The 70,491-nt window shown below is 46.0% G+C and overlaps 4 protein-coding genes across 7 annotated transcripts; all 4 read right to left on the bottom strand.

Moving 5' to 3' along the window:
- Window positions 1-6,619: 6,619 nt before the first annotated feature.
- mgst1.1 (microsomal glutathione S-transferase 1.1) lies at window positions 6,620-8,443 on the bottom strand. 2 transcript variants are annotated; one of them, XM_047023137.1, is made up of 4 exons: window positions 8,308-8,443; window positions 7,659-7,809; window positions 7,449-7,543; window positions 6,620-7,190 (listed from the first exon to the last, which is right to left on the bottom strand). In XM_047023137.1, exons 2-4 carry the CDS (start codon window positions 7,782-7,784, stop codon window positions 6,944-6,946), a joined length of 468 nt encoding a protein of 155 aa, XP_046879093.1. In that variant the 5' UTR covers window positions 7,785-7,809; window positions 8,308-8,443; the 3' UTR covers window positions 6,620-6,943. The 2 variants fall into 2 exon arrangements, with proteins under 2 accessions (XP_046879093.1, XP_046879092.1); XM_047023136.1 differs by lacking the exon at window positions 8,308-8,443 and adding an exon at window positions 8,031-8,053.
- Window positions 8,444-8,551: 108 nt separating this feature from the next.
- Window positions 8,552-10,881, bottom strand: LOC124469689 (microsomal glutathione S-transferase 1-like). 2 transcript variants are annotated; one of them, XM_047023138.1, is made up of 4 exons: window positions 10,778-10,881; window positions 9,515-9,660; window positions 9,298-9,392; window positions 8,552-9,223 (listed from the first exon to the last, which is right to left on the bottom strand). In XM_047023138.1, exons 2-4 carry the CDS (start codon window positions 9,629-9,631, stop codon window positions 8,980-8,982), a joined length of 456 nt encoding a protein of 151 aa, XP_046879094.1. In that variant the 5' UTR covers window positions 9,632-9,660; window positions 10,778-10,881; the 3' UTR covers window positions 8,552-8,979. The 2 variants fall into 2 exon arrangements, with proteins under 2 accessions (XP_046879094.1, XP_046879095.1); XM_047023139.1 differs by having other exon boundaries at window positions 10,782-10,867.
- An 11,790-nt stretch (window positions 10,882-22,671) lies between these two features.
- On the bottom strand, window positions 22,672-29,558 carry dera (deoxyribose-phosphate aldolase (putative)). Its single transcript, XM_047023165.1, has 9 exons — window positions 29,406-29,558; window positions 28,668-28,765; window positions 28,399-28,546; window positions 28,047-28,142; window positions 27,438-27,572; window positions 27,062-27,190; window positions 25,026-25,138; window positions 24,432-24,581; window positions 22,672-23,968 (listed from the first exon to the last, which is right to left on the bottom strand). The coding sequence occupies exons 1-9, from the start codon at window positions 29,434-29,436 to the stop codon at window positions 23,912-23,914; spliced, it is 957 nt and encodes a 318-aa protein (XP_046879121.1). The 5' UTR covers window positions 29,437-29,558; the 3' UTR covers window positions 22,672-23,911.
- A 6,534-nt stretch (window positions 29,559-36,092) lies between these two features.
- On the bottom strand, window positions 36,093-66,878 carry hmga2 (high mobility group AT-hook 2). 2 transcript variants are annotated; one of them, XM_047022825.1, is made up of 5 exons: window positions 65,831-66,876; window positions 64,125-64,211; window positions 59,818-59,868; window positions 43,215-43,247; window positions 36,093-40,265 (listed from the first exon to the last, which is right to left on the bottom strand). In XM_047022825.1, the coding sequence occupies exons 1-5, from the start codon at window positions 65,945-65,947 to the stop codon at window positions 40,218-40,220; spliced, it is 336 nt and encodes a 111-aa protein (XP_046878781.1). In that variant the 5' UTR covers window positions 65,948-66,876; the 3' UTR covers window positions 36,093-40,217. The 2 variants fall into 2 exon arrangements, with proteins under 2 accessions (XP_046878781.1, XP_046878780.1); XM_047022824.1 differs by lacking the exons at window positions 36,093-40,265; window positions 43,215-43,247 and having other exon boundaries at window positions 59,309-59,868; window positions 65,831-66,878.
- Between the last annotated feature and the right edge of the window lie 3,613 nt (window positions 66,879-70,491).

The following is a 70,491-nucleotide window of genomic DNA, read 5'->3' as shown; positions in this document are numbered from 1 at the left end:
TCTTTTACATTCTTCAAACCTTTAAGCGAAGGAGATTGTTCTGAACTCCCCTTTGAGAGGGAGCGACAAAGTGAGGTTATGCAAGAGTCTTCGGCACCTATTATTGTGTCTGAAGTGTTCCAGTGCATCAGTTAGAGTGCTGAACATTTTTAAATGACAGGGGAACAGTGTGTCAAGCCCTTGGTGAGAACATAATACAAGCTTTTCCAACCTAAGAACCAAACTCTCACAGAAGAGAAACTTCAATGCGTCTTATCCCAGAGACCTTGCAGGTTCATCAATCAGGTCTCCCCAGGACCAACAACCAACATGCAACAACCTACAGAAACCCAAGACACGTAAACAGCTCACGCCAGCAACACACAACGCACAAATACCGCAGCCCAACACGTCAACCCAATGAACACAGCACAGCTTCCACCGGTACCCCTTCAGAATTACAAAGCCTTCCAGGCCTCAGCCCGTTGTCGGTATTGTCGGTGGTTGCCAGCCGCGTTGCTGAGGAGTTATGCCACAGTATTTCACTATCTCATTATGGGATGAGCAGCACTGTCCACAGCAACTTGGGCAGCACCTTGGGGACCTGGCCTGAGCGGGCATATTTTTTAATCTGCAGGATGAGGGATTGGGTCAAACGCTTAAGAATTACTGCGACAGGAAGTGGGCAGGGAAACAGATGCAGCATTAATGCAGCGCCCACGAGGTATGCAAAACAGCGGAGAGGAAATTGGCGACCGGGCTAATGTGTGCGCACTCAAGACCTCTGCTCTGCCCGTCCTTCAGAAAAGGAGACAGGTAAGCAACCTTTCGGAATCCGAGCAGCAATTTATTTAGCTTCCAAATGAGTTTTTCTCGCGCTCGGCCATGCTCAGAAAGTGTGCGGTGTCTGTGTAGAAGCTATTATCCTCGGTCTGTTCAATTATTGATTGGCGAGCGAGCGCCACAGGGCGAGTGTCTGAGAACACCACGTGGAGACCGAATAAATCTGTGTAGAGCTGTGCCTCCATCTTTCCCTGGCTCCTTCTGTTGGACTTTAACAGGGTAGGAAAACTGAGTTTGCCCGCCCGCCTCTCTCTCTCTCTCTCTCTCTCTCTCTCTCTCTCTCGCTCTCTCTCGCTCTCTCTCGCTCTCTCTCGCTCTCTCTCGCTCTCTCTCGCTCTCTCTCTCTCTCGCTCTCTCTCTCTCTCTCGCTCTCTCTCTCTCGCTCTCTCTCTCTCTCTCTATCTCTCTCCCTCTTTCTCTCTCTCTCTCTTTCACCTACTCTGTTGATTGGGGGTCTCTCCCCTCGAAGGAGTCCCGGTCTCTCACCAGCAGCAGATGTGACATTTTCACAATGTATGAGCAACGTTTCCCTGACAGCTTTTCTCCTCATCCCACTCCCCCATCTTATCTGTCAGTGGGCTGGCTGGCAACACAGTTCAGACACTGACATCATTTTGTACTGACTCACGGCCTACAAGTAAGAGATTTGTCAAAGCTTCTATCACCCAGACCTAGCCTAATGCTCAAATGATGACATACTGGTGGTAATTCAAGTTCATTTCGTCAATTTGTCTTGAACTGCTGCCCCAATGTCTTACTACCAGGATAACTTTCTTCCGCTAAAGCCAAGGCTCTTGTGTGTTGTATCTTTGGAACATTTCAAATTATATTTAGTATAATGTTGCTGAATTGATATCAACAGGGCTTTGTACCGTACCTCATAACTTATGTTAAAAAATCACTAATGATCTAATATAGAAATAATTGCTCAGCAGGCTGTCTTCATTCCAGCTAGGCGAACTCTGACCTGCGTGATAAGCCAGCTTTTTATTCGTTTAATAAAAGTGGGCAGATTTATCTATTATTAACTCAGCAACTCATAACAGCGACATTTATGTCTCACTGAAACAGGGGCTGAATGATTTGCAGTTAATTAGCTTGCCTCCAGGTTATTGATTTTCCCTCCAAGAGACACACTAACTCCAAACAGGGCTGCTTGAATGGCATGGGCTCAGGCCCCGGTTTCTAGTTGGTCTCCGTGCTCAAGGGGAGTCTGGCTTCGCCTGCGTTCCTGCGGCCTGGTTGTGTCGTCGACTGCAGTTGCAGCATCGCGTGTCCGTCCTGCATTGTAACGGAGCTCGTTGTGTTCCGTGCTCTGATTGGAGTCACGTTGACGTCTCGCTGAAGGTGCGCGCTGGTTCCGCTGAGAGGCCTGTTGTTTTTGTCCCTGAGAAGTGTGAGCTTTTAATTAATGCAGGTGTGAGGAAGTGAGAGTCATGGCTTATGCAGACGTACGCGCGCGCGCGCACAAATAGACGCACACATACGCCAGACACAGACACCCTGTAGTCACACGCATTAACAATAACCACTGCTCTCCAAAGACAAACACTCAAGGTAGTTGGCGCTAGCAGAAGAGTTAAATCATCTGCTTCCATATTCCCAGCAACAGCACAAGGCCCCACATTGGAGATATGCCTTACAGGTATGCCCACAGGAACTATGAAACATGTTGATGCTACAACCCTGCAAATTGGTTATTGGTTTGCTGTGCTAGTGTCACAGCAAGCTACAGACTGGTGTGAAAACATAAAAGCATGAATCAATACAATGAGGGGTTTTTCCAACCAAAGGTTGATGAATGTTGGGAAGTTGTTAAAACTCACTTCTCTACAATATTTTCAAGTTTTGCTCTCACAATAAACATAAAACTCGCGAAGAGAATCATACTCCTCAGGTTTAATAGTCTCCATTAGTAATCACGTTCAGTTTAATACAAACAGATCGTGATAGCCATTTTGACCCATACATTCTAAAACATGTTAAACAAAAGGTATATTTGCTCACAGAGCGTTTGTTCCCCCGTCTCCCTCATGGTACGTGGCCTTTATTCACAAGGAAATTATTCAAAACCAAAAGGTTAAAGAGGGTTAGTCATATTTGTCCAAAGCTAACCACTCCCATGTCCAGATATTGACTGACCAGAGGAATCCATCCTGATCTTGACCCTGTCCAGCCACAGTTTGGCAGACGTGCTGTGTAGAGGCTCTGTCCTTGGTAGCTGGGTGTGGTCTGACGGCTTTGAGCCTTTGTGTACGTGTGAACGCGAGTGTGTGTGTGTGTGTGGTCCACATCATGAGATACTCAATGGTTGATGCACCAGGTCATGGGCTACATTGCAGCTCACCTCAGAGCCCAGGGGATCAGTGATCACAGGTCTGGGGTCAGGGGTCAGAGTGAGATCCACAGGCAGAAACACAGATGAAGACATTCTTGGAGACCTGAGGTTCCTCACTCGGGTTAAAACATCGTTGTTTGGGTAAAGAGCGTGAGTCTCGGTATTGACAACAGAGACGTACAGTAAAGAATGAGCTCCTCATGACGCTCCTCTAGAGAGACTCCGAGAGAGTAAACAATGACTGTTCATATGAGCTGAGGGGTACGCTGCATGTCTACCACAGGACTCATCCCAGACCCGTCACACACTGTGCCAGCCTGAGGTCTTCTCTCTCAGGGGGATGAGGATGATGAAATATGGCACCCCCCCCCCTCTCTCCCTTCTCCCTCTCCCCAAACTCCCCCCAGCTGCCACCAAGGTGGGTTGCCTGACAAGCATAAATTATGTGAATAGAATTGAATAAAAAACACTTTATTCCAAAGGTTTCAGTACTTTGAAATGTCAAGATGATCTAGTGCGCTACCTGGAGAGAACTCCGAAGCTTAAGTTAGTGCGCTAAAATATTAAAACAAGAAATTGCGATTCCTCCAGAGGAATGGTAGGGGCTTGATGAAAAATGGAGAATGCGCGAGTGTGTCTCCCAGGTGGAGTTTGGCTCCCTTTATTAATTGATCTGAGGACCAAATCTGGTTCTCCATTATGGTTGAGTATAATGAAGAAGATATGAAAACAGATTTGGGAATGTTTTAATGAAAAATTGTCAGTGTGGTACTTTCTTTTTGACAATTTCAGGCTGTAATTTACAACCACTCAGTCCATGTTATCTAAGGGCAGTAAATTATAATTAAGTAAGAAATTAGGCTTTTTTGTTGAGAGCTAGTGAATAGTATTACCACGCTATTGAAGAGGAAAATTATCAGAAAAAGATTTTTATGAATACCAAAAAAAGAAAGCCTGGTATTTGTCACTGGAAAATGATCACAGTAGGGTCCTGGTTGTTAATTGAACAGCTCCATTGGTACTGTGGCAAAATGACTATTGATTGGCCTTCCACCACTTCCTTAGCCAACAGAGCTAACAAAAAGGCCCAAATTTGGCAAAAGAGAGCGAACTGAGAATAGAAAGGCTGGGAATGGTGAGATCTTAGAGAAGGTGAGAAATGAATCTGAATGAGAGAGAGACAGAAGGGGAAAGGGTAGAGGTAGGGGGCTTGGCATAGGTGTTCAATTACAGCGTGCAGGAGGTTAAATCAATAACATTTAAATTGCTTATGGTAATCACCTGCACTCCAATCACTGGGATCAGCATAAGCAATCTGCTGACCCCAGCCACGCTTAGCTCACAGATTGAAACATATGAAAAGGAGTCATTTAGCCACGGGGTTCAGTCTGTGTCAGAATGTTGTGTGTGTGTGTGTGTGCCTGCAGGTGTAGATTGAGCATGTGCGTGTGTGTGTGTAAAGGAAAATATGTTCTGGGCCTGTAGGGCCGTTCAGTACTGTACATTGCCAGTTTGTGTGTGACATGATGAGGACCCAAGAGGTTGAGGCGGCTACCGAAAGTTCTTTCCAGAGGTGGGAAAAGAATTCTGGAGAACCAGTGTATTGTAATCTTGCAATGACACAGCTCTGCTTTGTTATCTAGAAGGAAGAAGTAAAGAACGTGCTCTCGTGTGCTTGAGTGACATCTTAATCCAGTTTCAAGATAAAGGCAGGACAGTTTCTGTATAGAAGTCCACACATAGCCTCAACTCCCATCTGCCATCAAGACATGGCCTCAAAATGTCCACCTGGCGGTAAAAGACTGATTCATAATTCTTCGCGCCAGCCGTAAGTCGGATTTCTTCTAACCATTCATTAATTTTTCAACACCCGAGGTAGCACTGTACAGTATGATATAAATCTCTGCCTCACCTCGGCGCCGGTGTGGAGCGTGACTTTGAAGTTGTGCCTAATTAAGCCCCTGTACGGTTAACGAGCTGAACAATAAGGCACGGGGCAGATCTGAGAGATATGACAGCTAATGGAACACAGACAGAGCAGATGGGGAGAGAGAGGCTCTTCAGCTGTGGGCAGATAGGAATAGATACAGACGCTGAATGGATGGATGGAGTTGATGAGATGCATGGGTTGAACGTATGGATGAAGTGGAGGAGTCGGATGGAGAGAGTAATGATATTGTAGACACATGCAAACACCACACACACACACACACACAGAGACAGACAGACACAGACAGAGAAGAAACCAGGTGGATGCAGAATAGTCCTGCAAATTATAGCACACACACACACACAGAGAGAAGTCCATGACAGGTTAGGGCCACATCAATTGTGACAGGGGTGGGTCTAAGGTAGTTAGTAACAGGCCATATTTGGGGTGCTCCGTCAGTTCTTTCCCCTGCTGTGAAATGCCTGACTTGTCTGAGGAATGAGAGACCCTGGAGGGGCAAGGGCCCAGAACAAATGAGCTCCCATAAAACTCCTGCTTATACAGGAACGCATGCAAAGAGCCCGCCAGCAGCCAGCATAGCCTTCATGGTGAGGTCCCTCCACCACTTACGCTGCCCGCCCATGGATTGGAGTACTTTGGGGCGGAGTGAAGCTGTGTTGACGCCAGTCACCTTCATATTTGTGGCAGTGAGCATTCATCATAGCACCATCTGGCAGGTGCACGTTCGTACACTGAGAATTGTAGCCACTGTTGACTTACATGAGCGAAAAGCAAAGGAGACTGCTACGGTATATTTTGTAAGGCATTAGGAAGGATTGGTAAACATATGGTTTGTTTTGCCTGGATTCAGGTGGCATGTCTTGGTTTTTACATTAAGATTGTTTAGGAGTAAATACTTTTGACTTTCAGTGCAATGTTTTCTTCACCGGGCGTCGGTAGGAAATGAAATAAAAGCTCTATGGTGGTTGTGCTGGAGAATGTTTTAGCCAAGCTAATGAAGTTAATTGCCAGAGCTGAGGCACTTTTATGATCTGCACCTGGTACTTAAATAACAACTAATGAGCACACACCATCAGTTGACTTTTAAAATGTCTCCCTCTAGTGGGGAAAACAAATACTTCAGGGATAAAGGACAACTGAAGGTAACTTTATTAGGAGGTTCAGGGAGGACTTGGCTCCCGGTGCCCTTGACATGGATGATCACAGCTTCTGGCTGCTCTTGGAGAGAGGACAACAGCATTGGGAGAAAAGCAATACTCAAGTGTGTGTGTGTGTGTCAGTTCTCCTGCAGACATAAGGGAGCAAATAGTTTACTTTTTAGTTCACCAATAAATGAATCAATACCATTTGTAATATTAAAATCCCTCATTGTTAGGCTTGTGTATTATTAAACATACTCTAAGGTTAGATAGTGGAACCCCATGAATGCTGTTGCCAGGGGTTTTAATTTTTCATATATTTTGTTATCTTTCCGTTGGCTGAGCACACATTTGCCTCACACACTAACATTGAGAAAAGTTAACTTTATGTATCAACTTCTATTATGTTTTCATTTTGAATAAAAAAACTATATCCACAGCTGGCCAGGGGCATCTGCCTCCAAGTTCCACAAGTTTCTGTAAATGAATGTTTAAAAAAAGCAAGAGTCTAGAGAAGTACAAAACAAAGTATTTCACATGATTGAACCTAACAGGTCTGGTTTTGATGCAGGCTCTAATGCCCTCATACTTTTGAAATCATGAAAAGCATGCAACTTCTAAAAGCACATTCAGTTGGGTCACAGGAAGGAAGAGGCCATTGTAGGCCTCCATCCCATCACAGGACTGGTGTCTCTAGAGAAAGAGTGCTGTGCTGAGGACCCTGTAGGCCATAGAGAAGGTGGCAAGCATGCCCGTGACCCAGGACAGAGCTCTGCTGGGCTGGGGCAGAACCAGCACATAGGACACCGTGTGGCAGATCCTGGAGATCACGAAGACCCGGAAGTGGAGCACAGCGGTGGCCAGGTCCGGTCCAGTCAGGGCATAGAGCAGGCCAATCACGATGAAGGGAACGATGTTCTCAAGGTCATTCTGGTGGCATCTGGAGATGGGAGATAGATGAACACAAAAACATAACATTGATATGTTGACATGACATCTGCAAGTACCTAGCCACTAACTATCCTTAAGCAAGCACTCTGACTGTTGAAGAGTAAAAGACAATGAGGCATAATGCCGCTAGTTGAGTCATTTATCATCATTAAGATGGCATCGGTAATATGACTCTGCGTTGGTAGTGTACTACGGCCAGAGACGTGTTCTATTAGTCATCATTAGTAGCTTTTACTGGGTCCCATACCTCCGTACACGCTCCACATCCGGATCCACACGGATCATTTTCTTCTTGTCCTCAGTGGAGTGGGCCAAACTGGTGTCCTCCATGTTTGCAAACACCTGCAGGGAGTCGGTTTGAGACGAGGAGAGATTTTTAGCTGACACTCACGTAGACCTCAGCGTGCATGTTTCCTGTATATCCCAATCGTAGGATGAAAGCCTTCGGTAGTGGAACCTTTTTAGTCAGGCGGAAGTAGGAGGTCAAAAGAGACAGAAGCATCATCTTCAGGGTGACGATGGTGGCGTAGGTAGAGAAGGTCAAGAAGACCTCGCTGTCAATCATGTGGGTCAGCTCTGCCATCTTCTCTCTGTAATTATGCTGCAGACTAAAGAGCAGGGAGAAAAAGCAACATGCATGTGACTGAAAAAGTAGGGTGTAATCTGAACATTCCTCTTTGTGTGGTGTAGGTTATAGGCTAATACAAATTGCTATTAAGAAATTATTGGTTGTAGTGAAGATGCAGTGAAAAGCTTTATCATTACAGGACATCAATAAATCAAAAAGTGACTCCTATTGCTTCTCTTTGTAGAGTAGTTGCAGAATTACCAAGGTTTTGATAACCTGTAAGGAAACGCAACATTAACTACAACCATTGATCATTCCTATGCACGTATCAGGAAAGAAAGTAAGGGTTATTTGTTTACAAAGTTTTAATTGACGATTTAATGCCAACTGCGGAATATTATTTTAAGCAACTCCGTAAAAGAAGGAAAAGGGTATGCGGTCCGTTCACTGCATGGCCGATTGTTGTTGCCCAGAATACTGCGTAGAAAATACCTGCAAGTTACACTTGATTGCAAAAGTTGAGCAATGATAAGCTTACCTTCTCTACACGTCCTCGTAGAACAGTGAACAGTACAAAACTACCCGGAAGTGCTACTGTGAGCGATTCTGTCCAAGGTACACATAAATCTCGGATGTTCTAGGTTTTCCCACATTTTACTTACGCAGTCTGATGGTGAGACTGAAATGCTGCCAAATCCTGCCTACTTTTTAAATGTGTAGTGTAATCACACTTTAGTGCGCTGGGTCTCGATATATTGAAAAATGACTCTACACAAAAATAATATTGAACGTCTATATGTTTATTTAAAGCTGCACAAGGTAATAGTAGAACATAAATTCAGTATGAGAAATAGCGCCCCCAGTTCTTGTTTAGCATGTTCATCCAGCTAGAGTTTAACTGTCGGTGGTTTCACAAACAAAGACAAGGAAAGTCACCTTAGCCATATGCGATTGGCTGGAACAGGATTTCTGGAATGTAGCCGGCTGCTTCAAAAAAATAAAATTAAAATTTATATCGTACCTATTGTATCTTTAACTCTGCTGGAACATCACATAACTTTGCTGCTTAGTACAAAATGAAATCTTTTTTTTAATGAGAATTTGATGAATATACTTTAATTTGATGTACTGTATATGAAGCTTGTGTCTCTTAGTCATGTTAGGAAGGGTGTGTGTGCACAGGTGTCATCCCAAAGACAAAATGTGTCCTTTAAAGATGGAGGGGGCTGAGGACCTTGTAGGCCATAGAGAAAGTGGTGAGCATGCCCGTGACCCAGGACAGAGCTCTGCTGGGCTGGGGCAGAACCAGCACATAGGACACCGTGTGGCAGATCCTGGAGATCACGAAGACCCGGAAGTGGAGCACAGCGGTGGCCAGGTCCGGTCCAGTCAGGGCATAGAGCAGGCCAATCACGATGAAGGGAATGATGTTCTCCAGGTCATTCTGGTGGCATCTGGATAGACAGGCATGTTACGATGACATGAAATTCCAACTGGTCACATGGTCTGTTTTACGGTGCAGGCCTACCTCCGAACACGCTCCACCTGATCGTCGGGCCGCAACATCTTCTTCTTCTCCTCTGGATTCTTAGCCAACCAAAGGTCCTCCTGGTTTGAAAAAGCCTTTGCGGAAGATGTGAAAGAAAACAGCCCAATATGATGCCAGTTTCGTATATATATATATTAGTATAATTTGCAGTAATACTTTTAAGTAGCAACATTTTGGTTCCAAGTCCAAAGTATACCTTGTTTTTAAAACGAAAGAACCCTGTCATTGGAGCCATTAGCATCATCTTCAGGATCACTATGGTGGCGTAAGTGGAGAAGGCAAGGAAGACCTCATTGTCAATTAGATGTGCCATGACTGCTCACTCTTCTTGGTCTATTTAACCTGAAGGACAAAAATAGGGCTTATGAACGAGTTTCCCCTTGCTAGGAGTTAGCTCTTTCCCAAGCATAGGACTACAGTGAATTATTATTATTTTAATTTACTGTAACCTATGCATACTCTCATTGAACAAGTACAAGCCTAACCAAAACTTTCTTTTGACAAATTCATAGGCTAGAATGAATAGTTCATCATTTGAGAACTAATCATTTCATGCTTTCCACAATGAAAAATAAAGTCATAATTGCGTCAATACAAACACTTGTCAGGCTTTGTGTGCATGGGCTATATGTTGCTGTGTTTGCAGAACCCTAAAATCGTCTGAATTCACAGGTCAAATAATGTAGCATCTAGCTCAAACATATTTGATGTTTTTTAACTAGTTAGGATTTCCAATACATCTAAAATAATCAGTTGTGTCTGACCAAATATGTTAGAGCTGGAGTAGCTACACAATTCAGTGTCAGAGCATGACCATTGCCAAACACTAGCTCACTGCAGCTCCACTTCCATGAAATAAACGGCTGGAAACTGTTAGTTGAAAACAAATTAACAACCACATCTTAATATTGCAGAATTACAAAAGATACCCGTGTGCCTCTTCGGGGGTGCTATACGTTTAACGTTTCACTTTCTATAGAATGTGCTTTCAATTGACTGTTGGATTGTTTTACGCGTGCGATAATGGGTAGTACAGATAGCAGCTTTCAAAATAAAAACAGCAAACAAGACAATATAAACTTAAACTTAAATCGAAAAAAAACAAACAACAATAAAAAAATCCGTAGCCTATTCAACAACTGTTAACATTAAATGTTCAATGTTAACAAAACCATTCTCTAGGGCTAAAACTAACTAAATTTAGATATTTACAAATAGCCTGTGCAAACTACTATAAACGCGTGCAGTAGGCTTGGGCCAATCTAAAAACACAGTGAGACAAACATTAAATTACAAATAGCCTGTTACTGCAGTGCTGTAGAAAATAATATAAACATGTTTTGAATTGCGCGACTGCAAAGGTTTGGAGATAATGTACGTCTTGCCCCGCCCACACTTCATAGACATACTTGTTGAGAAACTAAAAGTATAATTTATATATAAAAAAAAACTATCATACCCACTGCTTGAATCCTTGATTTCAAATGTCAGCAGGAAGTCAAAGTCGCAGACTGTTCACGTTTGACACAGGAAGAAGTGTCACTGAGACACTTGGTTAAAGGCCATAATCGTATTGCGCAACTTTTGGAGACGGTGACTACACCTTTTTGAGTTGCTTCACGTGATAGCATCTTGATAGCATCTTTAAACCTAATATATATATATATATATATATATATATATATATATATATATATATATATATATATATATATAGCTTGTTTGTACAGTATTTACAACTGATCGAGTGTGTGTTTTTGCTCTATGCCCCAGAAAAACTATTGAAGGTAAACATTTTTCCTAGTTTGATGTCACTGTGACTCAGATTGATTCCAAAGAGCATTCAATTTCAGCCAATGCTGAGTCACCATGACAAACAGTCAATACAGGTGGCATGATCCTTAGTGTTTGCCTTGCCACCTGCTCTAGCTTCACAAATCTCAATTAATACTGCATTGGCACGATACACGAGATTACTGCCTTGACACAACAATCGTACAATGCAGAAAATGACAAGCATTTAAGGTACTTTTTACATTGTATGTATAAATACTTGAGGTGAATGCAAGTCAAGAAACAGGAGGGGCCTTATAAAACAACAAAACAGTTGAAGCCAAGACTAGATTCATACCAAAACCAATATAAGTATACAAATATAACATTGCCTAAGAGCTATCATTTAGAGAATCTCTCATTTCCTTTACATCCACGCCAATTGTACAGTCTGTTTGTCTAGTTTTTCTAGACTCCTGCTGGGCAAAGTGAAAACCATTCTCTTCTGAAAAAGACCTGTGACAGTGCTCTAATCAACCGCGTGGCACGTCTCTGCTCTTTTGCAATGCCTACTAGGTGCAGACAACACCTTATTCTCTGCTTGAGTGAAGAGTGACATCTTGCCAGTCTGCTGTGCTTTGATATACTGAGGTAGGTGGGAAAACTGATTTTAAAGAGCCCAATCTCGTTATTTCTACACTTCAACCCAGCCCTCTCCCCAGGAAATCGCAAATAAACCTGGCAGATAGGTGGGAATGTATTTACGGTTCTGGGAGTGTAGAATATGTCTTGTTAAGGTGAGGAGTGAGAGGTGCCTGCCTGCCTGTGAGAAGTAGGAATGTTGGGAATGTCTCTGTTTTGCCTCAGGGTTTGTTCTCCAGATGACATGCTGATACATCTCCAACCACGACGATAACGACAGTCGACAAGCTTAGAAGAGACAGACTTCTTTTCTTTTTTTTTTCAATCCAACTAAATCTATTTGCAGTCTGGTGACATCTAGTTGTCTTTGCTTCACTATTATTCCCTCTGTGTCAATAAGGGGAGTTTGGTCGTCTAGGGACTGGGCTGTACTGACCCTTAGGACTGACCTTCAGGTCGGTCAAGGTTTCTTAGATAATGATCTAGAAACAGTGTTGGCTGTTGAAGAAATATGCTAAAAGGAAGTTTCACTGTTGGCTCAAGAGAAATGTAATGACGCCTTGTGATCTCTGTGTAAAGATAGACCCATATCACACATTTGATAAAGCATCACAGTGTATGTTTACTGTGATGTACTGTCACATTAACTCACCCACTAAGCCGTCTTACCATATTCATCCTTCATTATCAGACTCTGTAGTTCAAGCCATAGCCAACTACCTACATTTACATCCAAACCTCCCAGAAGTTTCTTTCTTAAATAAAAAAAACACCTGAATACCACAGGTGGCTGTATAACATTTCTGAATCACAATGATCGTGCTTTTTTCACGTGAGTCTGGATAAGCCCTAGAAAAAAACATGTAGTGTGATTTCCCACAAGGACCTGTAATGGCAAACACTTGCATTGATCCCCCCACCAGTATCCTCACCAGTAATTGGGATGCTGGCTGCGACACCGAGCCATCGATTTCTTATGGTAGCCAGCTTACACTGGGTTGTAGGACAACAATGACTAAATAACAGGCCGACCAATGATCTTAATGCCAAAAGCCAAGCACGGGTATTGATTTCATTACGGAATGCCTCCTAGGTTTCAGGCACATACATTTTTTTATCGATCAGCCACGGTGTCTGCATTAGTTTCAGTGCTGTCACATGCTCGGCGGCTGGCCAATCAATGCTGCTGAAACGCTGAGTGTACGGGATGGCGTAGGTACAGTGGGGCGCAGTAAATTTGGCGCAGTGCAATCAGGGTCTGGAAGGTGACCCTGATTGGCAGAATTGGATGTGTCCATGCAAACCTGGTGGGAATAGAGCCTAGATATGGAGTGATTAACTTGTCGTATAGGGTTAGGGTTTGATCAGGAGCCCACAGAGGTGTAGGTGTGAGATAGACACCAGTCTCATGCTGGTTGGACAGAAAACACCTTCCAGTGTCTTATGTCTTTGTCAAACGTACCCCAAGGCAGTTTGAAGGCAGTTTGAGGGCTGTGGAGTTGGTGCCCAATCTTAAACCAGTTCTCTGCATTTCAATAGCAAAAAAAAGGGTTAGGGTTGGGCTAACCCTAAAAGTCCTGCCTTGGAAAACTGGTTCCAGAGTGACACCAAGTAGAGTAGACCAACTCTTCTCTCAACCATTCTACCATTCTACCATTCTATTTATGTCAGGGGCTATGGTCTGGATAATCATGACCAACCAAGACCTGAATTTGTGGCCACAATCTTTCACAGACATCGTCACAGCATCAGTGAAAAACTTCCTTTGATTATGCTTCTGCTTTGGCTTGGCAACAACATGGACGTAAAAATCTAAACAGTGATTCGTGGAGAACCTTTTTGGCTTGTATTAGGGGTGTGGGAAGTCTAGTATCTGTCTACCAACGGATCCAGTGCACGTTCTTTCTTTAGCAACTGTGTGTACCTCATCTTATCCGTGCACTCGACTGCTGCAGTACCCTCCTCTGATTGGGTCACTCCCACATAAGCTTGTGGTGAAGAGTCACATGTGCATATGCTGGCACACAGGCATTCAAACACACACACACACACCATCTCATTAATGAGGAGTCTCACTCTACCCCTCCCTTTCTCGCTCTGTCTCTCTCTCTCTCTCTTGCTCTCTTACACCGTAGTCTACCCCCCCCCCCCCTCCACCTTCCCTCGCTGTCTCCCACACATACGTACATGCTAACTATGTGCATAATGGCCATCCCTTAATGGAGGTGGCGGGCCCCTGTGCGTGTGCAGGGCAAGCCTTGGGATCCTGAGACACGCTACCCGTGGACCTTTCCCTTCCAAATGGCTCCTAATGAAGAAGCTCATTAAGGATCAGCGGTTGCTCTGCTCTCTTAATGAGGGCCACACAGCTGCTCATTAGGCGAGCCGCTTAAGGCTTTGTCTCATCTCCCAACTACCAATACACCAATACATCACCCGACCTCTGAAAGCCCTGTAGTTACTCGACCTAGCCTGGACCGGCCTCCGAGGGTTCGACCACAGAGGCTAAACAGAAAGACAGGTTATGGCACCACGGTGTGTCTGGGTTTGTAGGAGGCAAGGGATTGCGAGCTGACATGAAGGAGATGCTCCTTGTTGGAACGGGCTGGATATTCTCCTTGAAGTCCTTCACATCTGACAGCATTTAAAAGCAATGTCATCCTCTGTTTGAAGGTCAGAGGCCTTTTGAAAGGGGAATTCTCTGAAGGACCAGGGGGTCCACATTTTGGTTTGTGGTCCTCAGAGCAACACACATACACATATACATTATGTAGTCAATTGAAACCGAGTGGGAATTGATTCAAAGTATGGGTGGACTTTCCAACCTCTGATTCCGGTGTCAGAGGATGCAGTTGATAACCCATTCACGGTAAAGGTGAGCCGTTGTCTACGCATTTGCGGTATGGGATCGGTGAGTGGCGGACACGGCTAGTGAGTTAACCGCAAAGACATACACTGAGCCTCGCAAAGACGTGAACATGATGAAGATATAATGACTCAATCATCGCAGCCAAACGCCTCCGCTCGCCGCCAATGCTCCCCCCGTCGCCCCCGTTATGAAACACCGCCATAATTGAAACGCTCCACGCGTGTAATAGATAGCGAGGGATGCGCATTGATAAGCCTGAACGTCCCTCGTTCGCCGGGGCAGCCTTTTGAGAAAGGAAAAAAGGGGTTGATGGCGGACGTGAATAGGAAAGCTAAATCGCTCACGTAGGCTCTAAGTGATCAGGGATGTGTCATCATCCTTTCCGTCTCTGCCTTTTACTTCCTCCCTTCATCTGGCCAGCCGGCGGAGTTTAGAGAATAATAAGGAGGCCTCACATAGCATTAGAGGCTGTTCGTCACATGGCGAGAGCCGAGCCTGCTTTAGAAGGGACCAGAAGGACATCCTTATGGATGATCTCTCCCCAGCGATCTGGCGGCCCGAGCGCTCATTAGCCGAGGAGTCTGTCCACACTGTAACGAGCGCACGAAATGTCGTACGCAGCATCATGACTGCTACTGTGCTTTTTTTTTGGGGGGGGGGTGCCGTTCTGAAATAGGTTGTTGACAACACCGTTTTGCCGAGTGCAGTACATGGCAGGGTTCTTTTAGTCCTCTATCAGATCCGTGATGAGGATAGATAGGTTGAATGGGATTAGGACATTTCCCCATGTGGCCTTTCTTCTTTGGTTGGAGGCAGGGTGAATGGTGAAAGAGCCTGGAGTAGAGGCTGTGGCTCCCTGGGTGCTGTGTGAAGGCGACTTCAAACAGCAGATCCATATTGTCTTGTGCTCTCTCTCTCTCATGTCTCGATCAACAAACTGGATGATACCATTCCGTTCCACCATACCTACCCCCGCAACAGCATCATCCGGAAACAAGACCATCGAACGTTCCACCGCCTCTCCAGCACATACACACACGTGTATCGCCACCTCGTCATATCAAACTATTTCGGCGTTGTCGGAGGTAGGGAGTGAGCGTGTGCGGAAACCAAGGCGGTAATCTCGAGGAGCTGGGTCGACGCCAGCGAGGCTCCCTGTGCAAATTGAGATAATTGCGGACGGCGGGCCCCGGTATGTGGCCAAGGTGTATACAGCGGCGGCGGCGGCAGCCTCGGCAACACTCCCCCATCGCCGGCGCTTGGGAGAACAAAAGCGTGCACTCTGGGTGCTCAGGCCGTCGAGGGCCCCACGCAGCAGGGAGGCGGAGCCTCATTAGGGCGCTATTTTAACAAAGCTCTTCCCTCCTTCCTCTGAAACGTACCCACGGCCCCAAGAACCCTACCTCTCTTTCTCTATCTCATTCTCTCTCTCTCCTTCTCTCTTTCTCTCTCTCCCTCCCCTCTTTCACTTTCCACACTCACAAAGGGATATCAATCTCCTTTGGGCAGGATAATTACGGAGATAATTTTATCCGTAATGATGCTTGTCAGTCAGGAGTGCTGATAAAATTAAATAAGTTCTTCTCTGAGAATTTTCCTCCCCAGATTTATGTCAGGGAGAAGAAGAAAAGGAGAAGACGAAACAGTCTAAAGAAAAACGTTTTCCCCCTGGTTCGTGCGTGACCTCATAAATGATATGCAAGGCCATGATATGGAATGCAACACCGTGATGTATATTCCTCCACTGGCCTCCAGCCCCAGTCAAGCACACATCAATTTACAGAAATGTTACAGGCGGACAAATGACCATTGTTGACACAGTATTTTCATTATTCATGGTGATAAAAGTGCTGGGCGGTGTGACACAACATAATGTGAGGCATTGTGTGGCGGTCGCCATCCAAGTACATCATTCAACTTGACAATTAATTTGCTGTTCACACATGCACCTGGCAGTAAATATGCAGACATGTTCCGTGTTGTGGGCAAATCACTGAGAACCAGGACAGGTCTTTTAACAAAACAGCCTACTTGATCATGGAGTAGAAAGCTGGAGAAAGTCAGTCCTCGCCCCAGTGGCGGTGAAGCGACACTCTTTGATCTTGAATCTGAATTCTCTTGACTTGTCTTAGGTTTTCAAAAAGGGCTACTTAAATTATTTCCGAGATGCCGTTACATGGTGCAGTGGCAAAGGTAAAGCCCTCCTGTGGATAAGGAAAGATAAAAGCCAAAAACAAAAGACATCACGGCAGGAATGTTATAATATTTAGCATAAGCAGTACCAAACATCCCTTTAAGGAATAGATGTCTTGAGTTTTCCTTAAAAAAAATAACGTGGAGGAATTGGGACCCCGTTACGCAGTGTATCACTCAACAAAGGCGACTGAACAATCGCTTATGTCAAACTTTGACAATGACAGAATTAGAGCAGGATTTCTCCGGCTCCCTGTTCCCCACTGGGAACTCGACACACACACAACTCGGAAAGAAAGTTTACTTTCGTTTGTCATTTGAAATTATGCTCATTTGCATTTGCCAAGAGAACGAGGCCACATGAAAAGCAATGATGCCACCGAGAGGGGCGAGAAGAGACACTACGACTCTTTGAAATGGAACCATGGAGCACTTCAATGGGATGTGTGCCATTGTTTGGTAATCATCACCCCCACTATGTTCTGAGGAGTCACTCAAAGTACTGTAAGGGACGTGGTAGAGAGTGATAAAGACGTATCCAGAGATTTGAGTTTTTTCCTGAGCTGAATGTGATTTGCAATATTTGGATTGGGAAGTTGTAGGGGGGGGGGGTCTGCATAGGCCAGCCGTGTTTATTGTCTCCTTTCCAATTAAGAGGACCAACATTACTCATCTATTGAAATGTATCTGATGTTTGGGCTTTCAATCATCTGGGCCCATTGTTCAGTCATCAAAGCACCACACCAGTGGGTGAACTACAGAATGAGTCAACTCCCTCTCTCTAAATGAATAACCTTTGAACGGAAGAGCATTTTAAAGAGGAGGAAAGAAAGAAATGAGAGAGAAATCGATGCGGGCGGATTTGAGTCGGAGGCGGCGCAGTGTGAAGAATACAGGAGAACATTTCACATGCTGAGGAGAACCACTCGAGCACTGACCTCTATGCAGCACTCTGCCAGCGAGATCAATTGACAGGACGAGGGCCACTGGGGCATTGATTGATTAATCAAAGCTAATGTTCTTTTGATCAGCGGGGCTGCCCTATTAACTGGCACAGGCAAAGTAAAGCGCCATGTTTTATTTACTCGATCGAGGTCCCTGGCTGCTTCCCTCCGCCGACATCAAAGCGTCTGTGACAATTCTGTCATCGCCTTGATTGATAAAAAAAGTTTTCTTTATATTCCCCAAAGATGCACACACTGGATTGGATTATTTTAATTGTTACCAGTTTGTTATTTCCTAATATATCTCTGGAAAAAAGAGTCTCAAATGTTTTATTCAAGTTTTTTGTATATATTTTTTTGTTATTATTTTTTACTGTCTCAGTCTCTTTTCACTGTGTGCCATTTTGTGCTCATGTGACAGTCATTGCCCCAAAAAACCTTGAGGTTGTTTAACAGGGTTAGAATATGTTTTCACACAGCATATACTTGGATTACTTTAAAGAGGGAGTGTGAGATTGGCTTGTCATTGCATCAAGACTTGTATTGAACCCTAGACCAGCTACACAATGGAACCCTGGCTACACAATGGAACCAATTTAGAAGAGGAGAAACCAAGGGAAGGCGAGATAGGGCTAACTGGAGCTTAAGGGCAATCCAACCCTAATCAGCCTCCCCTACCGTTTTACCCAGCATGCACTGAGAGTCAGCGCTGGATCCAGACCACAACAAGGCAATCAGCATCACACATAATGTGTTATATGCTATTGGGGGGAGACTGCAGGCATCAAAGCGCCTGACAACGAATGCACCATAGATAATGTGCTGCAGTGTGCCTAGTGAGTTGTTTTTTGTTTCCTTCTCAAGGTCTGTATTGGGGGGGAACCAACTCTCGTAAACCATCTCCTGTGATGGTCCTGTTTTCAAGGAAACGACAAGGTCTAGTGCTGGATCCTTGTAGTTTAAACCCCTTCAGTGTCCCAGTTTGCTAGAAGAAGAAGTTGTTTTATGTTTAATGATCTCCTAAGTTCTTAGAAAGTCAGGTATTCCCATTCTAAAAGAATGCCCTGCGCCCTCTTCCCTTCACCATCCGTTTATTCTCTGGAAACTTTGGAGGTTTGAAACCTCTACTTATGATTTCTAAAGAGAACGAAGCATCTATCCTTCTTCACTGGCCCTCCATTCCCTCCCTGCCCTTGAGTTTTTCCAATGTCAGCCTTCACTTCAAAAGCTCCCGATTGAGCTCTGATGACTCCATTGAGATTTCCGATTGCGAACAATTATTCTGTTCATGTTCCTTTAGATTTGTATAAAGGCCATGAAACAAATGTACCTTCTTTGTCTCTGTGGCACATCCTTCAAAGTAGTTATCCTATTGACCTATTACTGGGCAGTGAATATATATTACTCCCTAAAAAGTGTATTTTCAATTTCTTTTTTTTGCTCTTTTTTGGGGCTAGTGTTGGTGGGCTAGTCCTAGAGCAAAGAATGTATTATTTCACTCTTGCAAACAGATTTGTTTGGCTCTTTCAGTGAAAAGAAGTGTGTGTGTGTGTGTGTATGTGTTGACTCTCCCAGTGAGGCATGGTATACCTAAAGGCAGATGGTCAGAACAGTTCAAACTATGCAACTTGCAACTCTCTCTCTCTTCATCCTTTCCTCGCTCCCTCTCTTTCCCTGATTCCCTATCTGGCCTGTGTACAGTACCTCAATCATTCACTGGGGCCAGAGGGTATTTCATAAGGTTGGGTCTGTATCATCCAAAATAGATAAGGAATGGTCTCTCCTGTGCAGCAAGAACATAGTGCTGGGTTGAAGTCTGTCCCTACAGTGGTCCCAGCAAAGACCCCACTACCTGCCAGTGGGGAGAATGGAATGTGGATGAGGTTGAAAGCAGTCGGTCTGAAACACAGTCTTCGTCCCCTCAGGTTGCTTCCCACACAGAGAACATTGCTACGGTGTGTCCAGGAGGAAATGCAGGACTACTGTGTTTGCACACACGGATGGATAAATAAATAACTGAATATACCTTCTTTCTTCGAAAACTTCATATAATTTTCTTCCTGGTGCAGTTTGGATGCAGAGCAGGTTTTACGCAGGTTTTTTTGAAGTGGGGAATCAGATCTTGATCGTCCCATGGCTCCGAGCATTAGTTTCACACGAGTGAAAGAATAAACATCTAACTACAGTTCATTAAATTAAAAATGACTTGGCTGTATCTTGCTCTCAGCTGAAACCTATGGATTTTTTGGAACGTAGAAATACAGGAACATGTTTGCTCTGAATTATAGCAATGTAGAAGTTCTTGAACTGCCAGTCCTTAAAATTATTTGTTGGTATATTGATAATAAATCATCTGCTATTACATTTGATTTCAAATGAAATTAACATTCTGTGGCTTTGGATCAGCAGTAATCAACATGTACAGGTATAATGAGTTAGAGAGTTCTAGAACTCTCTGCAGTCCCACGTCTATGGAGACAGGTGATCCCTGGTCCGTTTTGATCTCTCAAACATGTATTCCATCTCTTCTTTGCCACGAGGGAGCCCTGCGCCAAGGTCAGCACTCAAAGAGAAGGTGCACCATGGGAAATGAGTCTATGCTCACCTCGATCTTCTATGGGGATCAGTCCGGCATCAGAAGGATTGGACTGACACTAGTGAAGTCCCCGGGTATCACCTATCACAACCTGTTTCTGCCACAGAAGACACCAAAAGCCTGCTCTAATTGTGTCATTAATATCATTGTCGTCTGAGGGCCAATTATTCTCTCTCTGCATCACCTGTCCTAACCTTGAATTAGGGTGGGCTTGGATCTCTGAGCAGTCCCACTTGATGACAGTGGTTGATTTCTCTAGCTGCCTGTGATAAAACTTGTATGATTCCCATAGTTGGTGTACAGACTTGCATGGTCGGGTGGAAACACTTCCAGAGGACATGTATTTTGGCCCACTCAAGATAAATGTTGATTATCCTGACCCCTTTGTAGAGGAGGTAATCTTCTCCCTATAATGTCACCTGAATATGGAATCAGCCAGTCAGGCGCATTGATATTACCCCCGATTTCTCCCCAAGTCCAGATCTGGTGGTGTTTGATTATTTTGCCCTTTATCGGCCCCTTCAGTCCAGGCCAAATGGCTTTTAAGCACGCTTTGTCAAATCAGTGCATGAGGCCAGCGTCTCCCTCCCCTGAACAATTTTCGAGACAAATCAATGTGTTCAACGCTGATAAGACACCCCTAATCAATAACGGCCTGCAGCGTTCCATCACAGATGACCGGCGTGGACATATTCGGTGGTCATCAATCTCACACATTAACATTTCCTTTTATTTCCCCGTATTTTCTCATTAGGCTTTTGCCATCGCTCCATTGGAGGAGGGGAGACAAGGAGGTGGCTGAGGAATGGATGTGCCCAAATGAGAGGTTCATCAAAAGTATCGTCAAAGCTTTTATACTTGAATTACTGATTACACTTATTCACGTGGGTGACGTGAGCCCGTTGCATTCAAGCATGCAATGGGCTGAAAAGACACATTTCTCATATGCACCGGGAATTTGGCAATAGGAATAATTTTCATTGTGAGAGAAAATGAAAAATTGTTACAATTTCTCACTTTGCTTGTGATCCCTCTCGTTACATTTCAAACACCCACCTTTTAACTTCACATATAGTATTCTGTCTCTTAAATCAATAATTTCCTGGCATCATTTTTTTCTCCACTCATTTGAACAACTTTGAAATGATACCCCACAAACAGTACGAGGATCAATCACAAAGTGATATATTTCCTCAGCCAAGCCTCGTGAGCCAGAACACACACCAGCTCGCTGCTTGGTCATTTATAAAATCACATACAATGTGTTGCTTTTGAGACAAGTTATGGACCCACAAATGGCATGACAAATTTGAATCCCGTCTGATAATGGATCGTCGAGGCATTACTGACACCACCCATGCCCGTTCATTTCTCCCTCATCATAAACTCCGTTGCTGGCCCACATGCCCGGCAGTGTGTCGTTTTTCACATCGGCTCCAGGCAACAACAACCAAAAAAAAGGGTAAGGGGGGAAAAAAAAACATTGATGAATAAAACAACAGAAAACCAATCAATCTGAGCGAGCCGATTTGTCAGTTGTGAGCGACTGGCGTTCCGGCCTTTTGACAAATTCGGCCCTCGCTTGGGTGTGTTGGTGTAGCCCTACCTTCCAGCCGCTCATTGTGCACTGCTCAGCAGCATGAGCAGACTAGCCAATTCACTTCAACTCAGCTCACCTTACTAACCAGTGAGTCTCCTCTGAAGCATAGTTTGCTGTTCCTCACATACCATATGGCTTTTGGCTTTTAACTTCCTGTCACCCCTGATGTTCGTCGATCAGGTGCAGTTCCTTAACCAAATGTTATGCAACTCGTTAGCATGACCCTGAAATCTGACTGAACCTTGCCCATAGGTGATCACTTGAGTTAGAGGGATTATCTCTGCATCTCCTTCTCTTCCTGTGTATTTCCCTCCCTCACACACACACACACCCCCTTCTCCTTCGCTCTCTGGGAGGACCGACGGGTGAATCAATCTGGGTTCGGCCTCCATTCCTCCACCGTCTTATCAGGAAGAGCGGATGCCTCCCGATGGTCTAGATTTGAGATGATCTACATGCCTTTATGTAAGTGGAGCTAATCCATCACAGCCTAGCAAGGTGAGGAGCAGTCAAGAGTCCTGGCTCCTCATCACTCTAACTCCCACCTCTCCTTCGCTCTATGCCTGACACTAAAAGGAGAAAGCACTCTTTCTCCACCATAGTGGCTCCAACCTGTAACTAATGTCTGGCCACTTCATCAAATCCACTTAAGCTATGGCTCCTGCCAGGGAATCAGTTAGAGGAAATCTTGCTTGTCATCGAACCACCATAACCAGCATAGATAATGGACATGTGCTCTTGACACAAAAGCTTTTATTCGATTATTTAGAACAGGTCATTCATTCAGTCAAGTTGCAGAGAATCCATGTACAAAGGGATTACTCTTCTGCGGTGGGGGAAAAAGAATCCTAACTAGCATAAATTCACCCAGCACTGATTCTTATTCCCAGCCCATCTATCCTGACTCTACCTCTCACCCCCTCTCACCCCCTCCTAAGTTTTCCACTCAACCTGCTCAGTCCCTCCAACGCCTCGTATCCCATTCCACAATTAATTCACTTGCTCCATCCTCTGTTCCAGTCAAGGTCAGGGCCTGTGATATCTTAATTAAAGAAGAAAAGAAAAGGAGAAGAAAGTTTTCCATCTTCAAATGAAGCCTCGAATTTGGGAGCTGTTCAATCACATCATTTAAACTCACTTAACCCCTAATTAATCCCCGACACCGCTCTGTTCGCGAGGCCTCTCGCTAATGAAATTAGACCAAAGGAAGCCCAGTAACATATTCCACTGCTGTCCCGGGAACAGGTGGGAGCACTGAAAATCATTCACACCATGAATATTCAGTCAGAACACAGCAGATCTGGTTCACGATAAGGGGTACATAAGCCTTGGGGGATGTTAGCTGAAATATATGAGCAGGGTAAAGTGGAGCGCATAAAGTGGGATGCATGCACCATAACAAAAGTCATTATTTCCATTAAATAAGTCCCTAAATACAACGCATTCAGATTAACCATCACTGATTTGGCTCTTGTTTTTTTATTATCAGCCTTTAGCAAGATCTGTATCTTTCCAAACGCATTTTTGTACATATATTACTGAAATCAAACAAAACTGAATTGGGTATCATTGAATACTGTTCTATTTTGATAATATATTATTCTTTAAACAACCCTACATCCGTATCTCTCTCTAGTCATTCGCTTTTTTATTAGTCATCAAGGACTTACTCATTCACATTTGATTGTATGACAACTGACATACTGAAGCTACACTGGTTCACGTGTAGCATGCCAAGGCACAGAACATTAAGTGAAATATTACAATAAAACGACATGTAGGCATGTATTCAACCCACTGTCCTTCCTTCACGTAATTTGGTCACATTCCTATAAAACAAGATCATATTCTTTCACAAATCCTGCAGTAGCAATTCTGAAGCCTCAGTTTCGGTGTGTGTGTAACATTGTCATCTGAACAGTGAGAGCTGGGTTGAGGAGTTGGAGGTTGATGTTGTCATGTTGTCCGAGACGGGTTCAAGCCATGGGCAGCTCATGGTAGGCTGCATAACGTCCAGTCACGTAGTGGTACACCTGACGGAGGAGAGAGAGAGACCAGACGGCAAATAAGGGATGATAATTATGTATTTATCGACATCTTACCAAAGGCACAACTAATGCTAATGCTAAGGAAATCAAAAGTCAAGGAAAGTGCGGTGCTAAACTTTAACAACCGTAACTGACGTTCACCTCAAACAACCACTTCCTTCCATGCCTTCCACTTTTCCCTCCATCTACCCATCCGCGCCTGTGCTTTTAGTCATCATTGGCTACATTATGAGGCTCGTGCTAAAAGGTCCTCCATGTGTTCTCTCCGCTAAAGGGTTTATGTTCGTAAATGCGTGCCTAAAAAAGAAAAGAAAAAGAGCGAGCGTGCGATGTGAACCGGCGTCTGCGTCCCTGTGTATATGTGCGCCGGCACCTCTCAGCTTGTAGCTCCGTGCGTGCGTGTCCGTGTGTTTGTGTCTACGTGCATGCAGTCGTGAGCAGTCCCCACCTGCCTCTCGATGTCGGCCAGCAGGCTGCTGGCCCCCAGGCGGAAGAGGTGCGGTCTGAGCCACTCGTCCCCCAGCTCCTCCTTCATCAGGGTGAGCCACACCAGGGACTCCTGCGCCGTGCGGATCCCCCCCGCTGGCTTGAAGCCCACCTAAGGACGTCAGGATGGACATTTCTGTATGTTTGTTTGTTTTTTTACAAATAATGTCTTAGAAAATAATATTCCCTTTAATGTCATTAATATATATATATATATATATGTAATTATTTCATTTCACTGCTACAAAATAAATATGCTGACAAATGCATCGCCTTGATAGTCACGACATTTGAGTTTTACTCAGGGTAAAACTCCATATGAGGGCTCTTGAGAACTTATTTAAAGACCAGGCTCTGTCTAAGTCTTCTAGCTGCGCTGTCCTTTTCAGAGGAAATTGCAGGGATATGTTCCCTCCCATTCCCAGCTGACCTCTGAGGGGGAATGTAATTCTTTAAACAGCTCTTCACATATAGCTGCTCTTCTCTCCACTGAGTGGTGTCAACCCAAGGCCAGATGCACAGTATGAATCAGACCATCGTTTTCCCTCGACTTTACCTTATGGCCTGTGCGCAGGAAGTAGTCACGGATGGCCCTAACCATCACTATGGCAACGGGGTACGTAGCATTGACGGACTCCTTCCCAGTGGAAGTCTTGATGAAGTCTGATCCTGTCGGTTGGAAAGAAACATGGGGTCTGTTTTGTTACTTTCAATAACATGGGGGTTTTACTGCCTTTATTAAGGCACCGTGAGAGTTGTGCTCTCTCATACCACACTCTAAGGCCAGAAGGCCTATCAACCCCTCAGGAGGAATTCTAGGCAACGCAAGACAGCAGATATTGGGAGAAGGCTCAATTTCAGATTGGCGAACATTTGGATGACAGGTAAAAAGGCTGTACAGTGAAGAACAGTAGAGATACAGTAGATAACAGTAGAGATACAGTAGAGTGTGTTTTAGGGTGTTGAGGACGAGCCCCTCCAGGAGAGACAGAACTACGGTGGCCTGGAGTGCCCAGACGAGGGCATATGCTGCACGTGGCAGCTCACAGAGGGTGTGTGCCCGTTCATCAATAAAAAGCTTCATTTTTCCCTTTCCCCTCCCTTCAGAAGCAATTATGTTTTATCAGCTTTCTTGATAAAAATAGAAGACGGAATGACGCTTTTAATAGATGAACCACAAATTGTGGCCTGGTAAAAAATCGCCCCCTTCTGCCTCCCTGGTGCATAATGACTGTTCATTACCGATGAGAACAAGATGAACATTTTCCAGTTCATTAAAGACATGTTCTATGTATTTTTCCAGTCAGTTTTTTGCTCTCTCTCTCTCTCTACTTTCTCTTTCCCACTCTCCCTCAAACTGGCATAATCCTTAAGATTCGTTATGGGGAGTGTTAATTACTAGATAATGGATAACGGTTATTAAACGCGGGTGGCGGTAATGAAGCTCTATTCATTTGCGCGGGCAGGGGGATACTGCAGGAGGGAGAGCGGAGTAAAATAGCCGGCATCGGAGATTAATAGGTGAAATTATCATTCAATTTCAGGAATCTCATACGCAATTCATAGGAACAAGGGGAGATTAAGGAGCCAGTGTGGCGACAAAAGCAATGCATTTTAATAATGATCTCTATCGGGACCGCTGACAATTTGGAAGCGTAATCGGCTTATTCTGTGATGGCTAGTTAAGCGTACAGTGTGTGCGCGTCTGTGTGTGCTGTGTGTGTGTGTGCGTGAGAGAGAAAGAGGAGAGAGTTGAATCAGGCTACATTACCAAAAGGAAAGAGGAAAAAACATAAGCAACAGCCCCACCCTCTGGACATCACCACACACTGCACACTGGACATCACCACACACTGCACTCTGGACATCACCACACACTGCACTCTGGACATCACCACACACTGCACTCTGGACATCACCACACTCTGCACTCTGGACATCACCACACTGCACTCTGGACATCACTACACACTGCACATCACCACACACTGCACTCTGGACATCACCACACACTGCACATCACCACACACTGCACTCTGCACATCACCACACACTGCACATCACCACACACTGCACTCTGGACATCACCACACACTGCACTCTGGACATCACCACACACTGCACTCTGGACATCACCACACACTGCACATCACCACACACTGCACTCTGGACATCACCACACACTGCACATCACCACACACTGCACTCTGGACATCACCACACACTGCACATCACCACACACTGCACTCTGGACATCACCACACACTGCACATCACCACACACTGCACTCTGGACATCACCACACACTGCACTCTGGACATCACCACACACTGCACTCTGGATATCATCACACACTGCACTCTGGACATCACCACACACTGCACATCACCACACACTGCACTCTGCACATCACCACACACTACATGTATTCTTTGGAAAAACGTGTTGATTGCTAGTCATCCACATACAGGTACAGTTTGCTAAGATCTAAAAACTGAAACATGTTAAAATATATATATATCATAATAGTAAACAAATATGGTTGCACACAGTGGAAAAACCTCCATCAGACTCCAACAGTGTCCGACTCACCAGCCATCATGGCCACCAGGCTGGCTTTGTAGACGTTGGTGTAGGTGCCCAGCTCTCCGATAGCCAGGATGCTCTTCATGTGAGCTTCCCCACAGGCTGCCCTGAACTGACGAATCTCATCGTACATAGCTGAGCAGAGGGGAAACACAGACACACACACACATACAAACGTGCGTCTCGCAAACAAAGAAGGCCATCGACGTGGTATGCCATCAATGTTGTTCCTGTTTCCCCAGAGCTACATACAAAATGTCACCCTTGGATAAAAGATGAAAGCAAACACGGAGGTGTTTCCCGGGGAGTATTCACTTGTCAAAGCTCCTGTATCTAAAGACACGCCCCCTATCTGTTTCCCTGACAGCTGAAGATGACATACCTTGCCACTGTCCTGTGAGAGCCAGGGTCCTGTTGATCACAATGTCAATCTCCATGGCGCCATCCTCCACCGCCATGCGCACCTCCTCCAGACGGGTCTTTAGAGGCGTTTGGCCGGCAGGGAAACCAGTAGCAACTTGGAGAAAAGGATAGTAGGTAGAGGAAGGTTAGAGTAGATTAGTATGTCTTTTGTTGACTAAGAAATTTGATTCAAAAACCGGGGTAGCTTAATAAGGATACATATGGACAGATCTGCTGAGACACTCCTTTGAATCTGCACTAGGCACATTTATAAAATACAATTCAAAAATTTGAAACAGCTTTCCCTGTTCTTGTCTGAACTTCCATGCTTTCCTCCAGTTCGAGTTTGATTGACAGTTGTTTTACAAAATAAGCTAAGCAGGAAGACCCGCCTCCTGGAGGGCGACGGGCTGTAATGGGAGTTGCACCTACCTGTCTGTGTTGCTAAACAGCCCTCACAACAAGTTTATATCTGGAAAAACCTCCATCATTTTAACTGAAAATATTGTACCTTTGAGGTTTCATGATGTAACATTTTCAAACGGAGTTAACTCTGGTTTCTAACAACATTCTTGTACCAGTCCTGTACCTGAGGCAACAGGTAGGCTTGAATTGGCAGCTTTCAGTGATTTGACAGCGTCTGCCACGCGGGATGGGTATACACACACTGCAGCAGTTGTCACACCTGTAGTTGAAACCGGAATTACATTTCCATTTCAGTTACAGTAGAACAGTTCCAAGTGTCAGAGGAGTATAGCTCGTAAAGCTAAATAAAAGGCAATACCACCCTCTAGTGGTTAAATAGGGTTTTAAAATTCAACAAATGGGGACAACACTGCTGTGTGTCAGGCCAAAGTGTGTGACAGTTACTTTATTCCAACAGAGGATCGTGAATGGCCACACAAATTGTTAACCCGGTCTCCACCGAGAAGAGGACGGACCTTTGTCGTGCATGTCCATGCTCCTTAGCAGGTCCTGACGGACAGGCTGAGTTGCTTTCAAGCACAGTCGGTGGACGTTGGACGGCGTGTCATCGCCGGCGAGGGTCGTTAGATCGATGCACGTCACTGCCCTTAACAACCACGCAGCCTAAGGTAGACACAGGGTGATGTTTCACAACCAATTACAGTGGAAGTATTCTGTATTTCTTCCCGAATCTTGTTTACTTATTTACTGACAGACTTGGGGGGGGGGGACTGTTTGCCAGTACCTGCCATTGTTTTTTGGACAGCTTATGTCCTTGGATCTGCTGGGCTCTCTTCAGAACAGCCTGGGTATTCACACGCACCTTGGAGACCCACTCATGGTCTTCCAGGAAAAGAGAGGGATAGAAATAGGTTAGAGTGACAGCACTTCCTTAGGGCCACTTCCTGGGGAATGTGCTTCTACTGTCGGTTCAGCTTGTGACGTGTTTCTCACTACTGAGCCTACTGCAGTAACTGTCAGTAGGATTCCTGTAGTTGTCACATGACACTGTTAGGGCAGTCATGTGCATCAAATTAACCAGAAGGGTGCAAGAAGGTTGGTTAGGGTCCTTTATCTATTAAGTGTTTCGACTGTACGTACATCTAAGACTTAAGATATGGCCCAGTGTGGCATGTAAGCTCAGCAAGTTATTTGGCTAAACATTAACAAGGTGTCAGACGACAGACACAGTATCCAAAGTGACACTGTTTACTTCGATTGCACAAGTGAATGTGGTATGGTATATTCACCTCCATGCATTCTTGTTACAAAAAAACATGCTACAAAATAATATTCATAGCTGTTATACCAATAAAAACTATAAAGGGGAATAACTTAACATCGATTAGGCTACATAGCAAGTTACATTCGCTACTGACTCTTCACAACTAGCTTGCTAGCAACCTTTCTAGATATCCACGTGCTAATTAGGTAATATGGTCTACATTATCCTGGTCTAGGGGGACGAACAAGCCTATCTTACCGAGGTCCATTCCCGGATTTCTTGCGGACATAGTGGACAATGTTACTTGTAAATGTAGACGAAATTTATGTGCCAAGCTGGTGTCCTGGTACTGGCTTGCTTTGCTAAGGGTTAGGGACCTCTTCCCGACTGTACTGTCACTTCCGCTCCACTGTCACCGCCCCTCTCGAGTGACCAATCACAAGTAAGCTCTGAGAGGGGCGTCATCAAGCTATGATTTAGGTTTGAAATGTAAATGTAAAAAAAGAAATGTAAAATATATGTTTTATGTACCCTATGCATATGTACATTTATGAACCACCAGTTATATTTTGAAAAGTATAGCATAAACCACATTTATTCCAAAAGGATTATTCTTTTTAAAGAGCCTCCAACATAACTTGTGTACCCCTGCCCAAATAACAGACTAAACAAGTTTGGACACATTGTATCTTTCAAGCACTTTGTGCCAGACCACCCAGAAGCAGTTCTGGTCAAATAAACTTTGGATAAAAGGATTGACCTGAAGATGTATTAAAGGATGAATGCTTTTTTTTGCCACAACAGAAATGTATTTTGTATCACAATGCCAACCCAGTTCTGGAATAAGCAGTATCTTAGTGAACAGGGTCTACAAAGCAGGAACCCGAAGACAAGAAATATCCGTTTTTATTTATCATGTTATTTCTTTTAATGTACATTGCACTATACCTAGTTTGGTAGCATTTAATCCCTTTAAATCCATTGGTCAAGTCGGATTTCCTTCTTACTATTAAGGTTGTGTGGGGTTGGATGAGCTGTCTCTCTGCTGTCGAGCATGTGAGATTTGACCCCTGGGAAGTTTTACGTGCTTTAGTAATTGTTGCATTCCAGAGCTATGCAGGGGCACATGCGAACTGTGGCTTGTGAACTGGCTTCTCTGCCAAAACCATTCCACCACCATCTCTGTTTCCATGGAGCTCCTTCACAATATTATGCAGACGTTTGGGAGGCCTTGTATTGTTTTATAGTCTATGTGAAAGTCTATATAAAACAAGGGTTGCTGAACGTCGCTCTACCTTTACAGTACTTTTCCCTTCACTGTTGAGGGTTCTGTGGTGTAAAAGGAAAGCAGGAGGGTGTGTGGTCTCCAACGTTAATAGGCTTTATATTTGAACATGTCTGAGACTATTGTTTGAAACACATCATATATAGCTGCAGGCACCAATGGTGGATTCCTCCTCAAATTGCAAAATATTGTAAAATTCACATGCTAGAGGGTTAGACTTAACTGCTTGCAAAGGAATCGTAATAGCACATTTCAAACTGCAAACATTTTACTCTCTGCATAAACCAGGATTTGAACCACAAGCACCTGGTTTACAAATGCTACATTCTAACAAACTGAGCCACAGGCAATGTCATGTTTAGATAGACTGTTTGCGTGAGTGTATTGAATGATCAATGTGAATGGGATGTTATACAGTGTCCAATGTAGTCCCACAATTTGATTAAAATTCAACTTTTACACACAAAGTGCATGATATGTTCAGTGTTCACTATATAAAAAATAAGCAGTTTCTTCTATGGCAAGTGTTGTCAGATTTGGCCCAAGTTCAAACAACTGTAATTCAGTCATCTTTTGGGGTATCAAGGTGCATCGTCTCTTAATTTCTTCTAGAGCTGTAATTTCAAATAAATTGGCCAGTGTCCAGAAGGCTGACATTTTGTCCGGATATAATGTAAATGAATGTCAACTGTAAAGACAAACTGTCTGTACTAACTGTAACAGACATTTCTTGTTCAGGTATGATATCAAATGAATGTCAACTTGTAATACGCAGTACTTTAACAATCCACTAGATGCCAGTACAATAGCGAGTTTAACATTCATTGAGGAATGAGCACTTTTCTAGACTAGGTTTTCCCCCCCAAATTATCAATTTACTGTGCATATTTTGAATTTAGAACAAAGAACGCTACGTGTAGAGTATATATCAAGTATCTGTTGCTTTAGCCTGTTTTGCAAAGAATCAGAAAAAAGTTATTGGTAGATAATTTGCCGTCAACTGGTAGGCTAGTCGTAAAAAATTGGGAAATTGCTCATTAAACGGCAAGCTGACCTTTTATTATTATTATTTATATCGGCACAGGTTAATCCATCGGTTTAAGATTTACATTGAGTACTTCATTAAGATACCCTGATTCGACATTCGACAAGCCCGACTACCGAAATGGCGCCCGCCATACTGAACTCCAATTGTTTAAAGGCCGTGTCGCCTAATAATTTGATGAAGCGAAATCAAAATGCCTCCTTACAATTTCTCAACTCGAATGACATAGCCTACTGCAAATTACACGTGTGGCTTCTCAAGTATAATACCCATCCCTCATAAAATGTGGTGTACATGTAGGCTACACGTATGACTGTTCGAAATTCTGTATAATCTTGCATTGAAGTATTTTGTTGTCTACAAAATCTCTGCATTTGTCTTGCTTCATTGTTCATGTTCTGTCATGGGATACCTTTGATAAGATAGCAGCATCCTGCATTAGGTTTCACTCTCATTTGATGCAGTGGGCCTCCTCACAAAAATTTCACAATCCTTTTCAGATCTGTTGCCTACATGAAAATTGAAGCCTCAAAATTGGACATTCTCAGTGTTGTAGGCTACTCTTCTCACAAACTAAAAGTGAATATTTTTATATAATTTATATACAGTACGAGTCAAAAGTTTGGACACATTTTCCCATGTGGCCTACACACTTTTGACCGGTGCTGCATAATAAAGATTAATATGAAAAAAATGCATGGGACTCATCTCAATGTGAGACAAGTTACAGAGGCATCTGTAAATAGCCAACAAGCCTGTCTATGATTCCAAAAGAAATGTGAATGGTGTGCAAGTTACTCCACTTAAAGGTGGTTTTATGCACCAACTGGAGAGGGTGGTTCCTGCCTATGTGGTTCCGTCTACCCACTAAGTCTGTACTTCATTAAAATGAGGTCATTTACAAAGCCAAGAAGGAGGGGGGAGGGGAGGGCACAGGAGAAGGGAAGGAAGCAAACTGAAACCAAAATGAGTCACAGAGCCGGAGACGAGCGAGGGGGAAATCTTTCCTCGATGACTGTGTTCCCCTGGCCTGGATCTTGCCGCAGCACGCGGAGCTTAGCCTGGTGACAGCACTTTGAGTCACATAGCAACCATCCGGCCCAACCCTTGGAAGGGACAGCCAGCCAGCCAGCCGGCCAGCGCTCTGTGCATGACTCAGTGCCCCACTGTTACAATATAAACACTCAAAAGAGATACAAAGCTAACCATGTGTTACGCGCACCCGCCCTCTGTACACTTGCACATATGCGTGCAGTGTATGCACCCACACTCGTACACATTCTCTTCTGTTTTGTTGGGGGGGGGGGGGGTTCATTCACTTTTTCAGTCTCACAACATGTCGTCTACAGACAGACACTCTGTCATTATGGGCTAACGCACATACAAACACACCTCCCTCCCACATACTCCCACACCTCCCTGCCCACACTCACCCAGTCCAGGCTTATGCGGTGGGGTTTGAGTCAGAGTAGGAACTGGAGATGCTGCCATCCGCCCACTCTCTGGTACGTAGGAGGAGGATAGCTGGCTGGAAAGAGTCTCTCATGTCACCTGACTCATACTTGTAAACTGGTCATTTAGTTTGCCGGGGGATCAAGTTATTGGAAATGGGGTGGAGTTGAGACAGAGAGACACCTTATTTACCTGGAGGTCTTCTGCAGGACTGTGTGTGCCATTGTTGTTTATTTGATATTTTTTAAGAAATATTTATATATATTTTTTATAAGAAATATTGCTCTGATATACCTCATTGTACTACCTTGAAATATATTCATATGACTTTAGGTGTTGCACATAACACGTGAAGATTTCTGTTGTTTCTCAACAGAACAGCACAGTGTTTTGAAAATGGTAGAGCTATCTAGTTCATTCCACTTCCACTATGCGTCTGCATTGGAATGGGTATGATTCCACTCATTGTCAAACTCCAATCTGTGTCAGGTGACTTGTCAGACTTCCCTTACCACCATAAAGGAAGGATGCAGGCTGGGGGGTGGAGATGTGGAAGTGAAGCAGAGCGACTGATGAGAGGAAGTTGAAAGGGAAGCAGTGAAATATTCTCTTTACATCAGGATAGATCTGATCATGATCCATCTTTTAAATTCATGGACATTGAACCATGCGTGTGAACGTGCGTCTGCATGCTCCTATAACGCGTGTGCGAGTGTGTGTGTGTGCGTTGCTAGTGTGTTTCCACGGCTGTGTGATTGTGATAAGCGTGATAAGCCAGTCAGAAGACAGACGGGTAACCTTAACCTCATCCTGACAGAGTGTGGGGGGGGGGGGGGAGACGACGACAATGCGGATGAGCTCTGGGCTTCCTCCAGGCCAGACACCCAGACGTCCCAATCCAAACACATGTCTACAGGAAGTGAACAGCCCCAGTGTGGACCAAGACACAGCACTCATCGTCTGCAGCCTGGCATTTCTTAGACACTTAGGAGAGCAGACCACTCAGAGATCACTGACCCAGCATGGAAGGACAACAAAGGGCCTTAAAAAAAAAAATCCGAAATAGATATGGGAAATGCAATTTCACACTTGTCAAGGGGCCCCTTATCATCTTAGCAGACTAGATGTTTCTAAAAACCTCAAAGTAGATCTGTCTGCGGAATGTGATGAAGTGTTCATAAAACATATTGAGGAATTTCTGAAGTGGTCTCTTGTCATATAACTTCCTCACTTAGGATGCTATATGACTGTCCCTCCGTCACCCTTACACTTGTGGTCCGCATTGGAATAATGGACGATGTTCTGACTCAAGCGTTGTTTAACTTTCTCTTGAAAAAAAAGAAAAAAAAAGCTTATGTTTTTTGTTCTGTTGCAGGGACCCTAAAGTATCTGGACAGTTGATGAGGTAGGTTTTGTAGAGTGAGAGCCAGTAAACGAGATTAGTTATTTTGCTAATAAATCACGTGAGGTCACCCGCAACACCTCCAGGTCTGCAGCTCAAGCCTGGGATGGGCTGGGAAGTCAAGCAGAGGCCAGGGGAGTGATTGTCCCGTTCCGTCTTCTCTGAGGATATCCGGAAGTTGGACTTCCTGACACAAAAAGTGGGATATTTAGGTTAAATATTTACTCAAGAGTTTGGGGAAGTGGCTGGAAGGGATAGCGTATTTTTACAGCAGGGGCATTGTACAGCTTTGGTTTATCACGCAGTGCCTGTCGCAGATCCTGCTTATTGTTACTGTCAATATTTCTGCTGCGTGTGAGAACCTGTGAGTGTCTGTGCAATGGTCCTCATGGTCTGGACAGCCTCTGGCCTATCATGGAAGCTCTCTATTTGTTTAATGTACCAAAACAGAAGACATCCTCTAATAATAGAACAAATTGTACTGGTTAGGTGAGCCTAACTTGGTTGGAGTCGTTTTAGCGTGTTTCTTTGGTCCAACTTGTTGGTTGTCATCAGGTGCCTATTCCTTTGCAACCGGTCATTAGAAGTCCCACTCACTGCAATGTGCCAGTATATTTTTTAACTAGCTAGCCCCTCCCTCCAATGCAAACCTTTCTCAGATTCTGTAAGATGGGAGAGGGGGTGGGCGATTAGGCCATGCCAACGATATACATAAGTCAAAGGGGAGCTGAAGAAGACCCTTTCTTAAGGCTGGGTGGACTCCCCTCTCCCCACTCCGAATGGGAGGCCCCACTCTCCTCCCTCCCCGCCTCCCCCCTCCTCTTCAGGGTCAATCGGGAGGAATTAGTGCAAGGCTTTATGATGTGTGCTGGCACTAACAACAGAGCATGAGAGGGGGGCTGTCTGATGAGTGACGGGCCTTGTCAGAGAACAGGCCGCGGGACGCCTTTGATGTGGGACCGGGCCGCGATTCGCAGACCCCCGTCGGGGTCAAAGGGCAGGGGCTCTGAGGTGGCCACGTCTCCCAAACCAGTTCCCCCCAAGAAAAGAAGTAAGGGGCAGGAGGGAGAGAGAGATGTTACAGAGGGGAGGAGTGCTCTTGAAAATATAGAGGGTGGGGATGGGTGGGGGCAAGGAAGGAGGAGGGGGGGGGGTTACAATAGGAAGAAACAATACAATGGTTATAAATGCTTAATCCCATCAAAAACTGTACCCTGAGCCTCTGTGAAGGGAATTGAAATAGACAGAAAGGCCTGCTTCGTCACTCATGCCCTGGGATGACCCTTTAGAACAGCAGACTCTGAGTGACGCACGCTCACCCCCCTGTAACCTTCAGTTCCTCAAACACACTGATTGTAGTCAGTGTGTGTGTGTGTTTTCACTAACATGAAACATCCGTCTTTTTCCAGGTCTTGCCACTACAAGATTCAACAGGCCTCGAAATAATAAATGTCAAGGGAAAGTTTCCCTGCCTGTGATGGTGTTTTGTCTTAGAAAATGCCAAGTGATAGCCGTGTACAGTAATCCATGTTGAGTAATGTTCTCGCAAAGTAAATAAAGATTGTGTACACAACTTATGTATGACTCTCTGGTATTTTCCATACATTTCTGTCAACACAAAAAGAACTGGATGGATCTGTAACTGATGTGAAATCCATACATTATATTTATAATCTGTAGATTATATATATGATGAAAAAGATGGTTATGAAAAGAACTTTAGAAACTCAACACAGTAGAGAGTTCACAGATGACATTTTTATTGTGCTGATTAAGGCTGTGAATATCTATAAAGAAATATTTTTTTTTGCTTTATCAAGCGAGCAATCTGAAGTGTAGTCAAAGACAGCAATACTAGGTGGGTAGAGAAAGCAATAAAAGTTAGATACTGTAGAGGGTATTTGAAATTATACAGAGGGAGGAGTTCAATTGAGAAAACGATTATATTTTCTCTCCAGACCTCTACCCCACGGCTAACATAACTACGCAACATTGCATAATGTAAGAAAATATATTTTTTAAAGTTAAATGTCCAGTCTTACCTAATGACGGTGGAGAGGCAGAGAAGAACAGTCTCATAAAATTCATCCCCCACAAAAATAAACTATATATATAAAAATGTATAGATGTTCTCCCTGTTCTCTAGGCCACCTGGATTTGAAGCAGATATTAAGTTTGAGAATGAGGTAACAGGAGGCTCTTTTGGAGGTAGTAATGTGTATTCGATTGTACTAGAACATGTTATCATGAAGATACAAGATGAACTTCATTAAGACTCCCAGAGCTAAAAGCACAACAACAGTGGCTTCCACACACATTCATATCAACATTGAGGTCAAATATGCAAATATCGGCTGGTGTTTATCCTTTGAACTCAAGTACACGGTTATGAAATACAATTCAAAGTTCATAAAGATCCCAAAATGCAAGATGACTATTACCTCAGTGATAAGTGTCAGCTATGTGCGCCACAACATTTTGCCCTTTTTTATGTTCTTTACTTAAATGCTGTGGCTATGTTGGTCTCAGCCATGAAAGCCATCTGTTTTAAAGCCATGCTTTCAAAGCTACATCATGCCTTTGCCAGCTAACACAGGTATGCAGTTATTTCCACCAGTGTAGTTAATTTATTTTTTATAGTTGGATATTGGGGTGGAAAGTGATGTGACTTTGTCAGTTATCAACAGCTTTACTGCTCTGAGGAAAGCACCAAATATAGAGTGAATGTTATGTTGTTATATTGTTTTAGCTCGTTAACACAGACCTAGGACAGAGTAAACATTCAGTTTATTTTCTGGTGTCCTCATTCTTTGTGTATTTAAGTGATGTAGCCATTGAATCTGGGTAAATAACTTGATTATGGCCCTCCCAACTGATAGGTATTCACTCGGAAAACATGCAAAACTTTCCAAACCATGTGGTAGACACAAACCTTATTTTGGCAATTTGTCAAATTTCCCATGAGAAGAAAATGATGTCATGTTATGGGTGGATCCAGGAAAAGAGAAGATACCTGTGACAGTTTCAGTACATGAAAATGACGTAGCACTCTGGCTCCATAGTAGCAAATACAGTGAGATGTTTAAAGTAAAATGATGCAAACCTTGGTATGGTAAATACATTGAAGTGAAAATAGCTCATCATACTAGTGTGAATGGCGAGGGCATGATGTTCACAGTTTAGACCTAGCTCCCTCTGAGGTGCTGACTAAGGCCCAGTTGAGGATACCATGTTAAGTTTGCCATGGAGAGAAGCGGAAAATGGTGTATTCCATCACTACGTAAGAAGTTTTTCTCATACATCTGGTTTTAACCATTCAACAAGAAAAGAAAATCACATTTGTGTAAAGTACACAAAATAGCTAATCAAGTATATCAATATCTACTAATTTTTCAAAAAAAACAAACCCATGAATACGATATACAAAACTCAAACATACATGTATCTATTTCAAAACCTGAAAGTCTTCAAGATTTTTTCAAGACTATTTCTTCCCCAGGGTGAAATCTAAATGTTCTTAGTTCAGAAGTGAAAACTGTTACAAAAATACTTTTGAGTATGGATCTTTTGCAGTCCTAATAAAGATTTCATTTCATCATACATTATCATCAAAAATCATAATGAAAGTAACCCGGCAAAATAATTCCTTTTCAAGACTGGAGGTAGGTATTTGTCAATTGATTATTAGTCCATTTTCATCAGTCTGTTTGAGGTACATATATAGTTAGTACATAGTTCAGGAAAAAAAACTAATCTACAATTCAGAGCAAAAACAAAACAAACAAAAAAACATTCGTAATAATATCATGTCGTGTCATACAAGCACTTGATCCTTAATAAACCATTGAGTAAATCAGTACAAAATATATATTCAAGTTAACCGTTTTTTGTTTTAACAAGAGTCCCAGTTGTACAGATTGAAAGTGTTCTGTTACAATTGTTAGATACACTCTAATGTTAATGTGAAGAAGACAAAACAGTACTTATTCCCTTAGCTGCGTTTGAGTATTACATAGGAAAAACTAAACAGACTACTGATTTCAGGAAATTGCCTGCCCAATTCACACAAAACATTTGCAGAAAATAGCTGTTTCACCTTGACAAGAATATTGTTATGACTCATAAGATATGGTATTGACATTTTACTCATCAGTACACACTGCTATCCCCATGCATTGTCTTGTGTGCAGCAGCGTGAATTTCATGAGCTGGTTAGCTGGTTGCAGAAATCAGAGGTAGTTTGAAATGGTGAGGAGATATTGCATGAGTGACTGAAAAAGTGCCTGCATGTCATCATGATTCTTAGAATCCCTTAAACGAGGATCCCTGGGGTTCCAGTGCGAGGCAAGTCTTCCTATCTCACACTGCCGTACAGGTATCAAGTGTATTCTGAGGTAAAGTGTGGTTTGTTCTTGTGGTTTTGTTCTTGAGGTTTGTTTTGTAAGACATACCAAGGTGACATACAGTATTTCCTTTGTAATAGGGTCAATGACGGGATTCATGATTTAAAGCTATGTTTTAAAAGAAAAAGAAGAAAAAAAAGACACAAAATGACAGAATTATGTACAAACAAATGAGTCGGCTAGTCCGATGCCATCCATACGAATGTGGAATACAGTAGTTTGCTGCAGTGTGACAGTATTGGTTGTATAATATATAAGGATATAAAATATGTTGTGATTATCTCTACATCCACAATGGTTGGTTTGTTTGTTCACCAAAGACAGGGAGGAGAAGCCAGCAGTCATGCTATCCAACTGTTATATAAAATACAGTTATTACATCACTCGAAACCTACCACAACTCAGGCAATTTGGCTTTAAGCACATTAGGGTTAAAGCTGTCCTTGAAATGCTTCCTTAAGGCATCAACTGGACATTCAAGTTGATCAATGGGTGTTTTTTACCCCTGTTATCTATCATTCACCTAATTGAAAAAAAAACAGAACATTAGGTACAACATTTGTAAGAGAATTGTAAAACCAATCTTATATTACCTCTGATAAGATTCTTATATCATATGAGGTGAACAATAGCAAACATTAAAGCTTAGTTGTCATATGCATGGTGATTCATACCGGTGATTCAACACCATAAAAGTCTTGCTAATGTCAAAAGCAATGCTTACATTTGATAATGGTTATCTACAAATGGTTGTCTGTGAAACTCATATCATAGCAAATCTAAACTAGGGAAATTATATCATAGCAAAGCCCACGAATCTCAACTGAATTGAATTGAAATCTGGACTTTAGCAATGCCAAAAGCCAATTCTCGACAAGACCTGATGGATAAAACAATGACCTGAGGCGAGAGCTTTCTGTTTCCCTGTCTTTGGTGGTCTTATATGGGACTTGTGGGGTAGTGAATGGATGTGCGTGGACAGGTAGGGGGTGTGTGGGTGACTGTATCTGTTTTGGATCCTATGCCCGATACATAGAAGCTGCAGCCCTTCGTAGTGAATCTTAGAACAATAAAACCAGACTGTTTAAGTTGCTTTTTTCGCCGTCGATGCCTGGAGAATCAGTCGACTCAGGCAATCATGAGGGTTAGGTTGGGAGGGATCAACCGCAGTTGTACTATCTGGGTGTTAAACCACTGCACCTCTGTGCTTACAGCGGTGTGAAAAAACGTGTTGTCGCAACAACGGTGCTGTGTCATAGCTTTCCTTTTTTCTTTTTGGGGGCTCACGCCCATGTGGAATACGGGTGGTTCCCGGTATCGAAACGGCGAAAACATCGTGTACAAGGATGAAATGATCGTAAATGAAACCCAATGAAATATATGTGGAAAGGCCATAAAAGTCCAAAAATAAGTGGTCAAGGCAGTCTTTTCCCTTGGAAAGACCTGACAGGTGAATGAGGTAGAGGTTCTATGCTGCGGTCGGTTAGTCATCCTCTTCCGACTCCTCCACCTCCTCCTCTTCTTCTTCTTCCTGCAAGACAGACGTTGGCAGTGTCATTCCGCGTCTTCAACAGAGCAGTTATTCTCAAATCTCACCCATGTCTTATGGATCCCCGGAGCAGCTTTTCACATCCAGAGCTTCGGTGCTATATAAGAGCATTAAGTTGTCAACTGCTGGATCGACTTACTGAATACCATTCGGGTAACAACATCACAAGATTAGCAAATGGGGGCGATGTTTTTTTGTGATACACTGGATGGCGACAAGCTAAATGTACTGTAGTCCATGGATGGAGTGACATTGGGGGGGGGGGGCCTAACAGATTCCCGGTCTTCCTATCATGCATACTTGTGTGCTGTGATGACTTACTGTAGCTTCCCTAATCCCATTCCAGAGGATGCCTCTACAAACAACAGGCTTTTCCCGACTCCACCGGGATGACCACCGTGGAAAACAGGGGAGGGGGGGGAAACACACCCCTACTCGCTTTTCAGAATGAAATGGATTTCATTTTCCACATGGCTTCATTTTATTCAGGGAGGCTAACTGACACAATTTATAACCCTCTTCCTTTCCCAGGCCGTGGCGGTGCACCCATTCAGACGAGGTCCGCGCCGAAAGCTTGTCTGCATTATACGACCCAACCTCCATTCATTAGTGCAGCAGACACTTCAGCTGTGAAGGACCAGCTAAACGCTACCATGTGTGACATGGGCGAATGAGAGCGGCGAGGGAGAGAGAGGGGGGGGGGGCTAGACAAAAAAAGGCTTTAATCATAATGGACCATTCCCACCCCCCCCCCCCCCCCCGATTAAAAAAGGCTCCACGTTATTCCAAAAGAAATTGAAATACTTTCAACCATTACATCGGGGTGGGACTATGTGGTTGTCTCTCGAAAGCGAATATTGCAAGTTATCAAGAGTGAGAAAATATCTTCAGGATCCATCTCTATATAATGTTTTCATAACTGCGGCTTGGTTTCATAACTGTGCTTCTGAGCCGACACCGGTCTGCTCCTTCTGACTACCTTATGGCACTGGGAGATGCAGGTCTGAGATCTACACTTCAGATTTCCTAGTAATAAAACCAACGATCACTACTGCCTCCTTCAGGTTCCAACACGAGGGTGGAATTCAGGGGTTGTAAAAAAAAAAAACACGCCAAAAAAAACTGAGCTTGGGGAATTTGTAAAAGAAAAACGTTTCTGCCATCATTATGTTCATTAAGCGCAGCTTGCCTGAGCCTCCGAAGTGGAGAGACGGGCAGATTGTTAAACAACAATAGTAATTTAAAGAGGCTGCCGCAGGTTCATTGTGCATGGCTGTGTGCATGCCTCCCCCTGCCCCTTTGAAGTAAATAAGAAGGAGGCTGGGAAAACTGGTAACTAGCAGTAGCACAAACCTCATTAGGGTCCTGGGCTCTGTAGAGAGGTCAGCTTGTAGCTTCCGGGTCCCACATGCCCCCCACCCCCCCCTTCCTCAAACCCGGACCCTTCGCCATGAAAGAGGGTTCCATTTTATTTTGTACAGGGAGGGTGATGATGGTGGTGGTGGAACTTGTCTGGGGGGGAGTCGAAGGGGGGGAGGGGTTGTGGGCTGAGTTAAAACAGCCTATCAAAGTGGGAGCTCTCAGTGACATTTTTATGGGTTGCAGCTCCCAGGGCCTCCGAGCCCCTCAGCGGCTCAAAGCCACCTCAGCCCTGTTCCCACATAGCAACAAATCAGAGCCCAGTTATGCATTCACACCGAAAAGTGGTCCGCACCAGCGAACAGAGGGAGGTGTGTGGATTTCTGGAGTGTGAGGGGAAAGAGGGGGGGGGGGGGGGGGGGGGAGCCTCTGTACCGCCATGTCTTTTCGCTCACTCATTACCTACTTGGCTTTGTCCACCCATTGATCTAAGTGCTCTCGCATGCTATTCACAACAATACTTAATTATCTGTAAGAAGTTAACAGTTTGTAATGGCGCTAGTCAAACATGGCGGGGGGAAATTTGAATGGTAGTGCGAGGGGAACCGAAAAGCACACAAGCTACCTTTTGGAATTTCCCCCTTAAGGGCCTGAGAAATCATTCATGTTTTTTGCAATGCAAATGCAAAGAAAACCCGTTTTTATGAAATACTGTCAGAATCCAAGAGCTGTTCACATGTTGTGTTTACTGTTGCCATCTGGCTTGATGCTTTCTTTGAGGAATAAACAGCTTCACTGTGAGCTTGTGATACCGAGGGATACCATAGATGTTTACAGGCACAGGAAAAGCACAACAGGTGCGTTAACTTCTACCTTTTTGTCAAATGTGACAATGGAGTCTCTTAAAATGCTCACTGTTCTCACCAACGCAATGTAAACACTGCCAATTCAATCTTACAATCTTGAAGAAATAAAAATAATAATTAGAACCTATTCGGTTCGACCAAATTGCAAATCCACCTGTGAAGGCGTTTGTGGAAAAATGGGGAAGCCAGGGATTCCTCACATAACAGAGTAAGATTTACATCATCAGTGATGACTGCCCATGCATGGATGGATGGATGGATGGATGGATGGATGGATTTTCCATGCAGGTCTTCAGTCAGTGATGAATCCCTCTCCTCATTCACCCAGGGTCTTAGGAACCTTGAAACACTGCCCTACCCACCCCTGGTGCTGCTGTGCCCCACACACACCCTGAGCCTCTTCACTTCCCCTGAGTGACCCCTCTCTCGCAAGTCAACAGCTGAATAGGTTTGATCTGTTATTGTAAAGAATCCATAATTGGGCTTTGCTCGTTAAAGTACCACACGTACAAACATGGACAATCCTACTGGCCCAGTGTGAAGCTTGTTTTTGGTCAATATTCTTTTGCAACATTTTACAGTTTAAGATCAGTAGCTACATGTGTTGATTGCAGAACGAACAAGTGAGTTATGGACTGGCTTGTCAAATGAAGGCTGTATTGTACATGATGTGAAGGGGGTTAGATGCAATCATTGGAACACGTACCTGAGCAGGCTTTTTCTGGACCACTTGCTGTGGCTGTAAGAAAAGAGAGAAGTCAGGTTACAACTCGGTTTATCATATACATATCCTATACAAAACATGTTTCCCCCCAGTTTTTTTCGAAATAATTACCGTGTGAACAAATGTACCTATTTGAATGGGGCTCTACTGCGATCATGTTTGCCTCGTCCAGTCTAGTCTGGCCATACACATATCTGTCTAGTCTTTTATAGGGCTAAAGACACAATCCTCTTGATCAGTAACCAAAACCTCCCTGGAACCTGTCCACAACATAATAATGCCAACTTGGCAATCTTCTCTGTCACAAAAACGACCTGACAGCAGTTACACGGAGGACAGTGTAACAACAAGCGAGTGTGACACAGTTGTGTGTTTTCGAGTGAGGAAGCAGGCACTTATACAAAGCTCGGATTGTGCCTTCACATGACATCACAACCACCCAGGCCTTCCGTCACCCAGGAAGTTGCTCTAAGGCCGGCCCTTGACAGCTGAGGACGCCGAATCGAGGAAAGAAAGAAAAAAAAGAGAGAAAAGAAAGAAGTTAAGAGTCCCTTGTGTTTGGAACCACAGCCAGCCACTGTGCCTATCCCTCCTCCCTCCCTCCCCCCACCCCGCCCCACTACCGCCACCACCGTCACTCCTTCGTAGGATTGTTCTGAACAGCTGCTGCTCTCTGTGCCAGCTCCTGCCGGAATGGCAGCAGGCTGTAACACAGTAACAGAGTCAGTGTCAACACCGGATGAGTCTCGGGCAAGGAATGTCAGCGGCGATAAAGGAACATTGGGAAGATGATGCACACATTCCAAATGGACTGGAACAACCAAAAAATATACTCTGGGAACCATAAAAAAGAAACACAAGATGCTTTCAAAATCAGATAAAAACACCTATCTTGTTAGTTACTTATCACGTTGGTCTGCAAGGCCACATAATATCTAGCACCTGGATCCTGTTGCCTCTTTTACATCAGAAGCTAAAAATATCAGCCAGAATGCAATTACCTTTGAGACTATTTGGCAGCAGTCGTTCATGGTTGCCTTCAATAGGCCTTTATTGATTGGGTAAACAAGGCTTTTGTGAAACAGACTATACCTACAGTAAATCCATCTTCAGTGTCAAACAGCTCAGTTGTTAACACTAAGACGCATTGCATTCGTCTGTTCTTTTCAATCTTCCAGAAAGCGAGGCGTCATGAGATGCGTGCCACCGCTCGATCAATCGACGTCATAAGACACCCACTCACTGAGACGCACAATGCATGACCTTTAATGTAGCCCGAGCTGTTCAGAAACTATTCAGACCTCATCACTCTTTTCGTCAAACCGTCTCACATCCTCCGTCATCTACCAAAGGATATCCGCTCTGCTGAATTAGACAATACAGAGGATTACATGCAGATGTTAACGAATCAAAACGTCCTTTCAGAGATTCTGCTGTATTTCATAAAGTATATCAATCATTAAATGCACATTAGCTTAAGTATATCAATAATTAAAAGCTTCCATATCCTGGCAAAGGAAGAGATGATGCGTCGTTTAACCTCTAAGTCAGTGCATCCGACTTCATAAACAAGTCCTGATTTGTCATTGCGCTCTCAAAATGTGGCGCAACATGAACTTTGACTATCACGCTAAGAATACTCTTCCTCGAGACGTCAAAGAAACAAACTCATTTCCCTTCCGCCGTACATGTGAGATGAACCCTTCCAAAATAGCTGGCGTTGAAACCCTACCCCCTTAAGTACAGAAGCCCCTCTCACTGCCGAGCCCCCTCTCTCCCCTGTGCCCAAATCCGAACCCCTCTCCCTTTAACACAAAAGGGAAATCACCGCATTGTCTTTCACAAGGCAGCACCCACTCTTTGATGTAGTCTCGGCCTGACACTATGAATCACTTTTAGGTCCGGCAGCTGCTGGGACCTACGACAGGGGGGAAAGGCCTGCCCTGCCTGCAGGCTGAGCCAGACAGATGCAGGGCTGGCGGTGGTGCAACCCCAACGAAGGTGCGACGGCCCCAGTTCTGGCTCACCTCGCCCCCCCCCCCCCCCCCCCGCCCCCCCCCTCCCCTCTCCCCGTCTCACAGAATTAGAAGCCCCGGGAGCCCCCCCCTCTCCCAACGACAGGCCCCTCCCATCACCTCCGTAACACAAAACCGCCACGCCGAGAAAACGCCGGCGCTCTCGCCTCAGCTCCACAAGCACCCGCCCCCCCCTCCCCATCTACAAGTCATCCCCTGATCCAATCAGAGATGACTCCTCACTTTCAACCCGCCTCGTCCAAACCCATATTGACCTCTGCCTTCTGGTCTGCTAACCAGCACAGTAGCTGTCCTCATGCTCATTCTCATCCACTGGGCCTGGGACACCCTGGACTGGATTCCTTTTACCATGTATTTTTGTCCAACTTGAGTACGGCCCCTGCAATGTGATCATTGGCAATGTTATGACATGTAGCCCGGGAAAGATAGTAGCCGGATGCACACTCCACTACCGCACACTCCACTACCGCACGATCAACAGTGAATTATAAATATTCTATCTTCTGCTTGCTGTTTTCATTGCCTAGACAGTGCTGGTTTCGGTTATCATGTGCCCTGGGAGTGGAACCCCTTTATTCAACTTCAGCTTACAGTGGACCTGTCTCAAGCAGACATGCATTAACTTTAGTAACCCTAACCCTGTCTCAAGCAGACATGCATTAACTTTAGCCTGCGTGGACATGTGTCCCCCATCACTTCTACTTATGACCAGTTGTCAGTGTCACCTTCAGGGTGAAAATAAGGACCCACAATTCAATTTTCATTGCTTGTTACCGTTAATGGGGTAGTGTGCTCTGTCTGGTAAGATGGCGGTGGTCATGCACATTAGATCAAAGTGTCTTTAATGGGCAGGGGATAAGTGCAAATTATCATGTGAGAAACGTGCTCCTGATGTTTGCCCAGAGTTAACCGTTACTGCAGCCTGTGGCCTTTGGACCCCCTTTTGAAGGGAGCCGGTGTCATTTTGCCAAGCCAGTTCAACCATTCACAAACACCGAGCGTATAGGTGGATGTGTCGGCCATTCTTGGATGGAATGTGGGACGAGAACTTGGTCGACTGTAACGCCTCAACGTTTTTCAGCAGTTCTGTGCGCTGTGCGAACAGCGCAGTACGGAGAACAACACAGCCGTTAAAAATCCATATGTTCAGTTCTTGACCAGGCCCAAGGATTAAGACCGCTTGGAATGTTCAGATTTGTCATTTCTAGTCATGATGGCTGAGCAAAACCTCCATGGACATATGAATAAGACAGCAGGAAAGAAAACAACTTTTGAAGGAACTATGACATACTGTAGCATGTCTGGCTCAGCATGCTGTTTATGCTTACAGTATCTTATACTTTTTGGGGGGGGTATTTAGGCAATAACAAATCCCTTAATAATAATATGTTGAAAGAAAAAAACAATCATTCCAAACTCAACAAATATTCATAAAATACATTTTCAATTCCTCACTCCTGCAAATGTTACCTTTTCAAATGAGCACGTGAGTTTACAGGTACAGTGCCCACCAAATATTTCATTAGAATATGTTTTCGATTAAATCCTGTGTAAAATATGGGGCCTGTTAAAAACCCGGAATGCCTACCATTTACACCGTAAAATTTTAACAACTTTGCCTAATAGAGCACTTTCAGTAGGTGAATATTTCACTTGTCTGAGGTCCAGGCCTCAAGTAGTTTGGAAACGCATTCAGTTTAGGTCTGTCAATTTGGGCACGGAGATCATTTCATTGTCTGCTCAGGCGTGGACCCCTGAGAAGCACATTCGTAGTTCTGGATTTGGCTTTTTATGTCTATGAACTCATCCTGCGGGCAAAGACAAAGAAAGAGAAAAACGCGAGGAGAGAGACGATGTGTGGGTCCTCGTTCGCCTTCTGAACACGCCCGGCCGGCCCCTGCACCCCGACAATATGCTTGTTAGTGGTCGTCCAGCCATCGCCTGGGCACAAGTGGGGGGAATGATGGAAGATTTATGGGAGCAAAGCAGGAAGTGGCAGATCAGGGTTGAGGAATGAGGCATCGCGTCGTTGGAGACCCCCATCAACTAATCCGCCCTGGGCCCTGTGTGCATTTATACAGGCCTTTGTAGTTTAGACATGCATTCCAAAATGGGCCTTTAAGGTGGAAGATACACATAGAAATCCATACAACCTCCATGGTCAAATGAAAGGCTGATTCCCTAGGGGAACTGGTGGAGGGGGGGGGGGGGGGGGTAAGGGAGGTCTTACAACCATAGAGATGTTTTTTTCAGATACTTTCAGAATTTACAACTGACATGGACTTTCAGAGAGAGAGAGATAAGACATGGTCAATTTGCCACTTTGCTCTCAAGAGAAGTGTGGATCCCGGTTGCTTGCCTCAGAGGGAATACTACCGCTACGGTTTGGGATTTGCACAGTGGTATTTTCTCCCGAGGCAAAAGAAAGAGAGACCAACTCCTTTCGGAATGATAAGGCGTCACAATTGGAAATGACAGAGAGATATCTAAATCAAAGCATCTCGACAACGGCCTTCCCATCTGAACGAACTACGGTCCGCGCCTACTAGAACACTGAACTGAGGAGAAGGTGCCACAGTTCTGCGCATCCAACTTCCTTGTACAGTACCTCCCTGCGCTTTATCAAACATTTCAGACAGGGGGAGAGGCAGACAGATAAGCGGCCGCTCTCCCTCCCCTCCCCCTCTGACAGGCAGTTAAATCTTGTTCCGCCATCGGACCCTTTCAAGTTTTCCTAACCCTAACAGCTTCCAAGTAATCGCTGAGTCCACCCCCACGCAAGCTTTAGAACCCATTCCAAGTGTGTTGCAGTGTGGGTGTTAGCATCTCTCTCCAGACGGGCGGGGGGGGGGGGGGGGGGGGGGGGGAGGGGAGGGGGGGGATGAACGCAGAACGTCTCACTGGACATCTCTCATCCCTCCTGGCCAGGATGCTGAGAGGAGGGAGCCCAGGAGGGAGAGGTCTGCCCCCCCCCCCTCCACGTCCTTCGTTTGCAGAGCAACAACCCGGCACAAGAAAAACCCAACATCCATCATTTTTTGTACACAGCCTGTCTCCCGCCCTCGGCCACCCTGTTTCCACGTACCGTTCGAAACCCTTGCGAACCCACACATATCTGGATTTGCAGTGTGAAGACAGCTTCCATAAAAAAGAAAATCGTTTTTTTACTACCCTGTGATCAATCTGGAGATACATCTCCTGCTGTAACCCTCCAAAGGGGAGTTCTCATCATTGACACATTGCATTGTTTCAACGTGCGTGCGTGTTGTGTGTGTGCAGCAGCAGACGATGCCAAGCGGATGATGTAAGGCTCCGTCAACTCCTGGCACAGGTAGTCTGGGCAGAGAGCTCCCAGAGAGCAGCTGCAAGTCAAGGCAGTGGTAGACCGAGGAGCGTGCTGGGGCAGCGTGAAGCCAAGATACATACTGTACGTGCTAAATAATCACACTTGCTATTTGGCACGCCTCGCTAACTCCCCACCATGTGTCAGGAGTGTTTATGGTCATGAAGTTCCACCTGGGCCCACCTAGTCATCTTTTGCGTCCCCCATTGTTGTTTTGAAGGCCGGCGACTCTGAGGCCTGTCTGCCTGTTGTCCTCTGTCACTGAGCCAGCCTCCATGAGGGGGTCCCTCCTGGGGTGGGGTGGGGAGTCAGGAACACCAGACTGTCAGAACACGGACACCCTCTCACACAACTGGAACTGCCCTCTTTTTTTTCCTCCATGTTTTTTTTTTGCTTTGTTTTTTTGATAACGACAGTTGGAGAGAGAGCCAGGAAAGAAGGGAGGGCAAGAGCGGAAGACGTGCAGGAAACGGCACGAGGCCCAATGGAACCCAGGCCCCTGCGTGATGTAGCGGAACGCGTTCTACCCCGTGAGCCGCTGGGGTGACCCCCCCCCTGGAACCACCCTTGCCCTTCCTTAGGGGAGCAGAGGGGACCTTTTTCCTATTTTCAACCACTAGCTTTTTTTTTTGGGGGGGGGGGGCTGTTACTTTTACAGCTCTTCGGGGACCCAATTCTGTGGAAGTAACAAGAAAATCAATCTGCGGGAGGGTCTGGGGCTGCTTTTGACGGGGTGTGACCTTGTTCCTGACCCCAGAAGGATTCTGCACTTGTGTGCCGCCCGGAGTCGGACAAGCTTTGCCTCCTCTCTGTCATTAAACTTGACCCCATGGGCTGCTTCCCTATGTGAGCAGGCTGCTGGGTTCACAGCCCAGGGCCTGGACTGAAAAGGAGGGATTATTAAACATGATCTGGAATCAGGCAACACCTCAGGAGTCAATGTCACTCACATTGCCTTCTGTGTGAGAGTCTTATTACAGGTTCTCTATGCATGGGGCCTGGTATTCTCTGGGTGTCTCCAAATTAGACAGTCTCCCATGTAGGAACATGCCTTTCTCAACTGTTCTGCTGACAATGGCTCATCATAAGACGATGGATACAGGGTTTTTTTTTTTCTCGGCAGGGCTTGGAGTTAATGGGATCTTTGCTTTAACATGCATCAAAGTGATTGACTGGGCAAGCTAACAGAGATATTAAAATATGGAGCACTTTGAGCCCCTGTTAAAAACTATTTTAATCATTTGGTCATCAATAACTTAGTCAGCACTCACCAAAATCAAGACAAGAAACAGGGGAAGACAAACATCAACAAAAACGCAGAAAAGAGCAAATTTGCAGAGGCAAACATAACCAAGAACTCTCTCCCTCCGTCTTTCCCTCTCTCTCTCTGTCTCTCTCTCCCTCTCCCTCTCCCCTCTCCCTCTCCCTCTCCCTCTCCCTCTCCCTCTCCCTCTCCCTCCCTCCCTCCCTCCCTCCCCTCTCTCTCTCTCTCTCTCTCTCCCTCTCTCTCTCTCTCTCTCTCTCTCTCTCTGTGAGCAGACCCCACAGCGGAGCCACCCAGTAACTTCCCCTCCCCCACCTCCCATCATTCCCCCAGAATAAAGGCCACATGTTCTGTTCAACTGGAGGTGGAAGTGGGGGGGAGGGAAACAAGCCTGGATTCTCTCGGGTGCTGGGTACAGCGCTGGCTTTGTGATCTGCCCGGAATGCATCCACTAATAGTTGATCATGAAAAGATTCCTCGTCAAAGTCCCAACCAACCCCCCCCCCCCCACCCTCTTTCCCTGTCCCCCCCACCACCACCACCACCAATCTCACCACCAGAAGTCTCCCTCCCCTACCAAACAGAGCTATGAACGGCACCTATCAGGGTCCAGCTAAACCCTGCGATTAGGGGGAATTTGCCGAAGGGCCCTTTGTAGAGGAGAAAAATGTCCACCGCAGCGAGGAATGTGGAAAATTCCTGGCAGGACAAGCAGCCTTTTGTTAGGAGGGTTTTGGGGGGTGTTCTGGAAGGAAAGAAAGGCACAGACAAATTGGATCTGCTCCGTTTAGGAGCCTCTGCTGTTTGAAGTGAAATCAGTTCCCAGAGTTTCTCAAAGGAGAAAGGGAGCAATGTGAAGGGGGGCGGGGGGGGGGGGGGAAGTGGGGGTGGGGGGGGGGAGTGGGGGGACGCAATAATTCAGGTTTTACTTTTCCTCCATGCACGTTTCCAGGTTTTTCGTTTTCCTAGTGTTAAAAGTGTTGTTTTTTCTCTCACAGTGAGCTGCGTCCAGAACTGAACCGTCGCTCTGTTGAGATCAGTTGGACGCTCTACATTTATAGTTCCAATTCTCTGCGCCAAAAGTCTGTTTTCTGTTACCTGAACCAAATGTTACATGTAACTGATGAAAGCAGACAAACTTTATTGCCTCTGTGTTTTTTTGGGCTTCTCTGATCTCAATCCCCAAGTGGGAGTTCCAGACTGGTGCTGGGATGCATAATACATGGGAAAGTTGCGTAAAGCATGTTGTGTGTCTTGGAGCCATTTGATGCAAATGTGTATCCGTGGTCCTTTTCCAAAGCTGCAGAGTTCAGTGAGAGAGAAGCCATGCGTGGCAGTCAGTTCTCTCTTGCATTACAGCCGGAGAGAGCGATGCACATGTTATGGATTAACCTGTCTTGCTTCAAACAGCTTACTTCCCGTCTCCTAATGGGAGCAGCAGAAATACACTGAAATGACACGAATGTTGGGGTCTATTTTAGGAATCCCACCCAAAAAGCGCCGTTGATGAGGAGAATATTTCCGGAGATCCGATGCACGCAACTACCAACAGGCCACCACATTGAAGACAACAACATGAGCTGGTTCTCTATGATTAAGCTGCCTTCTCATCCGGCATGCTCAGGTTTTTTACACCTGAGGGTGTTTGCATAGCATTAAGGCACTTTGTTGATATTTAATGATTTAATAATGTTCTTGATAGGTACAAGCTCCTTCTGTTGGTGTTCCTGTCTATTTGTAGAGACCCCTGCTTTGTTTGCATGATTACTGTCTGGGCTTCAGAAATGTAATGAATGTGAACTTGATCTTTCCACACATTAATCACGGCAGTTAACTGTGGCAAATCAAGCACCCTCATGTGAGGGCATCTGTGTATCCATTCGCAACTGGGGAGGGAAAGGAAAAAAAATCCCCATTTAATGTCTTCCGTAAGAGAGTGTGAAATCGAGCACAAACTTCCAGTGTGTTCCGACAGATCGGCGATGGCCTCCTATCCCACTGAAGGAATTCCCCTGAGATTTGCTCGGAAGCAAATCAAAACAATTAGGATGTTTTTCGATGGATCGAGAACTTTATTGCGGTTAGGGTGAAGCAGCCCCCCCCCCCCCGCGCCCTTGAAACCACTCGCAAGCACTGTTACCCAGATGCCATGCATGAAATGAGTCTAGACCATTTGAGGGGGGAAATCGTCTGGGAGTTGCACGCATGTTTCAGTTGAAACCCCCTGAAAGGGATCCTTCCTGTCAGTGTGTGAGTTCACATGGAGTCCCAGGCTCTTCTGTGGCCGCCTTGTCTCACCTTAAACAGGAAATGGGAATGGGGCATGTGGTGCCAGAGCAGGATGAAGGCTCTGGGACGTGGGGCGGGCGAACCATCAATAACACATGTCACATACCTTTCCGCGCTCGCGGAAAACACTCCCGAACTCTAGGGCACTCTCACCAACAGCAGTTGGGTGTACTATTATTTACCCATACAGGCAATTTGAAGATGATTAAAGGAACTCGATTCAATATTAGCCAGTGTCACTGAATCCGTCATACAGTATATTTCTGGTTTATCAGTTAACAGTGTGCATAGGAGCCTTCTTCATATCACGTTGCTCTATCCCCCTAACATATCCGTCAGTGAGCAGTGAGAGAGCAGTAAATGCAAGTATGGACTCTTCTGCACCCTTTCCCCCCTTATCCTTCCTTTTCTCATGGCCCCTCTATCTGTCCTCTCTCTCTCTCTCTCTCTCTCTCTCTCTCTTGCTCTCTCTCTCTCTCTCTCCCTCTCCCTCTCCCTCTCTCTCTCTCTCCCTCTCTCTCTCTCTCTCTCTCTCTCTCTCTCACTCTGTCTCTCTCTCTCTCTCCCTCTCTCACCCGAACGGCTCTGAACTTCATTGCCTTTTACATTCTCATCTCCGGAGCACCTACCAGGTCTGCTGTTTTAGCCACTGGCTCAGAGCGAAATGATTAAAGCGCTTCCAGAGGCTGCAGCAGGAAAGGGAGGAGGGTGGAGGCGGGGGTGGAGGGGTTGTAGTGGGAGGACTGGGGGGCAAGTGGGGAGAGGGGAGGGGGGCCACAGAGGTCACCAGTGGAAATCCGTTGAGGAGGTCCCAGCAAACTCCCTGTGTGTGTGTGTGTGTGTGTGTGTGTTTGTGTGTGTGTGTGGATTCCCTGCTCGGACACACGCCCCTGTTGGCAGGAATTCAGCCTCTCAGGCCAGAGCCAGGGTAGAGAGGGAGAGAGGAGAGGAGAGGAGAGGGGGAAGGGTTGAGAATGTAGGGAATGAGGCAGAGCTGTCCAGCTTCTCTTTCTTTCTCCCTCTCCCTCTCTCGCTCCCTCCCTCTCTCTCGCTCCATCTCTCTCTCTCTCTCGCTCTCTCTCTCTCACCTCTCTCCCTCTCCTTCACAGCCAGCCCTGTCATAGCCACAAAATAAACCTCAGTCTACAAGCAGTGCATAGTTGCAGGTCTGAGAAAAAAAAAGTCCTTTACTTCACCCAAGTATGTTCCTGTATTTCATTCTGCAACTGCTGTTTCTCATTAGAAAACCCAGTTTTAGGCTGGCTAATGAGGAAAGTCTTTCCACAAGGATTGACTTGCTTTTTATTGTGTACCATGCATACAAATACACGTTCCATGTAGATGTAGCCTTATATCTGATATCACTGCCTATTAATCACAACGCGAGGGAACGACCCTGTCCTCAAAGGGCTTTGTTACACACACCGTTTGGATTTGTTTATGTTTGTAAATGAGGCTTGAACCGTCATCTAATTGCAGAGGTGGCAGTTACCGCATGCTGAGGGCTAAGAGCTTGGTGCTTCCACATACACACACACACACACACACATTACTGCACAGTTTCATCTTTTGACTTGTTCTCTGTCTCACACACACACACACACACACACACAAACACACACAGGCCCAGAGAGGAACTCCTGTCGACTGTAAAGGATCTCTCACCCAGAAAGCCTAAGAGGCCAAGTTCAATATTTTCTCTGTGAGGCATGCTGAGGCTATAAAAAGGTTTTTAATGTTTGACAGTGAATTCCCAGCACAGTCACCCTGTCCCCCCGTCCGGACATATGCACACATTCAACAAAAAAACAAAAAAATCACACATTGGCAGCAACTGAGGGATTTCCAGGCTCCCTCCCTCCCTCCTCTTCGAGACTGTTGGACGACTCCCAATTGTGCTGCTCATCCCTTCTGCCAGACCCCCCACCCCCCCCTCACACCCGCCCCCTCTCCTCCCCCCAAACCCCCTTTCCCCGTTTCCCTGCTCTCTGATTCCCTCTCCTTGGCACCTGCCTGCAGGGTCTGTCCCAAAGCCAAATGCAGAAAAGCCTTGTGTGAGATGGGAGTACTTCCTCTCCCCTCCACGCTCCCCCCCCCCTCCCTCCCCAAACCAAACACACACACACAAAACCGCAGGGCGCTTGTGCATCATCGCCCGTTCACGCCCTCGTTTCCGCCAGTATGTCACCGCGCCGGGCAGGGTCACAGTGGTGAGGGCTCAGTAGCCAGCATTTAGCCCGGTTAGCGGATGGCATGTCTTCTACTTTTTTATTTTTGCGTGGGTGTCAAAAAAAGGGGGAGATGGGAATGAGCGTGCTCTGGGCGCGAGTGGATCTCAGATGTGGCCCGGGGAGAGACGGGGACAAAGGGGCAGCTGTGTGGAGAGAAGCTGGACAGCTCAAGGGCAGCTGAGCTGGTCTCCTTCCAAAACGCCAGGAGCCGGACGGCTTCTGGAAGGAGAGAGGGGAACCACCGAGGAAGGAAAAAGGACATCCCGCTCTGAAGCCTTTCCTCTCTTCTCCCTCGCCTGGCCCGAATCAATGAAACGCCAAATGGCCTCGCCTGGAAATGACTTCAACAATCTCCGGCTCGATCCTTTGGGACCTCTGAATCGTCTTTGTCCGCCGCGATCTCTCTGCGACGTTCCTCGCCGGCGAAATCAATGGGACACCCCTACGGTCAATAAATCCTTTGTCCTTCCTGGTGTCGCCAACGAGTTAGGCCGGCTTGTCTCATAAGGTGCCAAGTGGGCGAGGAACAGGACGCCAACTCACGATTGTTACAGAAGGACGCACAAGGAAAAAAAGGGGCCTTTGCTCTCTTCACTGTGGTCCTGTCTGCTTGTCGAAGGACCAAACACATAAAATCCTGTGGAGAGCGGCCAGTTGGCAGCATATAAGTGGACCTGCTCCCCTGATTAATGCGAGCTGGACGCAGGGCCAGAGACCCCCCCCCCCCCCCCCCCCCCCCCCCCCCGTTCAGACAGCCGGGGAAGCTCTTCCGCTCGGCACGGTCCGACCGGCACCTGCGCTGCTGTGGCGTGGGGCAGGGCGGGGGGAGGGGAGCAGGGCGGAGGGAGGGAGGGGAGCAGGGCGGAGGGAGGGAGGGGAGCAGGGCGGAGGGAGGGAGGGAGGGGAGCAGGGCGGAGGAAGGGAGGGGAGCAGGGCGAAGAGGGGGAGGGAGGGCGGGCAGGGGGGGGGCAGGGCAGGGTGTAGGGAGGGCGTGGAGACAGAAGGCTGGGCGAGGACGCGGTCAAGCAGCGTGGTTCAAGAGGCAGGATGAGGGAATGAGCGCAGGGGGAGAGGGGGGGGGGGGGTCAGCGCTGGTCAGCCTGACCTTGGCAGTTCCTGCCAGCTGTATGGCCAGACGAGAGGGGGGGGGGGGGGAGCATGGGACAGGGGATGCGGATGTGCCGCTGTTAAACCAGAATGTAAACAGAACCAAAGCGCTTCACCTGAAGCACAGCTTGCACAGCTTGCACATAAATACACAAACAATTGAAATGCCATCGCCCCTCAATAGGGAAAAAACCCTGTATCACTTTCCCATATTTCTCACTACCTAGCAGCCAATACACACTTCTACAATTTGGAACCACACTCTCATAATGAATTTGAAATTGGCGTCAAAAGAATGTGCTTGTCCTGTTCTTCCTGCCCTCATATTGGCTCAGTGTGATAAGAGACAAGCCCAGCCGTCCACACCCCTACTATGCACAATACTGTGTTTCTCCTGAGGAATATCTGAAACAGACGCAGACTTTCACAGACTTTTCCCTGCGTCTACGCACGATGCAGGCACATACTGTGTGTACGTGTGAGCGTGGTTGTGTATCCGTGTGTGTGTGTGTGTGTGTGTGTGTGTGTGTGTAAACACAGCCCACGAACCGACACTTGCCAGTGTACAGCATGCTCGGGACAGAAGGTAAGGGAGTTGCAGGGAGAGCTGTTTGGGGAGGGCAAATCTCCCCCTGTGTTATGTCAACATTCCGCGCCCTCTCAACTTCCCAAGGCCTAACAGAGAGGGAGCAAAAAAGCTTCAGCTTGTTCTTATCAGACCAAAAGGAGGACAATGAAACCCTGGGCACCAGGAGGTGGAGGTACCAGTGGTGCCAAGTTGGTAGGGTGTCACAACGGCTTTCTAACTGGCCCAGCTTGATTTCCCCCTTGCCAGGTGAGGAAGTCTTGCCGTTGACCTCCTTTCTGTCTCTCTCACTCTCTGTCTCTCTCTGTCTGTCTGTCTCTCTCTCGGTCCTCCTCTCAGCGTAGAACAAAGCAAGGACCTAGGGTGTCTGCAACGAAAAAAGCCACGTAAACTGACAATATTGCCAGTTCACCAGTTCAAGTCCTGAAGCGCTCACCTGAACCGCCATGTTATGAGTGTTGTTAAGAAACAGCTCCACACATCTGTCCCTGAGGCCTGCCAATCATAAGAAGCTGTTTTGGTTTCATGTTGCGCTGGAATGCACCTGCATTGCTTTATCAAGCTGATACAGACAGGAAAACAATTGACCCAACCTGGCAACCAAACCTTCCAAAAACATCACCGGCTTCAGTTTCAAATGGACTCGTCTGTGTAAAGCGAAGCGGCCAAGACGCCATTGTCAAGAAACTCGGTCTCCTCCACAACGCGGACGGGACACATGCCATTCCCAGAGAGAATTTCCCAGTTGTTTAGCAAACACCAAACGAAAATGTCCAGAGGGTGGCATTTTATCTGGACTTTCTGTCCAGTTGTGTCTCTCTCTCTCTCTATGTCTCTCTCTCTCCTTCTCTCTCTCTGTCTCTCTCTCTCTCTCTGGTCTCTCTCTCTCTCTGTCTCTCTCTCTCTCCTTCTCTCTCTCTCTCTCTCTCTCTCTCTCTCCGTCTCTCTCTCTCTGCTGCTACTGCCAATACTTCGTAGGGCAGCGCTTTCTCCAGTTCCCTGCAGGGTCAGATATGGTTAAACACTTCTTTCTTTCCCTCCTGGTGGCCATGGCCACCTTCTTCTATTAACCATTTAGGGGGAGGGTGGGGTGGAGGGTGGGGGGGGGGGGGGTTGAGGCTAAGAAAAACATTCCATCAGCCCCTTGTAGCCAAAAAGGATATGCTATAATTAGTTGCAGGAGGGCGAGCGGTAGCTGAAGGAAGAAAGCGGACTTGTTTGTTCTGGAGAGAGCCAGCGAGGCCCATGACAAGTCCGCCCTGTACGTGGAGAGAGGGCCATGTGGCTGGGAGGACCTCTGGGAGCCTTGGACATTTCATCTGTGACACACCAGCGCTACCAAACAGATCATAACCCGCGCCTTTCACAAAGCCACACAAAGTCTCCCATACATGAGGGGGGAGCCCTGGAAAGACACGGACTCCAAGTCCCATTCATAAAAAGAAAAAAACACACAGCGGACCTCACTCCTGCTGACCGCAGGTCCGTGAGTTAATGAGCCCTTCTTAGTGTGTGTCATGTCCTCTGGGTAGCTGGCACACGCTTGCACAAGCAGGCTCCTTTTAGGATGACTTACCATGCCCCCTCATCTCTCTCTCTCACACGCTCTCTCTGTCTCTCTCTGTGTCTCTCTCTCTCACGCTCTCTCTGTCTCTCTGTGTCTCTCTCTCTCTGTCTCTCTCTCTCTCTCTAAGGTACTGTGTGGGAGTTCATCATCACATAGTTACTTTCCTGAACGCTTCCTTGACACGCTAAGCAATTTACTCAATAAAGCTGTCTGACTCACTAGGCACTGGTTTGTTTTGACGTGCAGGCGTCTAATGGCTCTCTGAACACATTCAAATATTGACTACCGCTGAGCTGGGCGTGCACGCATTCGCTTCCGCCCTCCCTTCAAAATGTGGCGAGAGTTCCATCGGGGATCTGTCCCGTGCTGGCGAGGGAATCGTCCAATAAGATCCCGCGCCGGCGACGGAACAACTCTGCCCCGCCACACGCGTGGCTGCTCGCGTGCGTTCGACACAACGAGAAAAAGGTCACCTGAGCACGTCACCGTCCGTCTGAGTGCGCAAGCCACCCGCGGTGCTGCCCGTCGCCCCGCGAGGGCCCCTGTGTGGGTGGATGTGTGTCCACGTGGGCGGTAGGCGCGTGGACCTGGGGGCCGTCCAGACGCCGAGGGCATGGCCACTCTGCTGCGCCGGCATCGCTACAAAGGAGATATGGCAGTCCATTTGAATCCGCTTTTATCAGTTCAGTCCAAGGGTTCAGAGACTGTCCCGGAGCAGAGTTGAGAAAAGGGGATTTTAGCCCGGCGGCTGTTGCTTTGACAGTGCGCCTATCAAGCCAGATGCCAATCGCTGTTATGCAGTGTGGAGGAATGCTTCCCCTTCCTCTCTCTCTCTCTCTCTCTCTCTCTCTCTCTCTCTCTCTCTCTCTCTCTCTCTCTCTCTCTCTCTCTCTCTCTCCCTCTCCCTCTCTCTCTCTCTCTCTCTCTCTCTTTCCCTCGCTCGCCCCTCTTCTGCTCACGTCCCTCGCGGTGTACATGGCTGGAATTCACGTTGCCGGATTCCAAGTCAAAGTTCCAAACATGCCCATTGCATGCCGGTAGCTCGGAAATATGCGCCTCACTTAATGGAGCTGATACTTCAGACAATGCTTGCAGTGTTGTCCTGTGTATGGTAGCTGGGGCATGTGTGTTCAGAGGCCATGAAGGCACGGTACTTCAAGAGAAACTCGAGGCGGAGTCGGAAGTTGTTCATTGCCCATACCTCTACGACGACATACCAGTACCGCCTTTCGGCCTGCTTCACATTCTCTTCAAACAAAGCTACAGCTCCCAGTTTACTCCCATACACAGCAATGGCAAATAAGGATACTGGCACTATAGAAATAAATGGAAAATACTGTGGATGTACATTTGCTTTTTCTTTGTTTTACGTAATAATTGTTTGTTTTTTTACTGCAACCCTCGGTCCAATATATGCCTTCTTTCTCCTCAGCTTCTAACTGCTTCAAACGGAGAAACACACACTCCACACTCCACGTCTAGTCTATACAAGCGGGCCAGTAGCTATTTGACACACGCAAATGTACACTTGACGTGTATGGAGAAGAGAGTTCACATTTCCCGGTCTCTCTCCAGTATTCCCGGTGACACTTTCAACTGCCTGTGGCTAGCCCCCCACCCCCCTACCCCCCCACCCCCACGCCACGCCAACGATCAACCAGACATGTGGCCTCTGCACTGATAAAGACTGAGGGCTTCAAGCTGTCTGAGGAATTATTTAAGTATTCCTGTGGTTAGTGTGAAGCATAAACATTTTCTTTGACTGATAACGCACATTTTGAGCTATCAACCCCAAACTCTCTCACACACAAACACACAAATCGACAAGCAAGCAACAAGCAAACACCATATACTGGTGTTGGTTTTATGTATTCAACCCACATCATTAAAGCAACCAGCAAAACACAACACCACAACATTCAAAACAGGATTGTTTGTTTTGTGTTTTGGCCGTGAACTGACCAAAGTGAGTTAGCTAAAAACAAAACTTCAAGAGTCGAGGCTGTTCTTGGATGGATAAAACCGTTCTTTCGAAAATCCCTTAAATGCGGATGAGGTTATATTGCAGAATAGTTTGTTGAGTGGCTGGATGTGCGTGTGAACCTTCGGTTCTCTGTAGCGGGAAGCCATGTGAAAGGAGGTGGAGGTAAAGAGGACTTTACCCATTTCCTAGGTCGCCCTCGAGGTCTCTTCTCCCCAGTAGCCTCAGCCGTCTGGAAAGCAAACAGCCACAGACGAAGATTAAGAACAGTCTCCACTATTTACAATGTCAACAGAAAAGAATCATTATGCACTTGAGTTCATCTCCATGCAGATGGAGATAATGATCAAAGATCATTATAGTCAATCTCCTCCCCGAGCCATTTTTTGCTGTGTGGCATTTCACCTGCAGTTTAGGACTGTAATCTGTGTGTGCGTGTGTGCGTGTGTGCGTGTGTGCGTGTGTGCATGTGCGTGTGTGTGTGTGTGTGTGGAGAGACTCGCTGTTTTGGGCTTCTCTTTTCTCTCTCATACATTACACCTCCACCCCCTCCTCTTCCCCCCCAGCCCCCCATCCTAAAACAAATCTCCATTTCAACACAACAAAAGTTTCCCCAGACAGCGCAGAGTAATATTTCACCGGGTAGAATTTTATGCCATTCAAGTGGAAATGAGCAGGCCGCTATCGACGGAGTCCCCTCACAGATAAGACCCTTGATGGACAGTTATGGTCCGAGCCGCATTGAACTCACCCTCGCTACGTTTACTGGTCAGCCGCAAGCCTCAACAAATGCCCTTTGATTTAAAAGGCCGTGTGTGAGGACTGAGGAGAATTCCCCACGTTCTGCGAGGCATCGTTTTTAATTGCGTCGGCCGTTCATCAATGCCTAGGCGATGATCGCCAAATATCTTTCCACCCAGTCATAGCCCCAGACCGACTGACTCGGTGATCGTTTCAAAGCCAAAGTGTATTTACTGAGCATTCCTTTATTGTTGTGAAATGGATACCTGCTTTGGAATGCCCCTGGCTCTTGGCTTTCAGGGAAGGTACTGCCACTCTTATCTGATTCCAAGACAACAAAATCATTTGACGTTTGTGGGAAGCGGGAGAGCTTTGGCCCGGCAGGCTGACTCATATACCCACGAGAAAAAGCCCTTCTCCACCATCAGAAGATCATTAACAAGACAAGACTCGTTTTAATAATTCATCGGATATTAAGTAGTATCCAGACCCAAGGGCTTTGTCACTCAAGGGCCCTAATGAAACCTAACCCTGAATCGCAAGGCCACGATGAATTTTGCAGATGACCTGCAAATAGCAGGTATCACAGGTCCAGTTGCGGTCAGTGTGCTTCTCTGCCGGTTCTCAGGTTGGGTAAAGGACACCACCTCTCTTAACCCCAACCCTGAACATCTGACCGTCTCAGATCACCGGCGCTACAGGTCAGCTATCCCCTACAGGTGGTGTGTGTCGCGGCCCGCTCTCCTCCGAATCCCAGAGCTGCCAAACATCCACACCGCGAGTCTCTGGCCTTTTTTTTAGGAGAGACAATCAAGCGGAGGCTTCCTTTACCAACCCCCTCTGAGCGCAGACGAGGCTAGCGACTATCAGTCGACAAACCCTGCTCAAACCGAGACCGATTCGCCTCGAAAGCCCATTTGCGTGGCCCTTCCTGCACCCCCCCCCCCCCCCCCCCCCCCGTCGGCCGCTTCTTTCGGCGGCACGTTTGAAGAGGTGCGCACATTTCGTACATTCCACCCTTATTCCCGTGGCGTGAACGCCGAGAGACGAGTGAGAAACCCCTCGGTCGGTGTTTTGTTTGCTCTCTTTCTTCCAGAACAATGTGGGACGATGACGGGGGATCGGCTCAGCCCTGTTCTCCCTCATGCTCTCTGTGTGCGCACACGGCTCACGTTACACCTCTCTCCCCGCACAGAGCCCATCCCGGACGCCCTCAGGACGGAGCAGTAGACATCATCACGCTGCATGACAGACAGAGTGTGTGTGCGGCTGTGTTTGTACGTGTGCGTGTGGCTGTGTTTGTACGTGTGTGTGGCCGTGTTTGCATGTGTCTGTGAGTGCCCTGTGCGTTTGCGTTTGTGCTCGCGGCAACAGCAACAGTGGAAGTGAAAGCCGCCTCTCACCAAAGCAACCATCATTCACCACAGACACAGAAGACGGATAAGACATCCCAATCGCAGGGCCTCATCCCTGCCCAGCCTTCCAGACCCGTACACTCATCCCTGCCCCATCTCTCTCTCAGGATCTCTTACCATGGCTCATGTGTTTGTCATGTCATTCCTCAGTTTAGCCCGCCACGGTGACCTCTCACCCATACCAGAGCTATGACTCATAGCATGTTTAGAGTGCAGAGGCCAGAGGGCATTTAACATGTATTGTGACGCTAGGATTTAAAAATAGCTCACAAGTTGACAGTTGGTGGAATGGAACACGCCAAACATGGAACAACATCTTCCTTTTTAAGTGTGCTTGTTTTACCTTACTCAAGCATGATTGTTTTGACGTTTCTAGAACACCCAGAATGATTTGCTTTCATGTGTAAAAAGGTGTGGCAGTAAGGGGCCAATGATCAACCCTCAACCTCAAGCCAATCTGTGTACTTTAATCCCAGTTCTCTGTTTGGGAAACTGCATTTTTAATCAGGGGATTTAATGGTCTGTAAGACAACACCCTGTTCAATTAATCATCAGTGTGTTTGCCTGTCTCGACTGGGCCTCGGGTGGAAGAGATTCATGTGTGCAGCAGCAAGACACATGCCTCCAGGCTTGGACAGGCCTGTGAGGTCACTCACACACTAGCAACACGGGAACACCTCGGTGTGTGTGTGTGTCTCTCACTATCTGTGTGTCCGCTTATGCGTGTATGGCCGTCTGTGCGAGCGCGTGTGTTTGTGTGCGTGTGTGTGTGTGTGAGTGAGCAGGCAAGGCGATGATCAAGGCCAGTGCTTATTAGCCAGGTCCGGCCTCATCATACCAAACGGGGCTGGTGGAAGGAGCATTTCAAATGAGCAGAGTGGACCATTGTATCAGGTTCCAACAATGACTGCTCCATGGAAACTATGTGTGTGGATCCCCAAGAGGGGGATATTAAAGGGCATGATGGGACCGGTCTAGAGGCTTGGGTTTTTGATCATGGTAGCCCTAAAGAGATGGGTGGATTGTATAACCAGACTCTGTGTTTCACTCAACTGACAACAAGTTTTCCATTGACATTTTTCAAAGTATTTACAGTGAATCTCATCAACGCCTCTAAAATGATTGATCACAGCGAGAGACACATATGAATTCCCTGCCTCATTGAGCTCAGCCCGGCCTCCATTCGTCACACGTAAGTTAATAGCTTGTTTATAACTCGACTCTGAGCCACAACCTAATCTGATCGTGACAATGATTGATTTCAGAACAACCATAGAAGCATCGCCACGGTGCCTGAACACCTACGCCTCCTTTTATCTTGGAAGACGGATCTCTCTTCTGTTTATCATAGCGGTGCCATATGTGACGGGTCCGGATTATCGGGCGAGCGTAGCGGTGGTTCCGTTTTTTCAGAGAAATCCACTTTGTTTACAATGTTGGGTTCCTGGTGGCGAAGGAGTGTCGACGGCGCTGTCACCGAGTCTTTCACACATTTTAATCCGCTGAAATAAATGAAGACGTCAGGATCTGTCCTGGCGACCCAATGTCGTCTACCACGCCGTACTGTAGATACTGTAAACACAGTGTCATTCTGAATGAGCGAGGGCACTGGAGTAAATGCTGTTCCCGGAGGACCACGTTCTGCGTGTCTGTCTCCCGTTCGCGCGGCACACGATCCCACGAGTGCTTTGGCTTTGACCTCGATAGTGAGCGTGGGTACGTGAGAATCTGCCGAGGTGAGAGTCATAAAAGTGAGAAGCAAAGAGATATACGCTTCCCCGTTTTGGACGAGAGCTGTTTATTGTGGTGCTGAAACGTGCCTGCTCGGGCTTCAGCCCACTGCGGTTTGGCTTCTCCCTCCGTCTGACCGTTCAGAAGCACAACACGGGCCGCTCGCAATAAAGACATCAGGAAGCCAGTCCCACACGCAACACTCCCTGCAACTGTCAACATTTCACAGACGCTTCCCGCCTACAAAAAAATGGAAGTCAGTAATGCTTTGGTCATAGCCCGGAAAGAAAGTATATCGGAGTTTTGTCGAAAACGAGGCTGAGATTAGAAGCCCCCCCCCTCACACCCACACCTTGAATACTGTCTAATGCCTTAAATCAATGGGGAAGACTTTGTGTGTGGATATATAAACGTATACACTGTGTATTATTATGTCTTAAAAATGACCAAACGTGTGATATTGCATAAGTGCGTGTGTGTGTGGCTCTGTGCGCGCCTGTGTGTCGTGCGAGTGTTCCACTGGTGATGAATGGCAGGGTGTTGAGGTGATGCTGAGGTGTCAGAGTGCTGTTGGGCCACACGGCAGCGGTCTGGTTCTCACCTTCTGCACCGCCTTGGAAGGACCCTTGTTCTTGCTTCCTTTCGGGCGCCCCCTCGGTCGTTTGGGGACAGGCTCTCCGGTGGGCTCCTGGGGAAGGAGGGAGGTGAACATGAACATGGGCGTCAAAGACAGGAAACAAAGCTGTGCCCCACTGCCCCCCCCCTCCATACCCCCACCCAAGCCCTCAACCCCACCCCACCGAGCCCCCACAGCCTCCCACCCCCTCCCTGCTTGGGGGGGGGGGGGGGGACAGGGTCCCTTTCAACAATGCGCTCATTTACTGGTGGTCTCCCATTTGGTTGGTGCTTTATGAGTCAAGACGAAAAGAGGGACAAAGGTTGTGTGTGTGTGTCTGTGTGTGTGTGTGTGTCTGTGTGTGTGTGTGGGGGCGTGCGTGTGTGTCTGTGTGTATGCTTATGTGTGTCTTTTGGAGTGAGCAAGCAACTGAGAGAAAGAGAGGGAGGGTTTTCTGAAGCAGTATGTGTTATTGGGAATATTCAAGATACCTTGATGACTCAGTGGCCTGATCTTAATTTCCATTTAATCAAGAAATCAAGAAATCAAGAAATACAGACTGTCAACAGGTTTAAGCACTTGACATTTTCTTATTCAAAGTTACTGATATATTATTTGTATGAAACTCAGGAACCAGTATAATCTGATGACTCGTATAATTGTACTGCGAGTGAATCAGACTTCACGTCTGCCAGTCAGTGTAAATGTCATGTGATATGTTTAGGGTTTGAGCTGCTTCAGTGATTTTGTTTGTGATTTTCAAGGGAGCTAAACTTATCACAATGTGAAGTCCTGACTTGAAATGGGATAGTACTGTTGTTTGCATTCTTGCAGTGAACACGTTTTATGAATGAGTGTGACTCATCAATGACTTCCTTTGTGCAGTGAATCATATCCATAAACACATCCACATGAAGGCTTTTAAAAGATTGTCACAGGATGAATGACTCAATGTATGTTATATCTGTAATTAAACTCTCCAGCATATTTTACACTTTAGTCATACCGTATCACATCCTCGACCGCATAGGATACTAAACTAGTAAAAGCAGAATAGCATGAAGCATAAAATGTACTTTGTCTCATCCAGATGCACTACCTTGTTAACAGCAATATTATGGCATTTTACCATTGTTATTGTTGACGGCATAAAACTAGTTGTCCATGTGGAGAAAAGTAGCCTTAAACAACTTGGTTATATGAAACGCTGTGCAGCTTTGCTTTTGCATGTGCAATTGCATACGACCGAAATCTTGTTTTTTGACGTTGTTGAAGGAAAAACGTTCGCCTATATTTTAACAATACTTCCCCAATTAAGTAATTTTCTTAAAAACAAAATATGTCTCCCAGTGGATGTCTATCGGTTATGAATCGCAGCACAAATGGTTTGTTTATCTCTACTTGTGAGTCGTCTCTCTTCAAGACATAAAGCTACCTCTCTCTCCTTACATGCATTGCGCAAGCTTTACATTTCAATACAAACGGAACCTTATCACCAAAAACAGCTAAACTGCATGCTGCACATCTGCTGCCAGTGTGGATTTAACCTACAGATATTGGATTCGGCTAGTTGGGTAGCGTTCTGCACTTGGACACTTATAGCCAAAGCGCATTTAGAACAACATTGTCAACTGGATATACGCTGCAAGGCAGGTTATACATATCGGGTAAAGACAAACTGTAAGACTGACTTTCTGAGGCTTCCTCGGTCTGCCCGGTTTCCGCTTCGGAGGCTCTGTTGCTTCTGATGTTGCTGGTGGCTCCTGGGTCCCTGAAGTTTCGCCGGCTTCTTCACCGCGTGCACTCATTGTTACTTGTACCAAAATGTAATCTCCTGCACCTTCTAGTATAGATCACAGTCCGGACGTCCTGGTGCGGATCACGAGAGGGGGGATCCTCTGTTGTAATGCAAGGATCGTCTTTTCTCAAAGTAAATTGAGGAAATTAGTGATGCTCAGAAATGAAAAGGGGGGGAAAAAAAGGAAGAAACGGTGATGTTTGACTGTAGGCTATTAAGAGATGCACTGTTGTCCTCTTTAGTTTTGGTTCAGAAAAATGCCTCCTCTGTCGAAGTGGGTGGGGGTGGCTTTAGTGGTCAAATAAGCCAGTGATCAATTGGAAATTCGGTGTTGTCGGTACAAATGAGCAGGACACCATTGAAGAGAACAGTGACAGTGCACTGTCAAATCCACGCGCCGCGATTGACTGACAAATCGCAAGGACTACGTTTCCCGATTAAGCTATACCCGGGCACGATTTTTTCACGGCTAAAACACGGTGTGCATTATAAATGCATCTCTTCAGCCCACACGAAACCAGTCTACTCTGAATGAGGATGAGGTAAAAAAAAAAAATCACCTCTCCCGTGGGTGGATAACACAAGGGTGGGGGGTGGGGGGGAGCAAGACAGAAAAAAACTGGACCGCCGCCAGAGAAAACATGAGAAATTCTGCGGCGCTAAGAGGAGAGACCACATTGAGACAAACTCACGTGTCCAGCACCATTCATGTTACTGGCTACAATCCAGTGACTTTAAAGAGACAGAGTGGAAAGCGCGCATTTCATAATAGACTGCAGGAGAATGCGCCCACAATTGTGATTTGAGCTTGTAATTTATTGAGTTTATGAACTATAATAATATTTTTGTAGGATTTTGCACTGCATGGTTTGATTTATCTAATTATGTAATGATGGCAAGTTAGAATGTTTTGGGATTCATATGCAGAATCATACAATTATAATCGTATAAATAATATACCTATTAGTTATATATATATATATATATATATATATATATATATATATATATATATATATTCGAGGCTATCACATAGTCTTCACAGGTTATACTTTTAGACCGAGATAGTGGATATATTATGGGAAGATATAGCCTAACAAAAACCTTTACGAGATTTAATTTATCAAAGCATTATCAAGTTATGTAGGCTAACATATGCAACGCTTTTTTTTCAGTAGAGTAGGCTCAATCTTTCAAAACGCATATAGACTACACATTATGCGTTTAGTATGTAACATTAAGAAATCCACCAAGTGTTGTCTCGTGCAGTTGGTTTTCTCTCCCCCACGAGTAGAGCCGGGTTTACTGTGGCTGTGCCTATGTGTGTGCTCGCAGACCGACCTCCAACAGCCGCGCGTCTTTGAAGTATTCCGCCCATCGACGTGGAGTGAGATCAATTACACAAGAACAACAGTGACAAAGAATAAACTGCTTTACGTGGAGGCCCTTTCCCACGATCTGGCCAAGCCCGCTCAACAACAGGGAATGACAAGTCCTCCCCTACCCTCTCTCCTGAATACAATTGTGCTGAGCTTTTAAAAGCAGAGAGCGGTATATGGAGCATCTTAACCCACACTTTTAAAATTGGACTTGAAGTGACTTCGTTTAATACAATGCACTGTATAAGAATATTATTTTCAGTTGAATTTTTTCATCATTATTTACGTTATTTCTTTATGAATCAAACATCCTAGTTATTAGCCTAACCACTGTTCAGCAAAAACGGTAGATAATTTAATATTTCTCAACTTGGTTCGAAGTTCTGCACTTTTTTGTGAAAGAAAGTGATTAATTTGTCGTTGGTATTCAGTTCATTCATAAAAAACAGTCTTCAGACCCCCAAAGAAGGTGGACCAGAAAGGAATTTCGCCGTTTTCTTCCCTAGACCACTCCCCCGTAGACAGAGTGGCGTCAGGACCGCAAGCGTATGAAACGAATACAATCAATAGCCACAGCCACAAATTACAGCAGAAAGTATTAAACCTAGATCGATTACGTAAAAAGCACAATTTTGAAATGTTGTGCACATATCGACATGTGAAAATATTTTATTGGTGCACGCTACACAATAGATTTGGGCAAATTAACTTTTATAACCTTTACTAAAAGTATTAGGCTATTTTGTGTGTGTGCCTGCGTGTGTGTTTGGGGGGGTGTGGGGGGGGGGGGGTGGAAAGCATGGCTTGTCTTTGTAAGCGCAGATGTCTACAGGTAGCAGCTTTACCCGTGTTAGTTTATTTTTGTATGTTATGAATAGTTGGGGTATGCAGTGCAGCGGCAGTTCTCGCAGGATTCCATCTAAATCCATGGAGATGTAAAGAATAGAGGAAACCATGCGCTCATTAGTTTCTAATACACGCATTTCTAAAGACATTCTTCGGTTGAAAGCAGATTAGCTTTTTTGTATTGTAAGAGGCATTGCTTTGGGCGAAAGTAGTGGGAGAACTGTCAATTGCGGCACACTCGAAGAGTTGAAACCAGCCGCAGCCCCTTGCCACCCGATGTCAATTTTAACCGTTTCACCCCCAGCAATCGTGCCTCCTGTCCTGAGTCAAAGCAGCAGCACATATGTGATGCATTTATGGTGGTGGGTGGTGAGGGGCCTACTGCCACAAAATTTAGACGGTTCAAGAATGTCCAACTCTAGTCCATCAACTCTGTGGGGTAATGATCCATAGGCTCTTACTCTGGTCACATGCAATAGAGACGTCTCACTAAGCATAAGCCTGTTTACATATATGGCAAAGTTACAAAACGTCTTCACTTCTTTGCACCCAGTCAGTTGATCCCTCTCCCACACAAACACCCACCCACACCCACCATTCGATCCAGGTCACAGCTCTGCGGCTAGGCAAGGTTACTGCACTGCTTTCTCTCCAGCACCGAGCCTGTGCACTGTAGCTAGCTCATCCCATTCCTCCAAGAGGAAATGAACAAATTAAATATAGAAGCAGGGAGGGGGAAGAAAAAAACAATTCATCCAGATGTCAGGCCGCCCAGTGCCATGTGATGCGAGGGGGCCGCAAGAGGCTGTGTGGCCCAAAGACCAGGCCACCGTCTAGGGTCCGATGACTCAGGGCTTACGGGGGGCCATGAAGAGGTCACGAGGAGTGAGTGGGGGTCAGAGGTGAACGTGGCAGACGGACTGTGCTCTGCTGGTGCTTCCTTCTCCTCTCTGTCACTTTGCAGGTGGATATTTGGGTGGTCTGAGTTCGAGTTCGCAGGGCTAAACATGCGCACGCACACACACACACACGCGTGGATATGATACAGTATACACACACGGACACCCCATGTGACGCAAATGCACACACATACAGTACATTCTCCTCCGCACATATTCACGCACACACGGTACATGCACTCACACAAACACACACACACACACACACCCACCCCAAGGGGGAATATGACTCCTGTGAACCGCAGGGTCCTCTGGTCTATTAATAGCCTCCCAGGTCTCGTATTGCAGAAGGAGCTGTGAAAGCGAGGTGGCTGCTCCAACTGTGGTGGGACCTGTTGAGTTTGCTCGGTAACTCTGGACGCGGCCAGAGAGGGTCAGCGACTGCAGTATGTGTCACCTCACGTTGGCCTACCACCGTGGAGTCATTCCAAGGTGTTTCTCGGGGAGATCAGGTTGTCCAACTCACCTACTCATGAGGTCAGCCGGGAAGAATCTGGCCAGGCCCCCGTCCAGTCCTGCTGATACCTCAGTGGAGCAGCAGGACTCAAAGGAGTTTGTGGAAGTGACATGTGTTATCTGAACCCCCCCCCCCCCCCCCCTCCTTCAACATTCATGAGCCAGCATATCTAATAGCCATAAAACTGCGAGCAATTGACAGGGATAAGCTCCGGAGATAACTCAATCATGAGCAAACCCTCTTTCCCCGTCTCCCCAAGGGGAGGGGGGGGGGCTGTGCTAATGTAGAAGATGTATTTCTCAGTCAACCCCCCCCACCCCCTCCACACACACATACAGGCCTCCTCACCCAAACAGGTGAAAGCAGCTCCTATTCCCAGGACCCTGATGACCTGGCCCTGGCCAGCTTGACTCTTCTCTGGGCTCTGTTTGTCCACAAACACAGGCCCCCAAAGTGCCGTCTGGGCCAACTGTGTGGTCTAGCCAGCCTGGGCAGCCTTGTGTAAGCTCACCTACCTCCTGGCAGGTAAAGGTAATCTGCTATCACTGCCAAGAAGCAACCATCAATCTAGCCTGTCCTTTGTTCCCCATCTGTTTGTGTGTGTGTGTGTGTTCTTCTGTGGTCGCCCTGTTTGTGTGTGAATGTGTGTGTGTTTGTGTGTGTTCAGAGGCTTCTATCCGCCGTCCCGCGCTGTTGGTTTATGGTTTGTTACACTGGTCCTATCATCATTCCTCCAAATAGAGCACTGAGCCTCACTTACACGTTGAATAACTCCTCTGAAGGAACATCTTTCTGCAATTCTATTTCCATGTGGTCTCCCATTAGAATTAATTTACCTTCTGCCCTAGTCCCCTTCATTGCTCCCATGTTAGTCTAATTTGGCTACATAAAAACAGTCTGTTGTCTGATGGCG

Source organism: Hypomesus transpacificus, chromosome 7 (genome assembly GCF_021917145.1).
Source record: "Hypomesus transpacificus isolate Combined female chromosome 7, fHypTra1, whole genome shotgun sequence".
Taxonomy (NCBI): Eukaryota; Metazoa; Chordata; class Actinopteri; order Osmeriformes; family Osmeridae; genus Hypomesus; species Hypomesus transpacificus.
Note: the sequence above shows the minus strand (reverse complement) of the source record. Positions and strands in the feature narration are given on the sequence as shown.

Coding starts and splice junctions, on each gene's coding strand:
- mgst1.1 (XM_047023137.1), bottom strand. CDS start 7,784: ATGGCAGAGCTGACCCACATGATTGACAGCGAGGTCTTCTTGACCTTC. Junction 7,544..7,658: donor ACTTCCGCCTGACTAAAAAG/GTTCCACTACCG, acceptor GACTCCCTGCAG/GTGTTTGCAAACATGGAGGA. Junction 7,191..7,448: donor GATGTGGAGCGTGTACGGAG/GTATGGGACCCA, acceptor TCCCATCTCCAG/ATGCCACCAGAATGACCTTG.
- hmga2 (XM_047022824.1), bottom strand. CDS start 65,947: ATGAGTGCACGCGGTGAAGAAGCCGGCGAAACTTCAGGGACCCAGGAG. Junction 64,212..65,830: donor GACCGAGGAAGCCTCAGAAA/GTCAGTCTTACA, acceptor CTCCTTCCCCAG/GAGCCCACCGGAGAGCCTGT. Junction 59,869..64,124: donor CTTCCAAGGCGGTGCAGAAG/GTGAGAACCAGA, acceptor TTTGCTTTCCAG/ACGGCTGAGGCTACTGGGGA.
- LOC124469689 (XM_047023138.1), bottom strand. CDS start 9,631: ATGGCACATCTAATTGACAATGAGGTCTTCCTTGCCTTCTCCACTTAC. Junction 9,393..9,514: donor TCTTTCGTTTTAAAAACAAG/GTATACTTTGGA, acceptor TCTTCCGCAAAG/GCTTTTTCAAACCAGGAGGA. Junction 9,224..9,297: donor CAGGTGGAGCGTGTTCGGAG/GTAGGCCTGCAC, acceptor CTGTCTATCCAG/ATGCCACCAGAATGACCTGG.
- dera (XM_047023165.1), bottom strand. CDS start 29,436: ATGTCCGCAAGAAATCCGGGAATGGACCTCG. Junction 28,766..29,405: donor AAATCCGGGAATGGACCTCG/GTAAGATAGGCT, acceptor TTTTCCTGGAAG/ACCATGAGTGGGTCTCCAAG. Junction 28,547..28,667: donor TGTCCAAAAAACAATGGCAG/GTACTGGCAAAC, acceptor TGTCTACCTTAG/GCTGCGTGGTTGTTAAGGGC.